The 72,089-nt window shown below is 35.2% G+C and overlaps 3 protein-coding genes and 1 long non-coding RNA gene across 5 annotated transcripts; 3 read left to right on the top strand and 1 right to left on the bottom strand.

Moving 5' to 3' along the window:
- Nucleotides 1–3,532: 3,532 nt before the first annotated feature.
- Nucleotides 3,533–4,102, bottom strand: LOC113230084. Its single transcript, XR_003310455.1, has 3 exons — nucleotides 3,967–4,102; nucleotides 3,761–3,876; nucleotides 3,533–3,667 (listed from the first exon to the last, which is right to left on the bottom strand). It is a non-coding gene; the product is annotated as an uncharacterized LOC113230084 (long non-coding RNA).
- Nucleotides 4,103–5,594: 1,492 nt separating this feature from the next.
- LOC113230083 (GILT-like protein 1) lies at nucleotides 5,595–8,456 on the top strand. The gene is made up of 5 exons (XM_026463837.1): nucleotides 5,595–5,772; nucleotides 5,850–5,929; nucleotides 6,479–6,622; nucleotides 7,290–7,460; nucleotides 8,109–8,456. The coding sequence occupies exons 1-5, from the start codon at nucleotides 5,718–5,720 to the stop codon at nucleotides 8,331–8,333; spliced, it is 675 nt and encodes a 224-aa protein (XP_026319622.1). The 5' UTR covers nucleotides 5,595–5,717; the 3' UTR covers nucleotides 8,334–8,456.
- A 6,937-nt stretch (nucleotides 8,457–15,393) lies between these two features.
- Nucleotides 15,394–17,873, top strand: LOC113230454 (GILT-like protein 1). Of its 2 annotated transcripts, XM_026464395.1 has the most exons (5): nucleotides 15,394–15,690; nucleotides 15,772–15,800; nucleotides 16,409–16,552; nucleotides 17,107–17,277; nucleotides 17,596–17,873. In XM_026464395.1, the coding sequence occupies exons 1-5, from the start codon at nucleotides 15,636–15,638 to the stop codon at nucleotides 17,830–17,832; spliced, it is 636 nt and encodes a 211-aa protein (XP_026320180.1). In that variant the 5' UTR covers nucleotides 15,394–15,635; the 3' UTR covers nucleotides 17,833–17,873. The 2 variants fall into 2 exon arrangements, with proteins under 2 accessions (XP_026320180.1, XP_026320181.1); XM_026464396.1 differs by lacking the exon at nucleotides 15,772–15,800 and having other exon boundaries at nucleotides 15,399–15,690.
- A 669-nt stretch (nucleotides 17,874–18,542) lies between these two features.
- Nucleotides 18,543–23,772, top strand: LOC113230359 (GILT-like protein 2). The gene is made up of 5 exons (XM_026464258.1): nucleotides 18,543–18,651; nucleotides 19,434–19,480; nucleotides 20,218–20,361; nucleotides 20,941–21,105; nucleotides 23,486–23,772. The coding sequence occupies exons 1-5, from the start codon at nucleotides 18,597–18,599 to the stop codon at nucleotides 23,705–23,707; spliced, it is 633 nt and encodes a 210-aa protein (XP_026320043.1). The 5' UTR covers nucleotides 18,543–18,596; the 3' UTR covers nucleotides 23,708–23,772.
- The last annotated feature ends 48,317 nt before the right edge of the window (nucleotides 23,773–72,089 follow it).

The following is a 72,089-nucleotide window of genomic DNA, read 5'->3' on the forward strand; positions in this document are numbered from 1 at the left end:
TTTAATCATTAAACAGTGGCTTTTTAATTTTTTTACCAGTGTAGATAGATTTATACGTTCGTTTCTTATTGCAATTATGTGTTTTAACTGTATCTGTTATTCTACGTTAAGTGATGTGGTAACTATTTTTTCTATTTGTGTACAATGCACTCTTTTTCTAAAATATTTACATTTAATTCTTACTTTTATTTTTTATTACTTTACGAAATTACTTCTTGCTACAATATATAAATAAAATTGCATATTATAATTTAATTACTTCTAATTACTTAGTGAATTTTAATGGTCTCATGGCGAATAATAAATACGTGTTTATATTAATTAACTATTATGGATCCGACAACTAAACATCTGTTAGGTTATTATCAGAATGTAAGGGGTTTACGTACGAAATCCCACGACTTTCTATCCCAGATAGCTATAACTGACTACGATTTTATACGTGTGACTGAAACCTGGTTAACACCTGATTTTTACGACCGAGAGTATTTTGATAGTAGGTACTTTGTGTTTCGCTGTGACCGCTCGCACGAGGAGAGCGGTGCGATGCGTGGCGGTGGAGTCATGGTTGCAGTGCGCACTACATTGATGCCGCTGCGACGGAACTGGCCGACGCCACCGCGCGCTGCTTCCGACTGCGTATGGCTATCCATACCCCTAAATACAGGTAGTAGTAATAGATGTTTAAACATCGCCTGTGTTTACATACCACATGGGCCAGGCTACCGTGACGCTCTGGAAGCATTTTTTAATTGTGCTAGCGATATATTTAATAATCGGCCAAATGATATATTTTTAATTGTGGGTGATTTTAATGTTTCTGAAGCGGTTTGGCAGGAGACTCGCACTTTCAGCAAATTACTACAAAAAGGTGGTGACTATGCTGTAAGATCGTTGAGAGATTTTTTAGCGTTCACTAATCTACAACAATTTAATGGTGCTTATAACACCAATAACAGAATCTTGGACCTAGTGATGAGTAATATTAACTGCAATGTCACGAGTTGCTGTCAACCGTTAACCCAAGAGGATATCCATCATAAGTCAATAGAAATTTGTTTGAATATTAATAACTTTAAGTCTTTAAATTCAGTACCCACCTATAATTATAACTTCTGTGCAGCAGATTTTCTTTCTATTAATAAGGAACTTACAAACATAGACTGGCCTGAAAAATTTAAAGCTTTAAGCTTAGAGGAATGTATTTCGAAATTTTACTACATTTTAAGGAATTGTATTACAAAGTTTGTTCCTCGAAAGATTATCAGATCTTCGCAGTCCTTTCCTGTATGGCATACTAAGCCCTTAAGAAAACTTTTGAATGAAAAAAGAAAATATCACAAACTGTGGAAGTTGTATGGGAATCCCTTGGATTATCAAAGTTTCAGTGTTCTGAGAAAAAGAGCCAATCGCATGAAAACCGAATGTTACAATAATTACATACAGTATATAGAAAATAAAATTCAAACAAACTCTAAGTATTTCTGGACCTATGTCAAAGCTATTAAGGCTAATAATGGGTTACCGCAAACGATGACCTTTAACGGAAAAAGTAGTAGCAATGGGAAGCAAATTTGTGAATTCTTTAATGAACACTTTCATTCGGTTTTTGTAAATAATACTAGCCAATCGCTGCCTAATCAATGGGGCGCTCCCGTAAACACAGTTTTGGATATTGGTTCCGTCGAGATTCATCTTAAGTTGGTAAACAAATATTTAAAAAAAAAATTAACGTCAATAAGGGTGTGGGGCCGGATGGGATACATCCTCTGTTAATTAGCAAGTGTGCTGATGCGCTGACTTATCCCCTCACTCACATTTTCAAATTATCTTTTAGCAGTGGTTGCGTGCCTCAAGTCTGGAAGTATGCTTGGATAACGCCTATACCTAAGGGTAACGTGTGTGAGGATGTCACTAATTATCGGCCGATTTCCAAACTGTGCCATTTCGCCAAGATACAGGAAAGGATTGTTACTGATCAACTGTTTGGGGTTGTGCAGCGCGTCATTGGCCGTGGCCGAACGGTTACCATACCGGACTGCCACGCAGAGGTCCCCGGGTTCGATTCCCGGGCCGGGAGAAATATTTGTATGGCCTACATTTATTTCTCTCGTGAGTTTGGGTGTAATTTGTCGTTCTCTATGTGTGTGTCCATGGCACCCGCGACACAGGGTTTCCCTAGTGCGGGGCTATGTTAAGTGTGTGCGTTATTATGTTATTATGTTATTATTATGTTATTGTCCCGAACCAACATGACTTTTGTAGAAAGCGTGGTGTGGATAGCAATTTGTTAACTTTTACGGAGCTTATTCTGTCAGCAATGGATGATAACGCACAAGTAGATGCTATTTATACAGATTTTGCGAAAGCGTTTGATAAAATTTGTCATAACACACTACTTTTTAAGCTCTGGCAGCTCGGAATTCACGGTGACTTGTTCCGATGGATACGTTCATACGTGGAAAACCGTAGTCAGGCTGTTACACTCTGTGGTTACCGTTCCATATACAAGAATATACCCTCAGGAGTGCCTCAAGGATCTCATTTGGGACCTTTATTATTTATTATTTACGTCAACGATCTGATAAAGTCCATAAGTCACTCAAACGTACTACTATATGCGGATGATACGAAGTTATACAGAGTTGTAAAGGAAACAAATGATGCTGCGTTACTGCAAACCGATTTAAATGATTTTGTTGATTTTTGTAAGAGTAACAATTTATTTCTGAATGCAGATAAATGTTTTACCATTTCTTTTACAAGGAAAAGAAATCCAATAACGTACCCATATAAAATTTGTGGACAGGATCTGAATCGCGTAAGTGAGATTAGAGACCTGGGTGTGTTAATAGACTCCAAACTTTCATTTATCCCCCATATAGATAAGATTGTTAATAGGTCATACAAATTTTTGGGTTTCATATTACGCGTAGGAAAACCATTTAAAAACGCTTCTACCTATAAACTATTATTCAACAGTTACGTGCGAAGTCGGCTGGAATTCGCAAGTCCAGTTTGGAATCCGTATCAACAGGTTCATCAAAGTAAAATTGAAAATTTGCAACGAAAATTTGTTAAATCCTTGGATTATAGAATCGGTCACCAGCATACAGATTATGACTCATCCCTTACATTCCATAAAATTAACACCTTGAAGCAACGTCGCGAGATCGCTGACGTCACGTACTTGTTTAAAATATTACATAACATGGTTGATGCCCCTTTCCTATTGGAACAAATTTATTTTCGTGTACCTTTTAAGCAAGAAAGAACAAGTCGTAAAAAACCACTATTTGCCATTAAACCAAGTAAGACCTGCTATGGAAGTAATAGTTTTATAAAGAGAGCATGTACCTTATATAATGGCAAATTAATGAGTATAGAAATATTTGATAAGTCGCTATTAAGATTTAAAAACCACATCACTGAACTTATATAAAATAAAACTAATACTATGGATAAATAATGTTTAAACCGTTTTTGTGATTTCTTTGTTTGTTTTTGTTGTCCATTATTGTAGTGTGACTTGTCTTGTTGTATTTTCACTGTTTCCTCTTGTTTGCGTATTATGTCGATGATTGTGAGGTATACAAATGGATTATAGGTTCTCCTAGTAATAAGTGAGCCGTCTTGACTCTTGTGCTTTATAATGGAGTCAGGAGTCCTGCAGTAAAACAAATAAATTTACGTAATACCATCAAAAATGTGTAATCTTTCTATAGTAGTATGTAGTAGCAGTATAATATCTTGTTCTTACCTAAAGTTTCTGGCCTGCATGCCACCCACTCTCATTCCTCTTGATAAAGTTTGATGCTCACATGTAACATCTCTGGATTTGATTGAAAAAATATTAATTGTGATTCATGTTATTGTCTGAAATGAAATTAACCTTATTATAGTTACATTTTATTATATTTATAGTAATTATTAATTGTAATATAATTAGTTAACTATTGTGCTTACCTTGTGGAAACCATGTTTTCGTATGTTATTTCCAATGTAAGTCTATCCGGGGTTCTCGCATGCCGTGATAGCAATATTATTATTATAAATTGTATATAACACAACTTGGAAATAGCTGAACTGGTTCACTGATGGATTGCAAAGACTATATTTCTTTTCATTTACCATTTTGTTTTCTCACTCAATGCATTGCTAATAATTTAATAATGATTTTTCAATTCAATTACCATTTGTGTTCCGTTACGTAATGACACGACCGGTCCTGAGCACAGTGAGTTACCTCTGTGTGCAATCTTGCAGTTTATTAATATGTTTATTCTGTTCCGATGTTCCTGCGCACGATTTTTTTATGTTGTATGTGTTATGTCTATATGTCTGTGGCTATATCGATTCATAACTTGAAGTTGTTTATCATAGACCACATGCATAATTTTCTTTCTTCCGTGCTGTTTGTTGTGTATCAGAATGTCTGTTTACCTACTTTTTGTTTATTTAATGTATATTTAGGGGACTATGGGTTTATTTATAAGTTAATTTTAAAATATGTATTTTTTTACATGTATGTAACTGTTTGTCCCTCAATAAATTAAAAAAAAAAAAAAAAAAAATACCTGCACCGGGTTGCAGGTCGGGAGACGACCCCTGTCTGTCACGAGTGTGGCGCTCCCGTCGATTCAGTGCGTCATACCGTGGCAGAATGTGCGGCATGGGACCCCCAGCGGCACTCCCTGACCGCGGTAGTGGGCGGAGATCTCTCGCTATCGACCATCGTGGGCGCGATGCTCGACAGTCAGAGATGTTGGGATGCAATGGCCTCCTTCTGTGAAAGCGTACTTTCGCACAAGGAAGCCTCGGAACGGCTCAGAGAGGACGACCCCCTCGCTGACCCGCTCCGAAGACGGCGGCTGGGGAGACGAAGGAGGCAGTACGCCCACCTTCTTCCCCCGCTGTAGTGAGCCGTGGGGACAGGGGTCGGGGGACCCTATCTCCAAGTCTGTGCTCACAAGTGTGAGGGTGCCTTTGTGTTGACCCGGGGCACTCTCTGAAGGCCGGGGTCCGCTCACGCGGACCATCCGCCGAGGCGTTCCTGTAGTATGCGTAAGCGGATCCAGGGGCGCCTCGCTATGGCGGTAGGGGTTAAACGCTGGGTTTTAGTGTGTATACCGGGCTAGAGCCCGGGAGTCACACATAACCGCTCGCAGCTCCCCCCGAGCCGAGCGGTACGCGTAACGCGTTTCCCAGAGATAAAAAAAAGGTTTAAAAGACATTTTACTCTCAAAATAACTTTCAAGGTTATGAAAATTCGAGCAAACGTTATTTGTGGAAATTGTCCTTTCGGACTACTGACGCAACCATCACGTTTCCAAATGTGACGCAATTTCCTCTAAATATATCTTTGAATGTACCACAAGTAAATGGAGTTCATAATAAAAATATTTATGCAGTTATTTCATCACGAGTCCGATCACCTGCTGAAATACAATCAAACCCATCAGGGTGTTTAGTAAATGTATGTATTAGTAAAAATATCAATATAATATGTGTGTATATATTAGGAAATATACATTTACTGTGAACACACACATAGTGTGTGTACGCAATATGTTAATAACGCCTCATAGTTATTTATATTTGCTTCCGATAAACGATATCGGGTTAATGTGGCTCTGCCAGTTCAAAACACTGTTTCAAATGTAGTTTGTTCAAAGTTATTGTTAGCGTAATACAGTGCTATCGTATTGACATTAAATATGAATGTTTTATTACTCTTACTTATACTTTCTTTTGCCAGCACTATTCAATGCGGTAAGTGTTGTTCGTATAGAATTTCTTGACATTTTAGACGTTTCACAATATGTTCAAATATTTTAATTTTGTTTTAGACATACACACAAATAGGATTGAAGATACACTTTCAACGGAGGCAAATGATACAAATACTTTGTGTAAGGATCACCTTCAGGTTTGTATTCATATATAAATATATACCTCACATTTACTGAATTAGAACACATTTCAATGGGTAAACATTTACACCGTTTGGTTTGACGAATAGCGCACGATGAATCCAAATGCCTAATTAATTTATTAATTGGAAATTAAAATATTTTTTCGGATATAAATAACGCACACACTAACACACACACACAGCAACAACAACAAACAAACTCACGAGAGAAATAAATGTAGGCAATACAAATCTTTCCCCCGGCCTGGGAATTGAACCCTTGACCTATGCGTGGCAAACCCGCATGGTAATCCTTCGGCCACGGAAGCAGTTACAAATAGAGTGTATATTTTTTTATTCAAAGAAAATATCCTATCGGGCCCTTTTCGGGTCCCATGGTCATGGCTGACTGGGACCTGTAAAGGGCCCGAAATGTTGGTTGGTTCGAAAAAACAAATATCCGCGAAATAGATCCGAAAGAATAATTTCATTTCCTTTCGTAACTATCACGAAAACCGCGTAAGAACTCGATAATTTATTAATTGATGGTAATTACAATTACAGGTACCGGAGAAAGTCAGAATAGACTTATACTACGAAAGTTTATGCCCATATTGTAAACAATTCTATGTAAAAGAACTAGCTCCTGTTGTTCAGAAACTAATGAATTACATAGAGCTATATACATATCCTTTCGGACACGCACAGGTATCTTTTTCATTTTGGAACTGATGATGATCTCATGATGACGAATAGAAACCATTTAATGCAATAGAAACTATTTATTACAACGCCACAATATAAAAAACGCACAAAAGAGACTAATATAAATAAAAACAGAAATAACATAACAGCGTAACAACATTTAAGCAACAAGTTACATTATACTATGAGTACTGACATGTTTACGACTGTGGTGTATGCAAAAAGATACCACTCAGTTAAAGTCAGAATGCTTAAACTCTCTTCTTTCTTCTCTCCTGATAAATTGTCAAAGGGTGCAATTTTCCAAAATACCAACAAGATATAACATGATAATGCATCGGCATATTGATTTGTATTATGAGAAGCATAAAAATCGCTGCCTTTACACAATAAAGCAGTATTGCAGAATACAATGTTTTTAAACTAACCATACAGCGACGAGCAGAGCAAGTGCAACTTTATCGTGAGTATAACCTCTTACGACACATTTTTTTCTGGAATACTGCATTATTATATAAAAGCAGCAAAACGTTTTGTGTCAATATCTAAAAGTTGTGAAACAAATGTCGTTTGTTTCAACAGTACAAATACCAGAAGTTATGAGATCATTCATTGCCATTATTCACCTCGTCATAAAGTTATACTTGAAGTGCTAAATTTTAATGTGCAGATGAAAAAGAATGACAACAAGACCACATTTGAATGCCAGCATGGTCCAACAGAATGTTACGGCAACGGGCTACATGCATGTGCTATTCAGTATTTGCCAAAAATGTCCGAATATGTCCCATTTAACACCTGTTTGATGGAGAAATGGTCTACGGACAAAGATGCTGAACAGGTACCACTTTCTTTACATTGGTGCAATTTAGATCCATAGTTGACGGCTCGTATGAAGAAATCTGAAGAATCATCTTACACAATAAAAAAATATTGATATGATGAATCACCTAACTTTCACTAAATAAAAAACAGTCGGCGTGTGTAGTGTGGGGTACGTCAACCAGTAAACAAAATTTTTACTTTTCTATTATGTCTGAATCACCTTTTTATTTATGACATCAATTGATGGGACGAATCAGTCGTTCGCCTGGTGCTAAGCGGCGCGCTGTTGTCCTGACATGGACAGTTGCAGTGCCGCTCTGAACTTTAAATCGTAAAGATCCGAGAGGCACTGCCGCTACTCCCGTCACCCTGAGACATAAGTTGAAATTCGTGTGCGTGTAATTTCACCAGCACCTACCATTTAAAACCGAAATTACTGCTTGGCAGCAGAAATAGGCAACGTGGCTGTACTTTCGTGTACGAACTTGTTTCACAAGAAGCTGCACTGTTACTAGAACCTCTGGCAAACCAATTATGATTAACTATAGTTTATATTTTGAATATAATGTATGTAGGTACTTATGTAGCAGGGAAAAAAGTCAAAATATTGCTAAACAGTAAATTGCTGCAGCAAAATTGTCACAACTATCAAATACGATTTCAGTGTGGTCAACGTCTGCACCTCAACGCTGAACCCATTAGAACCTGCGCCAATAGCGATGAGGCTATCAATCTCGTTATATATTACGCGCAAGAAACTGAAAAATTAAAGAATATGTCTTACGTGCCTTATACAGTCATCAATCATAAAGTAATGGATCCCGAGACCGACCTTATAGACTCCGTATGCGCTACCTTCGAGAAGCCACCACAGGAATGTAAAAAATAATAGTTTGGAACAATTAGTTTACACATAAGTGCTGGATAAAATATGAAAAACTGAATGCTAAAAATAATTGTTTGTATTATAAGATTTGGTAAGTTTGTAACTATTTTATTATTTTCAGTCATTGATTGTCAATGTTTTCAGTTAATAAATATATAAGGTAGAACAAAGTAGTAATGATTTATTCTTATATAATTAGCCGTTTTATTGAGCGAGATTAGCTAAAATTAATAATTTAATTAGTATAAGTTATTACCTATTTTATATTTTTTTAGGAATAGGTACTTCAACGTAAGTTGTTGATTCAACTGTTTGCAATTTCACTTGTCATTGTACATCGCAGTGCTAAGTGGCACCATGTGAGTTGTAGGTACGCAATAAGACTTCATTATCATTGCAAAGACCGGGTTTATTACGCTATAAATACCTCATTCAATACAAGAATCCATCAGATTGTTTCACAAAATTTGAACACATTGATAGCGCGAGACAAAATTCAAGTAATGCCATCTAGCTGCTTACGTATCGTACTAAATATGTGCAATCAATTAGAACCACTCATTAAACACTTAGAAACTAGCGTATAGTCAAAAACAACGGACAACAACAAGAAATGTAAAAAATGTAAAAGACACAACCTATTTCAATTAATAGAATGCACTATACATATAGTTCCTGCTTACATCAGAGCATGTGATCTACCCTCGGTACGAAACTACTTACTAACAATATATTCGAAATCAGGAAAAATGACCAATCTACCTATATTTTTTTGTAGAAATATATTATCTCAATAATTGTAGTTAATTGCTCAACGGGCACAAATGACATCAATAAACCTATTTTTTACAATAAAAAGTCAAAGTGTGTCCTTTAGTTCTATTCATGAGTCAAGTATTAAAAGTCAAATTTCAATTAGTTTATACCCTTACCCTTTATATGCAGTAACAAATATTTATTTTTTCTACTAAGTTATAATGCAAAATTAAGGTGTTTTTAAAAAGGGCTGATTAAAATACAATGAAAGTTTCTGTATAAAACATGTGGTATGGATTTCTAGCATAAACAAACTATGTACTTAATATCAAACGTACAATTTAACTATTATTTTTTAACAGAAACACCTAACAAATATTCAAGATATATTCCTTTCTTTCGAAGGCAGCGACTTATTCGTAAAGTGTTCTTTTAATTCGAACTATGGTAATCATCCATTGTAACAATTTATTGAATTTCATTACAATACTTTTAAAAATACTTTTCTGCCCCAGTGCTGTATTTCACATTTCTTCAAAATTTTTTCTTCCTGTATAGGTGAAGTAATTTTAATTAACTAAAGCTGTGGAAATTTTAGGGTAAGAAAACAAAGGAGAGAAATTCAGTATAGATAAATATTTACCATCATTTACAATAATGTAAATATGAATATACTCATGCATTTACGCAAAATAGGCGCTTTGTCGTCGAGTTGCGGATACCAGCCCGTTGCACCAAGTACCAAGATACTCATGCATTTATAACCATAGAGACAACTGGAAGGTTTAAATGGGGGTAGGGAAAGCAACGTCAATTTGCGATAGAGATGAAGGAGACACCCACATCTCCACACTCCCTATTAAGAATTCGAATTTCAGTAAGATGAATGCGACAGAGGATACAATGTTACCCTTCTGTCTCTGTCTGTTTTGTAAACCATTGCTTTATCGCTTTATCGGAACACACAGCTAGAGCCTAAAATTACTCTTAAATTAATGATACCTACTTTTCACTCAAGGAGTCCCAAAGGAAAGATCATGGAAATAATTAAAATAATGCGCTGTGTCGCCACAAGAAACAGCCTCGTTAACGCACGTTCATTACCCGAAATGTCTGTGTGACATGATACCCAAACGACCTAAGTGGCACTTTCCCATCATAATATAACATGGAAAAGATTTTTTTTAAATATTTCTACATGACTAACTTCAAATTAATGTACTAGCCAGGAATTTAGTAGGTTTTAAAATAAACAATAATATCGTCGTCTAAATTTTAAAACCTCGCAACTTCCTTTTTGGACCAAATCTCTTTTTTACTCTTCAAGCACAATATCGGACAATTAAATCATAAAAAAATATATTCTGGATCGTTATTTAGTTTTAAAATAACGGTACGATCATAGATCGTCATATAACTATATCTAGTAATTCTGTTTTTTGTGCCTACTCAAAAGTTCTCATTGATGGAGGTACAAACGAATTTAGTACTTATTTTAATTATTTAGAAACTGTCAAAAAAATTGTCTATGTAAAAAGAAATTAAACAATCAACTTGTTAATTAATATAATTATTAAAAGTACACTTATTAACAGCAAATTTTAAATGTTTCAACATTTTGCTTATAAAAAATATCGTAGGCTGAATTTGTTCAAGTCATATTCAAAATCTATTCATTTCATATGTTACATGTCACATACACGTCAGCCAGATTCAGATTCGTCTGTGAATATTTTTTTATGAAAAAAAATCTAAAAAGTTTGTGGAATTACATCTATTTGCCAAGTTTTATTGAAATCGGTTAAAGGAAAGTGGGTTAAATCCAATAAAGCGGATTCATCCCCTAGTTTGCCACCCTTAGAGGTGGAACATTTTCTTCAAATTTAAATGACACCACAACTAAGGCTTTCTAACAAGAAAAGAATCATCGAAATCGGTTCACGAATGTCGGAATAATAACGTAACATACACACAAAAAAATGCAGTCGAATTGAGAATTTCCTCCTCTTTTTGAAGACCGTTAAAAACAAGAAAAAACTCTAGGGGTTGCTTTTTATAAATAGTTCCCTTAGCCACCGATTACGGATAAAATAGTTTTCTTTGTACTGTTTGCACAGGGTATTGAGCAGTTATGTTACTATAAGGGCATTTTTCCAAGAAGTGCTAGATTCTCTGACTTAGGTGTTCGATTTTTTTTTCTTAATTTCCGGAAAAACATTGAGCGCGAAGGAAAAAGAACTCAAATTTACATAAGATTCCGTTATTTGGGTAACTAGATTCTTAACAGTTAATGACATATTTGATCCACCGAATTCAGCAACTACCGAAATCAGGATTTTTTAACAAAAGGCATAATTTTTGTATAAAATGTTATGAAAAGCAATAAAAACATTCAATAGTCTATATAAACATTTCCTAATATGACTAACTATGAAATCAGGCTTTAAAAAGTAAAATTTATTCATAAATCTCGTCATCAGTTTCATCTTATGACTATTAATTAAAATCAGTTTTCATGGTGGCTGTTCAGCCTTTTTTTCAATCACACTAATATTTCACACCTTTTTTTTTAAAAAAAAAATTAGAACGTAATCTGTAGCTACAAAACCAATAAATTTTTGGAAACTTGTACGATTAACATCTTTCATTGCTTTTTATATATGACGAGGTAATTCATGCAGCTTCAAAATCTTTTCTTCAGCCTTTTGCTTCGCATACCTCTGTCTATCTTTTTCTTTAAACCTTTCATATATGATCGGATCGCTTTTTATCATTGCTTTTGTAGCACGTTTCTTCATCTTCTTGATTTCCAATTTTTGTCTTCTGTTTTGATTTTCCTTATTCATTTTCAGTGGGAAACTAGTAGTGATGTAAAAAATATTGCATACAACTATAAAATTTAGTTTTTGAAATATCATATTCACCGAATTCAAAAATCAAAATGGACCAAATCCACCGTATTAAGTATTTACACGCAAAAAGTCCTAAAATCGACAACAAATCATCCACCTGTCTCTCCAGCCGCAGGGGCGTGATGGACGAATAATACCAACTAATTGCGAAGCTTTTAAAATGGTTCACTTCTGATGTGTAGTGTGATTAGTAACTACCACCGAATTCCCGCTTAAGCCTGGGACACGCAGCCGTCTTGGTATTGAGATAAACTATTGTCTAGTTTATTGTGAATTTCAGATTAAAAGTACTGTCATCTAATTTATTATTCGTAAACTAAAGTCTAACATTGATGTACGGTTTCAATTTTGAGAAAAATGATACTTTGTGTTGAATTCTGCATTCGGGACACGCCACCGTTGCCACCTTTCGGATTTTTTTTCCATTAGGTCCGAAAGGTTTATTGGGAAGATTTTGTGCTCTACAGTTAGCTTTCGACCTATATTATACTCTCCTTTTTTTTGTAGATTTTTGTTTTGATAAATAAGTGGAATTTAGTGCACTCACTACAAGCGAATTAGAATACTATTCTTATATACTAGAATACTAAACTATATATAATGTGGCGGGATTGCAACCGTTCGACCCTCAGGGTTTAATTATAATCTAATGTTGAAATAAAGATAAAGATTGATTTATTTGTGGCAGTAGGTACAATAAATTAATTTCAATTAGGTCTTAAATAATACATTCCAGTGCTACTACAACCAGTTTCGTCAAAATATACAAATATGACTAGTGGTGGTCGCATAATGTTCAAAGTATTATATTTAAAATAGTCAAAAAATAAAAATAAATTATAGTAGGAGTAAACATGTAGAGATCAATACAGTAAAAATTAACAATGTCAAAAATAGAGCCAAAATAAGCACGTGAAATGTCAAACTTACATAATCTACATTTTTACACCTCCATAAAAATAATACTCATGTAAAAAATTACATAAAATACAAACAATAACTTATACTACGTGTTAAAATTATTTACATACAGATTACTAGACACTATTTCAAATTAGTCCTAAATCCATCTCGTATTCATATAATCATTTACATTATAAAAACACTTATCATTTAAATACTGTTTATATTTTTTCTTAAAAAAATGGATGTCGGGACTATATTATATAATCTTGGCAGCATATAGAGCACACTTTTTGACATTAACGCGGTTATATGTGGCAGCATAGATACTTCATCATTATCTCTTCTATTCCTACGTCTTATTTCCATAACTTTATTGAATAGATTGGGGTTAGCTTTGACAAATAATAAGGATTCTAGAATATACAACGATGGTAACGTTAGTATATTATATTTTTGAAAATAGGGCAGGCAGCTGTCCGTGCGAGAAATACTAAATATAGCTCTTATACACTTCTTTTGTGCTTTGAATACAGTGCTCCGCAGAGCTTTAAATCGCAAAGACCTGAGGGGCACTGCCACTGCACTTGTTACCTTGAGACGTAAGTTAAAGAGTCCCATGTGCCTGTAATTTCACCAGCACCCTTACCTACCCTTCAAAACTGAAACGTTATAATGATCACATTATTGCTTTGCGGTAGAAATAATTATAAGGTGGCAGTACTTGGACCTACCCTGGGCGAATTCTTTCACAAGGAGCTCTACTGGTACTAAATTTATGTTTTATAGTTATGGTTATGTCTGATAGTTGTACATTTTATATAATTTATTTTTCACATAAGAATGCAAGTAAGTAATGTAAAACAAATAACTAAAAGTTTTCTTTATATTATCATAAATGATAAAGGGCAAACACGCCACAACTACCTCCGTGGCCGAACGGTTACAATGCCGGACTGCCACGTAGAAGTCCCAGGTGCGGTTCCCGGCCCGGGAGAAATATTGGTATGGGCTACCTTTATTTCTGTGGTTGTCTATGTATGGGTCGATGCCACCCGCGATGCAGGGTTTCCCTTGTGCGGGGCTATGTTGAGTATGTGCGTTGTTATTATATTACGATTATTACTTAAGATTTACATTTAGCTCTATGCCGCTTGCGTAACGACGACTACGCATTTGCACGTATGTACTATTAATAATAGGGGTTAAAGTATGAAATTGCCGATTTGTACTGAAAATCTAAATTGTTTATTTTTTAAATTTTTAACAAATTTATTTAATCAAAATAGTTGCCATTATTATCTATACATTGCTGCCATCTAATGGGAAGGTTATTAATGCCTTTGCGATAGAACTCCGACGATCTAGACTGCACAAACTGTGTGAAAGCATTTTGTACTGCCTCCTGGGAAGAAAACTTCTTGTAACGTAGATAATTGTCCAAATCACGAAAAAAATGGTAGTCCGTTGGAGCAAGGACTGGTGAATACGGAGGATGACGAATGGTTTCTAACTGCAGTTCCTAAAGGGTCAAAATGGTTTCTCGTGCTGTGTGAGGTCTCGCGTTGTCGTGGAGCAATAATGGTGAAGATCGATTCATGAGTCGGGGCTGTTTTACTGCTAGTTTTGTCAACATGGTTCGGAGTTCGGCACAATAGACATCTGCCGTTATTGCTTGACCAGATCGGAGAAAACTATAGTGAATAACACCATGCTGAGACCACCAAACAGTTACCATTACCTTTTTATTGGTAAGTTTTGCTTTAGGACACTGTTGTGGCATTTGACCTGGGGTCAGCCATTGCATTTTTCTTTTCCGGTTATCATAAAGAATCCACTTTTCATCACATGTTACAATTCGATCCAATATTCCTTCATTTCTGTACCGGTTCAACAAGGCAACACAAGTTTCAACACGCGTTTCTTTCTGCAGATCAGTCAAATCATGAGGCACCCATTTTTCGTATTTTTTTATTTTATTGATTTGACGCAAGTGAGTCAATATTGTGGGTAAGGTAACGTTAAACCATGCCGCTAATTCCTGTGTAGTTTGACTAGGATCGGCTTCCACTATCTCTCTTAATTCATCGTTATTCACCTGTGTGGGCGGTCTTCCTCGTGACTCGTTCTTTAAGTCGAAATTTCCATCACGAAAGCGTTTAAACCAAAATCGCACGGTGCGTTCATTAGTAGACCCCTCTCCAAACGCAGCATTGATATTGCGGGCTGTTTCTGCCGCGTTAGTTCCGCGTCGGAACTCGTATTCAAAAATCACTCGAATTTTCGCAGTATCCATCTTTCTTGTCTAAATTGAATAACAAAAACAATTGAAAGTCGATAGTCAAATGTTTCAAATTTAAAAAAAAAATCACAGAAACCATTTGAAAAAAGTTTCATTCGAAAACCTCAAACCATGAAGATTCTATGAAAATTCAAAGAACCTATTGCAATAAAACGGCAATTTCATACTTTATCCCCTAATATTAATAGTACGTACATACGTGCTGATATTTTTATTGCGTTTTGGGCATTCCCCTCTTAATTGCTATTTACACGTAAAAGAACACCACAAACATTTACTTATTTGTTCAACATTATTGAATCACACCAAATCAACTGTGTACTTATATTGTTACTTATTTTCATTTTTAATAGTACAAAAGCTATTAATAATAACACCCTTCCACTCAACTAACATATAAACAACTTAATATTCAACTCGAAGTGTATTTTAATGCTGAGAAAAAATGCTTCATCTAATCAGTTGGATGTTATTTTCAACTACTATGGTAAGTTCTGGAACTTACCTCTCTGGACAATTTAGTTCAAATTGTTATTTACACCTTGATATTTTAATCATTTTCTTTTAGATTGCCGGAATACTGCAATGGTACTACAGGTATCAAGGGCTTTATTTATTACAATATTTGTTTTAGGGTGTTTGCATATCGAGGCAGGTTACCTTCTCACAAGCAGTAGTCCTTATCCGTACCAAAAATAGACTCATGTTAATAAACACCCAGAATGACGTACCATCTTGCTATACTGTAAGGGCCAGCGCAAAACAGCGGACGGAGAGAGGGAGCATCGAAGAGAAATCTTTTGTCCGCCAGCGCATACTGATGAGGATATCCCTTATGATACCGCGAGTGTCCACCGGCGTATTGCAGAGTCCACTGGAACGCCGCAGCATCCGCCGACATGTCAGCGGTCGCTCGGATTTGAATCTGTTCCACTAGCGGGTGGATTCCACTAATGGATTCCGACCCACACCGGTAGATTCCGGCGCATACAGGTAGATTCCGTCACATGCCGGTGGATTTCAGCGCATACCGCTGGATTCCGGGTCATGCAGGTAGATTCTGTCGCATGTCGGTAGATTGCAGCGCATGCCGGAATCCACATTCCGGAGGATACAGGTGTATTCCGTTGCATACCGATGCATATCGGTGGATTCCGTCCGTATAATTAATTTTATGCATTGCATAATACTTATTTGTTTAATAGGGTTGGGAGAAAGTAAGAATCGACGAATACTACGAAAGTCGATGCAAAGATTGTAAAAAGTTTTACACGAGACAATTAGCAAACGTTGTGAAGCAGCTAAACGATTACATAGAACTACGCACTTATCCTTACGGTAATACTAAGGTACGTTTCACAGCCAATGTTCTTGAAGCTATTTTAAGACATGAATAATTAAACGGGGTGGATAATAAAATGAAAATAATCTACCAATTATAACTAATGTAAGTACTAATAAAATAATAAAGGCCGAACGATTGGAATCTAAAGAACCATTATAAATAATAATAATGGTTCTTGTGCATGTAACTTTTGGACACTGAAATGATGACAGTATTCTTGATTTTTTTAACATTGTTCGTCCGCTGATTGAGATAAAGAAATGAGTTTAGTTCTATTTTCGCAAGATTGCAAGGTTCCATATCCTGTAGATAATAAAGTAAACGTCTCAGTGATTCAGTAATTTGTACAAAAGATCGACAAAACAGTCCCATAAATATCGTAATCAGTTGGTGATTGCATTGAAAATTAGCTAAACAATAATTTCAATTTAGGGAAATACAATATGCAAGATAACATATAAAGTATTAATTACTAGCCTACATATAGTTACTTGTTCATGACCTACCTAATTTTCTTATTTTCATTTCTTTCTGTAACACAGATTTTTTTCTCAACAGATGACACAGAACGACGAAAACGTCACATTCCAATGTGAGCACGGTAGGGCCGAATGTTATGGCAATGGACTTCATGCCTGTGCTATTTACTATTTGCCTGATAAGTCGTTTTATGTACCTTACAATTCTTGCTTGATGGCGTGGGATTCTACAGACCAAGCAGCTGATCAGGTATCATTTAGACGCCACTCAGATTTGTTTTGTGTATGTGAATTTGCTAAATTTGGAACAAGACTTATACTCCTTAAAAGTATGGAATTTTACAACTCTGTGCACAACTCAGATGTTACGCTACAGGAAGCAGAGAAGTTACTACTGTGATAGAATAACAAAGTGTAGGTAAGAAAATGCAACCTGGGACACGCATCTCCTTAAGAGTGGTATAAAGATGATTAATAGAGAGCTGGCTATAAATCATTACTATATTTACCTACTGAGAATTCTCCAGTCTGAAATGAGATAGTTCATGTAATTTGCTTTTTATTTCAGTGTAGTAATAATGAAGTCATCTCCAGTGTAATAAAAACATGCGCTAAGGGATACCACGCTGTCGAACTCCTGAAATATTATGCAAAAGAAACTGCGAAACTTACTGATAAAAAGTTGATGCCTTATACTATCGTGAATGGCAAGGTATTACAACCACAGGATCGCCTGATGGACAAAGTATGCGCTGCGTTCAAGAACCCACCACAAGCGTGTATAAGAACAAAAATTGATATCTAAATATTATAGAAAACATTTTTTTTTTTTATTAACACCTTCATTACCGATGTAAACAATAGGTGCATGACACGAATAGTGTCATGCACCTATTGTTTACATATATAAAAAAAAATAAAAAATAAAAAAATAAAAAGAAGTCATACCGTGGTAAGAAACCTGATACTAGTGATAATCATTTACGAGTAGTGTGTTTATGATAAAGGACAAATTGTATAGAAATCATTGTGAATGACATCAAACTGACACACGTTCGTGGCTATTATTGGTAATAAATAAATTCGAAACATAGTAGGATAGGAGGACATTAATAATAGCACCAATTATTTGTTATGTTAACCTTTGTGTCATTAACCTCTGTTGAACGAAAATTTGTATTTTCCCATGTATATAAATGGAAACTATTTTTAAGTTATTCAGTGTTTACTTAAGTAATTTAGAAACAAAATTAACTCGTGTTCTACCTAAACTTTGATAATAGAACAGGAAATTAAACTTGCATGTTTACTAAACATGAGATAAGTTGAAATAAATACGCTTTAATTAAATGTATTTCTTTTTATTTAGACGTGACTTAAGTAATAAGTTTATCCTTATAAATAAAAATATACGTATTTAATTTACCTTTATACAGGGAAATAAACACGTTAATTTGCAAAATTAACTCTTGTTTATATTTCCTTTCCTGTTATATATTGTATATAAACCAGGTCACGCTACTCAATTGTATCGACCTGCAAATTGTGTTATTTTGTATTTTGAGAAAAATGAGTCGTTCAATTTTTCTCTTATTACTTTTGACTATAAACTACATTCGATGTGGTAAGTTACATAATACCCAACTGTTTTCACTGCGAATGCTGAATGAGGAGGTACCGGGTTCGATTCCCTGTAGGACCAATTTGGGAAATTAACTATTATAAATTGATTCTCGCCTGGTTGTTCTGGGTAGTGCCCTTGAGTTAATACTGTTGCTCTGGTACTCATAATACAAGAAATTCGTGAGTTTGGGATCAGGTAATTGGCGTGGTTGCCTGGCACATTGCATCGCATTGTACGTTATATTTATATTGTATTATATACATTCTTTAGTTTACAATATCTGAACTGTTTTAAACTACATTCCATAATTATGTGAACCCAAATTTCTTCGAGTTAATTGGTAGAATTTTCATGTAAAATATCGTGATGTGAAAAAAGTCTCCCTGTTGTACGCGAGTATTCGTTGGCAGAAAAGAGACCACAACGAAATTTCGTTGTAAAGTTAAAAACTTATTTCCTTTTTCAAAAAACATAATATTGTTGGTAAAACCGAGTCAAAATGGAAGAGCTGCTGCCATTGAGTGTAATCAAATCACGTACACCAACATCCACTTTAAACGTGAAGAAAAACCTCGAAAGGAAATCGACATATTCAAAGTTGAAAATCGAAAACGTGAATTCCTAAACTCCCATGCATTGTGCAATTGGGCTATGGGCTACACCCTTCCCTCTATAAGAGTTTCAAGGTCAGATGTGACACGCATAAACCATTACATAGTTTTGCTCAAACGATGTCTTCAGTTTTACTTCTTTAATCCGTGTTTCTTTTTTCCTTTTCTCAGATTACCGCGTCAATACAACTGAGAAAAACGAAGAAGCGATACATCAGGTAGGTAATCATTTGTGTATAGTATTTACTAATACTTGACGTAGCCGAGCCAGACGACTTCAATTTTAAGTCCTGGTTTACAAACTTGTATAAATACCAATTTATTATTAACATATATTTATTTGTGAAATAAAATGTTGGTTATAATTATACAGTGTAATTGTTTAATTTATACGTTCTTGAATCTGTATAGCTTGCTATGTTAACCAGTATAATTTTTTTTTGTTTATTGACCAAAATACAGAAAAAATACTTACCTATTTACTAACTAACTGCCTTTGTGGCCGAACGGTTACCTTGTCGGACTGCCACGCAGAGGTCCCAGGTTCGATTCCCGGGCCGGGAGAAATATTTGTATGGCCTACATTTATTTCTCTAGTGAGTTTGGGTGAAAATTTGTGGTTGTCTATGCTTGTCTCCATGGCACCCGCGACACAGGGTTTCCCTGGTGCGTGGCTATGTTGAGTGTGTTACAAGCTTCGCTCACAAAAACCCTTCCGGCTTTATCCGCGGCGAAGGAGTTCAGTTTATTTAAGTAAAAATATAATATAATAGAGCAAAAATCTACTGCTACTATTGTAGCTATACACCAAAAGTACCTTTAAAGTTTCCAACCTGTAGCGTGTAATTGCTATTGTTGTGTATGCATCATGTTGGCTTTCCTATACAATAAATACAATTAATTAAATTAAAATAATTTTCAACTTCTAAACAAGTCATATGAAATAAATTTACAGGAGCAGGACATCGTAAGAATCGACTTTTATTACGAAAGTCTTTGCCCACGCAGCATTTCCACTTACAGAACAGAATTCTTACCTGTTGTACAGAATTTGAATAACTATATAGATGTTCATACTTATCCCTTTGGAGGATCAAAGGTATGTAGGTAGTTTCGTTGTAGTAATGCAAGTATTTTTCAACTTTAGATTAGCATAGAATGTCCTTTACTGCAACTATGTGCCTATCCCGCTCAAATTCTGTTACATGAAAAGGTGGCGCTAGTTTCTAATTGAATCATTCTTTAAGTTCTGAATTTCCGTAATACGATGAGGGTTCAAATTAAACTTTTCGGCTATTGAAGCTACGATCTTAAGATGAGAGATATCATTGTATTTCTATATAAATTAAGCAGATTTACTTATAAGATTTTATGTGACGTCGCCTGTCGCGGCGGCGCGCGACTCTGCTACTTGTGCACAGCATTGACGTGTGTGAATTCAATCACTAACTATATCACACACAGCTATCGCGTTAACACGTGACATTGAAGATGCTGTAGGTAACTCTATAAGCGACTCTGTACAAGTCAAGTCATGCTGAAGCCAGTAGTGTCGGTTGCAGATGTGGTGTGGAAGTTTGCAAAAGTTTGAAAGGCACATGGTGTACGGAATACCACTGCTCTACGCAAACTACTGCAAGCGAAAAAGTGTAAGCGAAAAGAATTCTGTTTTTCACAGATTCTCAACAAGAACGGAAGACACTTAATCAAATGTCACCATGGACATCAGGAATGCATTGGAAATGCTCGCCACGCGTGTGCCATCGATGTTCTGAAAAATACAACTGACTACGTAAAATTCAATGCTTGTTTAATGAAGGAACGCAATAGATCTGTTGAGCAAGTTAGTATTTTTGTTAGGTGAATAAATGTTGCATTACTTTTAAATAGAGACAGCGTTCTCTCACGATTATTACTGATGAACATTGATAGAAAAATAACATGTTCAGCTCAATAATGTAACATAACATTATACAGTCATTGTATTAATTAACAATTCTGATAGTCTATATCTGATAGCCTATTTACAATCACAATTTACTGCTACAGGTGTAGAGTAAACTGGGTACGGTTGAAACAAAGGACGGTTGAAACAGAGCAAATATCTTTCGAACCATATGAGATAAGGTCAGGGGTTCAAGGGGCGAAAGAACCGGACAACAAGTCCCAACACGAGTCACATTGTTTACCGCTCAACGCGCGTTGCAATTGTTTATAGGAAGCCTTATTGTGTTTTGAAAATCAAAAGTAAGTATTTATCTTCGGAGATTTCTCCAGTTATTATGATTATTATTGAAGTCTGACTATTGACTTTATTTTTGTGTTTGAAATGAAGCTTGTAGAATAGGGTAGTATGATTAGTTTTAATAAGTAATTATTGCCACCCAAACTAGAAACGGCTTTATACCTAAAAGAGAGGTTGGCGACGGTTGAAACATTTTTTGTGGGTACGGTTGAAACAACAAATTTATTTCATATTCTTGTTTTCTAGACACCTTCGAAAGACTTCAAGGGCGCAATTCGACGGAACGAGGTATAAAGATGCCTTCGAGGAAGTAAAGGCACGAGATTCGTTGCATGTGGCAGAGAAGCATGGAGTGAACCACTGTTCGCTCCTAAGATATATAAAAGCGAGATGCATCTTGCATCTGGCGTCAGATTGACCAAATCCCGAAAATACCCGAGCCAGAGGCTATTCCTCTAAGGAATACTGGCAAATCTGACGATAAAACTACTCCACTATCGCCTTCTCGCTTAATTAATGAACCACCAGTAGAGACGGTGGCTCAACAACTGGCTACCAATATTCGAAAGAGTTCACCAGTCCCGAGAATTGAACAGGAAAACTTTATTTGAAGGTCCGGAAACTTTGAATGCACCATCTAGACTTCATAGCAGCAGTATTCATCAAACTTAGCCTAAACCCTTCTACATACGTGTTCAAGCATTTCCTTCTGGCACTCCTTTTGTATTTACGCCGAAGGCTGTACGACTATTACCGAAAGCTCCCCGGAAAAAAGCAAACAGAAGGCTGAAAACCAGAAAGTCTACAATTCACACTGATACTCCAGAGAAAGAAGAGATAAGAAAGGACATATGAAAGAGACAGAGACAGAGGGACAGAGACATGAAAGCAGATTGAAACCGACGCAAGCAAAGCAAATTAGGAAAAGATTGGTGGAGAAAAATGTACTTAATAGAAATACCACAAAAAGGAAAAACACCACTACACAACAGGAATGGAATCTTCAGAAGAGAAAGTGGTACTGCCTTGTTATTTGTATGCGTTTGCAAAGAGTAAGCCCGGAGAAAAATGGATACAATACACGAATTGTAAACTGTGTCATAGACGACTGATTACGAATCTTTTAAGTTGTGTGAAAAGGCTGACTAAAATATAGTTAATTTAGAAGTATCTTTGGAGACGGCAAACGGTGCTATAATAATTAATAAACGTGGTATAATATTACACTTTGCATTATTTGTTTGCGTTTCAACCGACCCCACTCACTGTTTCAACCGACTCTGGTATGGGGACGGTTAAAACAAATTGGCCTTATTGTTTAAATTTGATCTTGTACTAAAAATAACACATCGGGTGCTAAATTACCACTGTCCATTGTTAGATAGAAACACGCTCTTGTATTTAATATAACTTCATCAACGATGGGCTCATAAATGGCAATACTACGGACGATACAAGCGAAATTGTTTCAACCGTACCCGGTCTACCCTACTTGGTGTACTTGTATCATTATATCCACATTGGCACATGCGCTTAAATGTCTAATAGGTTATTTTAGATGAACTCTTTACTGTTTATTATGTATATTATTACAATGTATAACTTTACTCATAGTCGTTATGTTTTTGCCTACACATAACTAAAACCCTCTCGTTGGTCTTGACTGAAAATCAGCTTCTTAGGAAACTCTGGCATACCCGTGCTGAGTCAGCGCCCTTTCACTGCCATGACAATCATGTTATGTTTTTACTTCTGTGTTTAATCTATATTTGTGTCATATTAGTGAATGACGTGTTTATCTATCTATATATCTATAAACTAGCTTGGCACCACAATAAAAAACTAACCTGAACTTATATCTAGAACTTATATCTGTTTTATAATTTTAAAGAACTACTTTCATCAATTAACATTATAAATAGTTATTATAAAGCCTAGATCTATGTATGATGATGAAAAAGACCGACTTATTTTACAGTGCGGACGATTACTTGAAATAGACGTTGAAGCCATCGCAAATTGCTTCAAAAGTGAACGTGCCATGGATTTGCTCAAACATTATGAAGAAGAAACGAAGAAACAACACCTACGCTACGTGCCTTACCTTCTCATCAATAGCGGAAACTTGAAAAACACTGATGGCCTTATGAATGCAGTTTGTGACGCATTCAAGAAACGACCAAATGAATGCGACAACTAACACATACCTAAATCGAACATATTTTCACAACCATGTTACTTGCATTCAGAGCTGTTGTAATTACCTCCTTTTTTTACAGTATTTTATGATTGTGTTTAATAAAGTATTTCATTTATAATAATAATGATTATATAATAAAAATAATTTAACCGTCTCAGATGTTACATAATATACACAAACAAAATTTTAGCATTTGAACTATTTTATAATGTCCTTGTATACACTCTAATTGAACTTAAACAATTAACTTAAATAATGTTAATCTAGCTAGATTCATTATAGTTGAACTAAAAGCACGAGCGTATGTATGCAAAACTACATAACAGCGAAATAACAGGTTATCACTACAGTTTACAATAACAGTCATTAAAAATCGCAGAACAGTATAATTCATTATTGATAAACAGCCGTTATTGCCATGTCTAAATACAAGTAAACTGAGTAGGTTATGATTTTTGTAGTGCCTGGTATTTAAGAGCCTGAAATACATAACAAACCATTCACTGCAGAATTGCTGAGTATTTTTGGCAGGCGTTTTAACACGCTATAACAATATATTGTGTACTGCTAACATAAAGCACAACTAACTCATCAAGGTCTTATAAATTAATTCGTAAAACCTACTTACATGAATATTTTTAAATATTTTATTTAAGTTTAAATTTTAAATATTATTTATTTTAAAATATTTTTCTCAATAGAAAATAGGGAACCATTTTTTCAAATTTGTAGTTTAGAGTTGAACAGCCAGTTGCGCCATTATCATAAAAAAATTTATCGTTCTGTGCTCCCACTATTAATACGTAGTGCAATTAAAACTCTTTAACTAACACTCAAAGCTACAGTATCTTTAAAGTTTTAACTTGAAGTAAAACAAATATCAATTTATATTGCTAAATATCTTTTGTGTATAAGATCATTGGGTGCAATGCACTTGAATAGTAAGTCCGTAAGTCTTTATAATTTACATTCAGAATGAATGGAACGTAATTTATATAGACAAGTTCTCAGTTCTTTCTTACAGGAAATTTCCTAGTCTGAGATAGAATTATTAACATTTTTCAGCATGTTAATGCGTATATTTATTGCTAGAATAAACAAAGGCTTTTAAAAACCAACCATTACCAATTTAGTAGAAGTTTCAAACCAATATAAAAATACCAGTAATTAATTATTTGTGCAACGGTGTCATCTCTAATGATTTTTTTTATTGGAAGGAAGAGATTACAAACATTTCTAGTTCCGGTAATAATTCAAGTTCAAAACCGGAATTTGAAGCTGGATGATATTATTAACAATATAAAATAAAAATCTTACAAATTTGTTTCTTTTCATCTAACGTTACCTATTTAGCAGGAAGTATGAATAGATTAAAAACTCAATTCTTTTATTAATATATGATACGAATCAATCGGTTCTTTGTAAACTTTATTGCTTACATATAAAGAGTTTATAGTATTTAACATACTATGTTCATGTGACGTTTAGCAACAGCGGTTCTGATAGTAATTGAGGCTTAAGGCACTTCCATTGGTTTTTTCTTCTGTGGTTGCATCTCTAGTAGTTTTTTCTTTAATCAAATCTGACATAGAATTTAATCTTTACCCTGAGCCAACGCTCATCGTTGAAAGTTCAATACCTGTCATTGCAAGTTATGACGTTTTGATTTTATATTGCAATTTTAATCAATGTGCTGCCATCTAGCGGTCAACAGCTAAACGATGACGAATTCGTGATGTTCACTTAGTTCTACAAAAAAGAAACGATCAATTATAGTGGTTTACTTTCGTTTCTTGTAACAAAAAATTATTAAAACAATAAGAAAATTATAAATCTATTAAAATGAAATAAAATAAGACTTGACGATGATATAAAACAACCACCATGGATAATATTAATATTACAAGTGCCACTATAATTTTTTGCACTCCTAATTTTAGATTTTCGAGGCTTTGCGCGAGATAATTGACATGACCATAACGTATGTACAAAGCAAAAATGGCGGACTGAGCTCAAATAAGTGGAACTCCGCGTACTGTTAGCACACGTGTCACGGCCACTAAGCACTTCTACTGTATTTATTGTTCTGTGGTTCCTACGAGAATTCAGTTATTTTCGGTATTCGATTTATACGACCTGATTTTTAATATTCGGCCACATACCGAATACCTACCTGAAAACACGAAAAGGAAAAATAATTTTCAAATTAAAGTAATTACACCATGTTAACATCTTTAGCAACACGATTGACCATAGATTCTTATCAAGTTCTGCTTGACAGTTACCAATAGGATATACGTAAAAATTAAATAAAGTATCATTTATTTCAGATGTCTACAGTTAATCACTTTAGAAAATTGAAAATAAAAAATAAAATTAATATAAAAAATTTTAATCAAAATTTTATTAACTAAATTTTGAACACAAATAAAAAATTACAAAAGAAATAAATAAGTGAAGTGTACAATACACTAATCTCAAATAATACCATAATAATGCTATTACATACACAGGACTGCCTACTTTTATAAATATAAGCATTTGTAGCGCCTGTTTAAGAAACTAATAAAACAATAAACCACTCGCTGCAAAATTGCTGCATATTTTAGATAGGCGTTTCGTCGCACATGTTGCCAACAAACTCGCTACTAGGCTAGATCTTATTAACGAATCAGGAATATCTACTTACGTAAGTATTCTTTATGTATTATGTAGAACATAAGTAAACCTTTCTTAATTGCATAACAGATTGAACAAAGTCTAGAACAGCGAGTTATGCATTATGCAGCCATTAACTGTAATGCCCGGTGAATCACAAGGCAAGCGTTTCAAATATTCATTTCTTATGACTAAGGCCGTTTTGTACTCCGACTATAAATTTGTAGTGCATTTAGAGATGCTTACATAAAACTCAAAACCATTATACCTTTTAAGTTATCTTTGACGCGTGTTCAAATACAGGGAGTATAAACTTAGCCCATTATTATTTGTGTCAATAGTTTGGAAAAAGAACAAGTTGTTAACGTTACTTCTTGTTACCAAGTCTAGTTGAAGGTAACCTTGTTAGGTATTACGAGTAGTGCTCCGCAAAATAATATTCTCCATTCCTAGCGCAGTTCTACCAATAGGTAATTTGTACATATAACAAACACAACCATAGGATATATTTTATTATTATATCTGATCTTTTTAATTAGAACTTTTTGAAATAAACTTTATCTTATTAGGATAGATATCTGCCTGGTTAAATCTCCTTCTGCGGAAGATGATGAATATTATCCCATATAGTATAAATAGTTATAACAACACCTTAAATAAAAACTTGTATGACCACTTACCAATGTAATAAATATAGCAATAGAAACACTTTTAACATTTAGATGCTGTACCCAAGAATCCAAGTTTCTACCCTCGGGGAATGGAACTAAATTAATGCTCTGGACTCTGATCAAACAGCATCACGTAAGGTAAATAGCCCAAGGACCAATTATTTGGACGCGTCGCCCCTGCCGACACGCTCTTGTCTCGAGTGGAAGTGGATCGTTTTGTGGACAATTAATTGCACGATAAATTTTATTAGCAGAATGTCTGAACGTATTTTTTTCGCCCTTTGTTAGCTGCCATCGACAAATATATAGGTAGACAAGTACCATACTAAAGTGACGTTTTATGCGAGTTAAGAAATTAGATACTTACAAGCATATGTAAAACTATGAAAATATACCAAATTGCGTAACCTATTTACTAAAAATTAATCAAACAAATTTGACGCTCTACACAATATTGTGGCTCTACTTTATATTGGAATGACAAATGATATTGCAATTAGAACAAAAAGGCTCTGAGAATCCAATGTAAGAATGCAGAGTAGATACTGCGTATTTAATAAAGTTATCATATTTCGCTAATCGCTGGTATTGGATATTTTGATATTTCCATTTTGAAAAGTTTAATATACACTTCATATACATACACCATATGTTCACCATACACTCAGTTTTACTAATATAGTATAAGGTTGCTTACTAACAAACTATGGACTTATACTATCTGAAAATAAAAGGTTTTTATTTTATTTTGTTTTTATTGAAAACAAGACTGTTTTTCGCATCAATTTTTTTTTTCATTATTTTATAAGCCTCCAGTAAAGTTCATGGTGTACACAAAACAGCCTCTCCGCACGACCATTCCTTTCCTGTACGTCTAGCTCACCCTGGGAAACGATCGGCGAGTACCTTACGCCGATAGGCACTTAGCGTGTGTCATCGATGTGATAAAAAAAACAATAAACTTTATTTTTCTTATAAAAAATAAGTGTGCATTTAACCTCCATCTCACCAGATGGTAAGTGCCGATGAGGTCGACGACGTAGCATGCATACCTAAATAATGCCTATTAAAATACATTATAAATACATTGCAATGAAAACAAATAAAAGACTTATAAGTAATTTTATTTTCATTTAATCTAATAAGTAAATAAATAATACTTACAATTAAATTTTTTCATTATCCAGAAGCGAATATTTATCGTGTGTTATTTTTTCAGATCTAAATAGCGTATATTTGTCTTTTCAAACAACGAACCGTGACATGGGACCTGTAAAGGGATCGATACGTTGATTAATTTGAAAAAAAACAATATACCTGATTTAGATCAGAAAAAAAGTTTCAAAGTTGCCACCGTAGGGATATAACTATTTCCCATGAAAAATTTCTGAAAATTAAACTATTGAAGGAAAGTCACGCAAGAATATCTGAAAATTAAACTATTAAAGAAAAATTCTGATCTAAGCCAGATCTTAGATCTCAGTATGGTCAATTAGACTTCTTAGCCTGTCCTGGAGGACGAAATATTTTGCTACTACTCTAATTTGCGAAAACCGAAAAATTCGATAGTCATTAATTTTATGTTTTGCACCTCTGCGTTTATTCAGTGTCCAATTGGTGCTCTTCTTACAAGTTACATAGTTTTACTTTTGTTGTGTCTGACTACACTACTTGGGTTTATATAACAGTTATTCTTCTAAGAACAAAGTACGCAGCTCATTGTATTACGTTTCATACCAACAGCTACAACTTTATAGTTTACTACCGCACACGATCCGTTTTTGTCTCGCACGTTGCTTATCGTTCGAAATTGACTTTATTTATTACTGAAGCCTTTTGGAAATATTGTCTGAAATATATTTCGCTTTATGTCGTTCTCGCACCCTAATGTGCTAGCCCTGCTGAGGTGCACTGCCTCTGCGCACATCACCCTGAGACATAAGTTGAAAAGTCCCATGTGCCTGTAATTTCACCCGCACCCTTACCCTTCAAAACCGGAACGCAATAATGCTCACGTTACTGCTTGGCGGCAGAAAAAGGCAGTACTTCCTTGGGCGAACTCTTTCACAAGGAGCTCTACTGCTACTAAAATTACATCTTAAATATAATTACATCGTAAATAATAATATGACTCTTCAGCAGTTACTAATACTTCTACTATACTAGTTACTACCGGAACATTGTTTGATATAATTATAAAATGTTCTTTAAAAAAAACCGACCTCAAGAGTTTGCTTATCCGCTTTTGCTGTGTTCGTTATATCCATTTGCAAAATTTTATTGAATTTAGTTAACGGAAAGTGATTGAAATCCCATAAACCGGATTAATGCCCTAATTTGATATTATTAAAAGTGGATTATTTTCTTCAAATTTAAATTAGACCTCTACTCTGGTACCATTGTTTCAACAAAAAAATAATCATCAAAATCGGTTCACAAATGTTGGAGACGAATTGAGAACCTATTCCTTTCTTGAAGTCGGCTTAAAAAAATAAATATATACCGAATTTACTTAAATCTTGGTATCTATTTAATTTTCTTTTTATATTTCAAATGTAATGCACCAAGTCGTGAGACGTATTTATAAATGGGTTGATGATGATGATGATGAATGTACCAAGTCATATAACAGACTTAAAGCGTAACGTGCAACTATTAATAAAACTTTTGTGGTTTTACAGGATAGTAAAACTTTTAATTGTTATCGTACTTTACTACTCTAAAGAGTAAAAAGAGTGTGGAAATGAATTGCCTTTTACTACAATCACGTTAGGTTTTACTACCGAACACTTAAACAAAGGAAACATTTTTATTCTTCATTTGCGTCTTAATACGCAAATGCCGAATAAATTTTACAAAACAATAGGACAATTGAACGATAAATATGTGATTTGTAGATATTTTTGAATTGCATTCATAGTTTCTTATCTAAAGACAATTTTTTATGTAAATGTTGTATTTACAAGTACTTGTAATTCAAAGTGTTTAATATAGTATTTTATGTCTTCGACACATAGGACTTTTTGAAATAAACCGTTCGACATTATTGTGAAGAAAACCGTAAATCATTACAAATGTTAATAAAACTCCTGCTATAAAACAAGCATTAAACTTTTAAAAACATTGGCAACGACTAAAATTAAAAAATATGACATAAGAAATAGAGTGCAATGCACTTGGATAGGGAGTCCTTATAATCTGCATGCATAATCCATAAGGTTTCCTCATGCGTACGGAAAGTACGAGCGTTTCTGTACCGTTCACATTACTGAGTTGCTAGTATTACTTTATTCCATAGAAAAACGAATCAAATAGAATGAATATTTTTATTCATTTTTATTTAAACTTTATTGCACACAAAGTAGTACAAATGGCGAACTTAATGACATTAAGCATTCTCAATCTGTCGATCGGAGAGCTGAGTTCAGAATAAATAAGAGAGGTGCATAACATGACAAATAAAAACAGATATCAGAAACAGATAAATAACAATGCATACACATATAATATATACATATATATATAAATGTTACACTAATGTGAAGCAGATCGAGACTCCAACATGAAATTGCATATTGTTGTTGAATATTGTACTAAAATATATCGAAACAGGTTATAATTGTAACTAGAACTTTTAGAAGCAATAGAGCTCATTGTGAAAGAGTTCGTCCAGGGAAGTACTGCCACCTTACTTATTTCTGCCTCCAAGCAGTAATGTGAGCATTGCTGCGTTCCGGCTTCGAGGGGTATGGGTGCTGGTGAAATTACAGGCACATGGGACTTGTAAACTTATATCTCAGGGTGACGGGTGTAGTGGCAATGCCCCTCAGATCTTTGCGATTTAAAGCTGTGAGTGGCAAAGCAACTGTTATGGACAGGCGTGTCGCTTACGGCCAGGTGCACGACTTGTTCATCCCATTACTTGGTATCATAAAAAAATCAATATTATCAAAAAACAAGACTATATATATTGCTATTAATCAATACGGTCGCTTAATGGTATTGTGTATCATTCATGGTACACTAAATAATCATTCATTCATTCTATAGATGGCATAGAGGCCGTTTCATTCGATGTTTAGAGCAAGGGCCATTTTACATCTTTTTAATTGATAACGTCTACCTTTGGTTTCACAGAGTATTCAGTTTTTCAGAGAGAACCAGTATGTAGATTTTCTATCCTCTTAGATGGAGATAGAGTCTAACTGACGTTAAATGTTTCAGAACTTTTCATGTGACATCACAATGACAAATGTCGAAAATTTTGAGACGCTATGCTAGTGTGATGTCGCCACAAATCGATGTCACAATTTATCAAGAATGAAAGTTTGCCACAATTTGCGGTTTTAGGTCTGATTCTACAGGTGTTACTTAAACAATAGCAATAATTACAAACTCATATCGTTGTTTTTATGTCCACGTCAGCTTTGAACCTTATGTTACAATTAAAGTAGGATACAGTTAGTATATTAACTAAAGCCTTTTCTTTTTATGATACCAAGTGACAGGGCGAACAAGTCGTGCGCCTGGTGATAAGCGACACGCCTGTCAATAACAGTTGCATTGCCGCTCAGAGTTTAAATCGCAAAGGTATGAGAGGCACTCCCACTGCCCCCGTCACCTTTCACAAGGAACTCTTTCATAAGGAGCTCCACTGCTACTGACCTGCTCGGGCATGGAAGAAAATATTTATTACTGTACGCCACAATACAACATGACAGCGTATATGTATTTTTGCTAACATCTACTGAACATTACTGCTTGGCGGCTGAAAACGGGATCAAGTGTTAAGTTATTACGCAAAATAGTTATAGTTAGATTCTTAAAAAAGCGTCCGCTCTATTCATAACAGTTTCTACGTTCCTGTGTATCAGCCATAAGCCATAAAATTACGAGCTTTGACAACCCAAGCATGTTAATGAAACCTCACTATTTGCCTGTTTGATGTTGATCTCAAACGCAGTTGATTCAAACGTAGTGATTTTTTTTATGTGTTATCGATCGGCGTAACAGTGATAACGGTCGTAAAAAGAGATTACAAGTGATACGTACAAGTATTTTTTAGTATTAATTTAATACTTACTCGTACTCTTTTTACGTATGTATATAGAAATAAGTATTAAGTGTCACATCATATAATGAGTCAAAATGATATCACATGCTATATCTGTTACGAACCTAGAGACAAAATATAATTGCAAGTAAAAAATCTTTAAAAGTACTTAATGATTTTAAGAATATTTCCGCATGCATAAATATTAAGACTGCATGTAAAATAGTTTTTGTTACTAACACTATATGGATATTTTATTCGAAATAAACATTTCAATATAACCTCAGTACAGAGTACTATAAAAACCGACATCAAAAGTCATTCATCCCTAGTTTGCTACCCTTAGAGGTGGAATATTTTCTGACCAAGCCACTTCTGAGGTTCCCTCCTTCCCACAGAAAAATAATCATCAAAATCGGTTCACAAAAAGTTATCGCGTAACATACAAAAAAAAAAGAAAACATACAGTCGAATTCAGAACCTCCTCCTTTTTTGAAGTCGGTTAAAAACGAATTTAATTGAAAAGTGACAATCGTTGAAATTAATCGCACATGAGACCAAATACTGAGTTACGACAGTATTGGGTTTCATGTGCGATACATAACTCCAATAACGGAAAACTAACAAGCCAGGTACTGGTACCTATTATAATTAAAGGGATTGTAACTTAATTAATCATTCTAACACAGTACCCTACGTTCGTAATATTGACAGTAACACGCAACTAGTTGCGTGTTGAATTGGAAATGGCATACAAAATATGACTTTCCAATGAATGTGCTATTTATGGGAATAATACTGTAGGATTTTACAAATCACGCCCGTTGGAAATTTCACAAAAATATATGAATATCATGATAGTAAAAATAATATGCAATACAATCAATATTACAAATATATGTATGTAATTAAGTTCTTCATTGTTCATTGTTCAGTGTTCTGTATTTGTTAGCAACTTCTGGTTGCTAAGTTACGAACTGAAAAACTATAACTATTAATTACTCTTTATAATAACCGACCTCTAAAGTTTGTGGAATTACTTACATCAATATGCCAAGTTTTGTTGAAATCAGTTAACGAAAAGTGGGTGAAGTTCTATAAACCGGATTTACCATCCTTAGAGCGTTTCTGCACTACGTCCGATTCGTATCAGGGAGTCTACTCTCGATCTCCGTCCGACATCCATCCGAAACAATTACTGTCAAATAAGCAATACTCGACTAAATGAAAAGACGCGTGATGCGAATGAAGCTTCATACTTGATACATGTCTTTTCATTTGGTCGAATATTACTTATTTGACAGTAATTGTTTCGGACGGATGTCGGAAGGAGGTCGAGAGTAGACCCCCAGTTCCAAATCCGAGAAATCATGAAAAACGGTTCCAAATCCGAGAAATCATGAAAAACGGTTCGAAATGTTACTCTTACTGTTACTGTTAATGTTACAGGGATCATTTTATCTGTACAAGTCATATTCGTATTTTCTCTGATTCGAATGGGACTTAGTGCACACACAAGCGACATACGAAGTGGGTCCGAGTTTTCTAGATTTGTATAGTCTCGGATTAGGAACGAATACGAATTGGATGCAGCGTGCAAACGCGCTTAGAGGTGTTCCGTTCAAATTTGAACGGGACCACTATAACTGAGGTACCCCCTTTCCAGAATCTTCGAATTCGGATCACAAATGTCGGAGTAATCACACACATGCAAAAAATCGAATTGAGAACCTTAAAAAATTAAATTTAAATATATCTACAACATAATATAATGCAATATCATATATCTATGCGATATTGTATGGTAACCAGGTCTTAAGAATATTAGGAATAGGAAAATACCAATTTATATAGTATACAGTCAAACCAAAGAAACATGGAGCAAACGCAGCCCGCCTGGAAAGATGAAATACGACTAGACCACCTTTAATGTCATCAGACCACCTGCCAGATGTTCTGGTGACATTAAAGGGACAAAGCTCCAACCTGGATCATATGAACTAACGAAAACATCGCCAAATTAGAGAAGTCCAAACTGTTAATGACCAATCATCAACTTCAACATTTCTTTAAAGAGAAGCCCCGCGAAGATCAAGAGCATCTTTATTATAAATTCTGCTCACATATTGTACAAAAACAAAAGACGGCGAGTAGTACTAAGTTTAAACATGTCAGCGGTAACTAGATGACATTTAACACAATACATATTGTGTGATCTCCGGTGTTGTTTTCCATCATCTAAGGTTGTTGTACACCATTATCGTTTTCAATGACAGTTAACGTCAAAAAGTTTTTCCATCCTCTAAGCAAAAAGCAGTCGCATTAAGTCCAAAATAACGTTTGACGTTGACGTCATTGACATGAAGGCGAAATGAAGGTCTCTCTACAGTTAAATGCCTCATTACACAGACCTTGACTGAGAACACCGTCGGCCGTGGAAATTGGAAACTGTCGCCGCAAAGACTCGCAAGTACATAGCTACTCGTATATCCGTATTTATTATATATCTGTGAATGAGTGCCTATGTGCCTTTTTATTGTAATTTTATATTAAATACCACGGCTGCGGTACGTCTGCTTGGTATAGTTACTACATACACAACAATAGATGTTAAATTAATTTTGAATTGTCTGTTTGAATCACGTGTTGTGACACGGTGTTTTCTTTTACGGTTTAATGCATGTATATTACAATACATACTACAAAAGTGTAATATTTATCACAATGTATTGTAATGTTAATAAAACTACGAATATTATAAACACTTTTAACTGAAGAACAAAATATCTGGTTCAAAATGCAATGCCTTACGTGTCAGTCACACTCAGGTATAAAAACTGTCACCTTAGGAAACTGATAATTTGAACCATATGAAAAATATACAAAGCAAGGTTTTTCTTCTGTTATCACTATTATAGTCAGCTGGGGTGACTACAATATAAAACTCGCCCAGGATCCTGCACCGTAGTTTGTACTATGGAATAGAAATAAAACCCTATAAAAACCTAGAATTTGAACATCTTTATTCCATCTCCGTTTAACGTACTGGGCGAGGCTAAAGCAAGGCCAAGGCTCGGCTTTATTATGCAAAATACGAACGTGCGCTAGCGCAGGCCGCTAATCGGCGCGCTAATGGCTCGCAGGCTAATGAGTTCCCAAAGTGGTGACACACTCGTTACTGAAAGTACACTCTTCGAAAACATAACAAACTGACGAGTATGAAATTAGACAGATGTTTAAGACCCCGAAAAAAACTTGAATAACTCTATTAGCACGTTATATGCTGCTTAAAACATGACACGCGGAAAATTTTCTTATAGAAATCAAGTAAAGGGTGATAGTAAACATGTAAATTTCATTATAGGATGTCGCTTGTCCTTACCTACAGTTGATGTTTTAAACAAAGGTGTCAGACTTCTAAAGCACCTACTTTGAAAATATTATATCTCAGATCTTATCTTACGGTAAGCAATAATCTACGTACCTAATTGTAATCTGTTAAACGTTCGTTTTATCAGTTTGCTACCACATAAGATACTTTTTGTTTATGCGATCAACGGCCACTCTTCCTAAAATAACATTTTTTTTGTTATAACGTCGCCTTTATCTACCATGATTATTTCTAGCAAATTGATTTCTTTTTCCAATTTTTTTAACGAATTGCATCTAAAAGCAAAGTAAAATAATCATAATTTATCTTTAAACGTGATTCCGTGATGTAGGTACACATACGATTATATATAATATATTATAAAGGGACAGATGTATACATAATTTATCTTTAAACGTGATTCAGGGACGTGCGTTATATATAGATTATTCATATATTATAAAGGGACAGAAATAAGCAAGTTCTAAGAACGAGTATCCAATACATCTAACGGATAACAAAACTTTTACTCTCGAGTGAGGGGATGCCAAGCGGGGACAAAGAGGGTGCTTGGCAGTCGATGCGTCGCCATCCCGAGGGTATGAAACGATTGTGAAACTGCACACGTCAGAATAGCTCATTCACAGGAGTGACAGAGATGAAAATAGCAAACTCAGGGGTGAAGGGCGACCGTGAATCTGGCAGGGCGCCCGACAGTCGCGCGAGACGCGCTGCCTTGCCTCTTGACACATGCTTAAGAATAATAATGACATAACAAATTTGATTTATCATAAAATTATCATTACTGTAACTTGTGGCTCTAGCCTAGAAAGCATGTCATCAAGTGTATACATTTCAGTGGCACTAATTTAACGCCAAAATTGTTGACTCTATCAAGTCAATTAGATTGAATGGAACTATCATGTTAATACCTAATGCTTCGCACTCTTGGTGGAATAAGGGCTAAGTTGAAAAATGACAACTTTTCAGGAGAGAGGTGAATTCAGGTGCTATGAACGAAATTAGCCGGTAACTTTTTATGCTTAAATAGAAGAGTTATAAAATTTCACATACACATAATTTTATGACTTTCATGTAATAAAAGCACTTTTGACGTATGTTCACATATATTTATGTGTCTACATACAAATTATCTGAAATTGAAATTAGAATGACATCCCAGAGGAAATTCAGTTCTGAATGGCCAATTTATCGATAGCATGGTAATAGGGGGTTAAGTATGAAATAGCCGTTGCATAAAAAAATGTTTCGAAAGTAACATTTATTTAATCAAAATATGCACCTAATAAATATGCTATCAATACGCTGCGGCCATCTTACTGGAAGACCATTTATATCTATTATACCTTACTTGCAAAATGGGTACGGGAATCTCATTCATAAGTCTTAAAGCTAAATTTCGACTGCTTAACGGGAACTAAATTTTTTTCCATATCTTTGTTTAAGCAACGGAAAAATTTGTAGCGAACATTAACCGAGTCGTGGGTATGGATGTTGGGGAAGAGCTTCACATTGAGATGGTTTAATCGTTAGTATGAGCCTTGGCGTTATTGTGTAGATAAGTATAGGTGAACATCGGTTGACTAGCCGTGGTTGTGTTTCTGCCAGTCTTACCATCATGTCATGGGCCACCAAAAACATTTTCTGTGGATAATGTGGACTGCTTCTTTGTAGGACACTGTTTGGGCTCGTCGCCAAGATTCAACCACTGTGTTGATTATTTGAGATTACATAAAGTAAATATTTACATCACAAATAATTCAGGTCTAAAACTCCTTCGTCTCTGCTTCGATTCAATACGACAGTGCATACTCGTTTGTCCGTTGTATGTAATAAAAGTCATGCAGTATCCACTTATTTTTACATACATTTACTGTTTTGGCGTAAATGGGTCAATGTTGTGTGTGATTACATCGTTGTTTTGCAATGGATCCGCTTCAACAATAGTTTGCCACTCGTCATAATGCAACTTAAGCTCAAGTCGTCCAAGAGTCTCACTTGTCATGTTAAAATGTCGACTGCAAAATCGGTCAAACAAAAACGCACGTTTGTCATTTCTATCCACTCCATGCACGTAGTTCTATGTTTTGAGCCGTTTGCGCTACATTAGCCCCGCGGCGTGTCATATTAAAATATTACACGAATTTTAGAAGTATCCATGTTTAATTGAAAGCAATTGCAAGAACGAAACGACACAAAAACGAGAACAAATGAATAATGCCAAAATTTTCAAATAAGAAGCCTTAAATTTTATTTGAAAATACATTCTAATCTAATTCTTACAATAAAAAGATATAATATTATTACGTTTCAAAGTGACCAGAAATTTCATATTATACGTGGCCTGTACCCCACCTACGATGGGGTCGGACTCGGCCAGCAGCGCGTGGTCGGGTTCAGATTACGGAGTGTACTCATGCTCTTCGGTGGCACAGCGGTTAGTACTATGGGTGCTCGATGAGGTAGTTCGATTCCCGATTTGGGCCAAATTAAGAAACGAACATTTCTAAGTTGATTTTGGTCTGAGTACATAGGGCGCACTATAAGTTTCCGGAACTGGCCACTTACATAAACAATATTTTAAAATGTAATTACAACATTAGAAAATAGAACTCTTTGGCTGCAGAATACAGTTTGTTTCACCTGACTGTCACTTGTTCTTACATTGTAATGTCATTTTAGAAATTAGTTGTCTACATCACCATGGATTTAACTCGTGAAAATTTTCGTAGTATGATTTTCTACGACTTTAAGTGTAATTTAACAGCTCAGCGGAGCTTAGATGAAGCACCATGCAAGACGACTATTTATACCTGGTTTGCAGAATTCAAACGCGGTCGTGTGAATCTCAATGACGAATTTCGTGATGGTCGCCCGTCCACTGCCGTGAACAACAAAAACATCGATGCTATACGTCGTATGATCAAAACAGACAGGCATGTGACACCATGTGATTCGGGCATCTTAGGCATAGGCATGAGTCAAATACAATCAACACCACACAAACAATTGGGTGTGAAAAAGCTGTGCTGTCGGTGGATCCCACACAATTTTACTGAGGCTCAAAAAACGGATCGCGTCACTTGGTGCAATGCCATGCTTACTAAATTCAACGAAGGGGCGTCAAATTTGGTATGGGACATAGGAACAGGTGACGAAACATGGATTTATAATTACGTTCCCAAAACTTCGTATTCGGTATTTCGAGATGAGCCGAAACCAACCAAAGTGGCGCGCGTGCAAAGTGACTCTAAGCAAATGATTGCTTCTTTTTTTAATAAACCTGGACATGTGTCTACTGTTGCTTTGGAGAATCATTGTACCGTGAATAGTGATTGGTACACGACCATTTGTTTGCCGGAAGTTATTGACAAACTCCGTAAAAACCACCGTAAACGCCGTATCATCTTGCACCACATAATGCCAGTTCTCACACGGCCAGACAGACAAATGAATTTTTGAATGCGAACAACGTACAGTCCCGATCTGGCACCTTGTGATTTTTATTTATTTCCAAAAATTAAGAACCAGTTACGCGGTCAACGATTTTCATCACCTGAAGAGGCTGTCGAAGAGGATGAAAAATATGTTTCAGAAATTGTCACGGAGGAGTAGCATAAATGTTTTCAAAATTGGTTCATTCGTATGAAAAAGTGTATTATATTATATTCATTCCGGAAACTTATAGTGCTCCCCACGTTTTCTGGATATTTCTCTCGGAGTTATCGTTATTCTGGTATTCATAGTAGAAGAAATTCGGCCTTTTTTCCCCTAAACACTTCTCTTTGGCGTAGCTTCCAAAATAAAGAAATGTAACAGAGAGACGGTCGAGATGCAACAACGCTATTATAAGTATCTCATTTCCACTACATCGGGAAGTATGCCTTACATTTTCACAAAATTGTGAGTTCTTGTACTCGTAATCTATTACTCCGTACGATAGCGTGCGGACGCTTCGGGCTTCGCCCTACGCGGACCTCGGTCTACGGCCTCGGCACTTAAAACTTTGTTTAAAAAAATTGAAATAGTTCTTTAATGGCGGCCATATTTAAAAATAGCAAAAACATAGTTTGATCCATAATCAGTCAGACAATCCTAGAAATCTTTTCGTGCCATATTTGAGGCCGAACAAAGCAAGTTTTTTCAACTGCCATTTACATAAAAAAAGAACGCTTGTATGGCGGCTATATCGAAAAACGGTGGAACAAAATTTTTACCCCAAATTATGATTGAAGCCATGCAATTTTCAGTCCAATTGGAAGAAATTTTTATCTACTCCCAAAAAAATTGTATGGCAGCCATATTGAAAAAAGGTGAAAATAAATTTTGATCGCAAATTACTATCAAACCTATAGAGACCTCCACATGCCGATTTTCACTCAAATTAGGGCAAATTTTCATCTGCCGCCAAAGAACGCTTGTATAGGAGCCGTATTGAAAAATGACGAAAACCTAATATTGATTACAAATTATTATCAGGCACTTCCAGAGGCTTTCACGTGTCAATTTTTGAAGGAACCAGAGCTTTTTTTTCTGCCGACGAACGCTTGTACGGCGGCCATATTTGAAAATGGCGATAAACCAATTTTGACTACAAATTTTTATCCGACACTCCTAGTGGCTTCCACATGCCAATTTCAAAGCAAGTCTCTTTCGTCATCTTTTTTAACGGAAAAAGCGCTTATATGGCAGTCATATAAAAAAATGACGAAAAAACTTTTAACCCCAAAATAATGATTAAGGACTTCTAAAGATTATAATATAAAAGTAACGGGACTTACTCGCGTAGTATTTTAGTCGGAAGCGGTCCGACTAGTTTCAACCATAATCGATGGTCTTCTTCAGGGATTGAGTGCAACGCTCGCGACCGCGTCACGTCTAGCACTGACTGAAGAAGACCATCGATTATGGTCCAAACTAGTCGGACCGCTTCCGACTAAAATACTACACGAGTAAGTCCCGTTACTTTTATATTATAATGTGTGATAACCGTGTTAGACTTCTAAAGACTCCATGCCAATTTTCAGCCGGATCGAAGCAAGTTTTTCTTCGGCCGCCATTTTGAATTCGCCATCTTGAACTATTTTTGACACAGGCAGTTGACCACTGTTAACCTTCTATGACATTCCTTCGAGCACTCGTACTTATCTCTAATAGTTTCGGTTATTGAAGACCTGGAAATTTGTATGGCGGCCATCTTGTTTATTTGAATTTCGAACATTTTCTTACTTTTTTGCGCAAATTGCCCAGGCTGTACCTCATAAAAGTGCACAAACGTTCCCTCCATATATTATAGTTTTTGCTGGCCTCCATAAATTATATTTTTCGATCACTCTTATATTTTCCACATTCAGGTCATCTCGTATTTTTCCCTTTGCTTTAGAACCTATCCGCGTACAACGGTATAAATATCTTTTTTCCACCATATCGGGAAGTACGCGTTCTATTTCTATCAGTGAGTCGGAAAGAGTAGCTTTATATATATGTATATAAAAGCGTAATATTAGAACCTGTACGTAATACCTAAATAAGACCACTTTGGAGATCACAACCATCTAGGGTTGCCACTCTCTACTGTAGAGTTCAGTCATAGTTCATGGTGCCATTTTTAAGAATAATTTACGTTACCGGATAAGTAAGACATCAAAGAAACTAGTCTAAGACGATAGCTATGAAGGCCTTACAGACGAAATAGCAAATAGCGAACCCTGTCCTTAGACACTGGATCAGGCTAATTCAGTATTTCGATACGTATCGATCACAATGTTTAGCACACCGCCGCGCATGGCGCTTGGCGGTATAAAGATATATTAGATATTACCAACTAGAGAAAAGTTTTGTTCGTGACCTGCATGAATTTCCTCACAGTAAGGTTTAATTCTTTCTCAGCGATATTTATATAGAGAAACAGTATAAAAAGGTTGAATTATGATACATAATATATAAATCACTGGCCATATACCATACTTACCATAATATATACCAGAACGTTTAATTTAAAAAAAGAATTACTTCAATCGTCTTTTGACTTCGAATAAATGTTCCGGTACAGTAGTTCATGTAAAAGTTGTTACCATTCAACCTTTTTATAGCGTTCATTTATACATTATATTCATGCGCATACGTAACCGAAAGTACGAAAATAACGGTATGTAGATTATATCGAAGAAATATTTATTAATCTCTACTCATAAACTTACTTCATTTTAACATACCTATAAACTTACAGCCATTTAAAATCTGGGTCGGACGTGGAAAGGTCAGTTTTCATTAACACTGTTATCATTGCTATGATTTAAAGCCAAGGTTGTAGAAAATCGCAGATTTGTGTTTATTTGCACCTATATGCCAGTGAGTAACGACTCATCCTCAGTCAATCCTATGGAGTCATAAAATACCTTACTTAAAAGTGAGAATGAAATATTGACCATAAAACCTGTGAGTCATATGATTTTTAAATGCAAATAGTCGTATTTTGTTTTGTAACATCATGAATTGGTACAGTATGGAACGCTGTGGAAGAAGGACGCGCCTTTTTGATGACGTCACGGTCCAATGATTCACCTAACCGATTGTACGCGGCTCCGCCCGTCCAGTCGACCGATGCGCTTACGCATTCGACACGAGTCACTTGTATTCTTTCTGGCATATTTAAATTTGGCTAGTTAATTAAGTATACAAATCAAATATTATTTGTAGTTTAGGAACGCGAAACTCCTTTATAATAGACATTGTTCGTATCGGAGTGCTACAAATTAAATGTATACTACATATATGTATACCGAATTCGCAACGAGAAATCGGCGGGTAATAGGTCCCCTATTCTACAAACACGTACCGACAAACCTGAAAATTTGTAATTTTATTTTATTTCACGTCGTTGTATTTCGACAACTCTTGTGTTTATTTTATTATCGTTAATATTAGTGACGATGATATTATTATTCCTTGATATTATTATTCCTTGACATTATATTTTAATATTGTGAAATTGATAATACGAAATAAATGATTGTATTATATTACGAGCCAGTATAACAATAATAGGTTTTTTAATATTTTTTTTATACCAATTGACGGGACAAGCAAGTCGTTCTCCTGGTGGTAAGCGACACGCCTGTCCAAAGCAGTTGCAGTGCCACTCATAACTTTAAATCGCAAAGAATTGAGGGGCACTGCCACTGCGCCTGTCGCCCCGAGACATAAGTTGACAAGTCCCACGTGCCTGTAAGTTCACCTTACCCTTCAAAATCGGAGCACAGTAATATTCACATTACATCTTGACGGCAGAATAGGTAAGGAGGCAGTACTTCCCAGGATAAAGTCTTTCACAAGGAGTTCTACTGCTACTAAGATAGGTGCCCATTTAACTCAATGATACTCATCCAGGTTTAACAAAGTGACGATTTCTGCATATCTTTTAAACTCCAAAAAGCAATAACACTTTCCTCGATAAGGTAGTGCAAGTACAGATCCCACGAACCGTTGAATTTTATCTATAGAGAACCAATATTTATTATGTTTCGAATGATAAGGCAAATTAGGGTCGTTGATAAATCACCCAATAACAAAATCGGAAGTTAAACATTCCCTGCCGGCAAAGCTATCTAACATTGAACACAATATGAATTATCGGGTGTGTCCGAGTAGCTGAGCATTACTATTAACAACTTGTTTTAACGAAGTTGTTCTCACAGAGAGTCTAGTTATGACTAACGTTAGGAGAATGTTTGGACTTACGAAAAGACAAAGGTTTGCTACTTAACACCCAAATTAGATAAATTTATGACTATGAGGACCTGAAGGAATGAAGTGGATGTACGGACTGTATGTAAAAGAGGTGAGGAAAAGTGGAAATAGCACAAATACTTGGATGAAACTCAATAACAAATATAACGACACTCCATTGACAATCAAAACATTAATAATGCAAAACAAAAAAAATAGCAAAAAGAACAGCAAAGGAATATAGACAAAAAACAATGAGTTCGCGACATCCTCGTACCCAGTGAGCATACAAGTGTAATATCATTGCTCGTACTTAGCTTCCGCTTTAGTTATTCAAGCGAAAGACAGTTTGTTAATACTAAATTATTATTGTCTATACCAGTCTACAATAACTCTATATTCGATTGTCCTAGCTCTAAGAAAGTACACCTATCAAAATTAAAACGAGCAAAGAAAATCGTGGATGTTCTCAAGAAAGGCTGTTTATTTGGAAATAGTTTATTTTCTGTCTTTTTAAAATACAAATCCAAAGACGCAAAAACATGTGACGTGTGTACGTTATTGTAGCGTCTTGGATCACAACGGGTGTAGCGAACCAGCAAAAAATAACAATAAGATGAATTGCGAGGCAAAGCACGTCGCATGCGAGCCGGGCGACGCAGTATGCCTGTCCTCCGGGCTATACTGGCCCTGCAATCAACCTCTCTCAAATCAATTTCTAGCTGTTTAAAGTAATTCAAATACATGGTTTTTGGTAAAAACTAAGTGAGACCCAATACAAACGTTTTGACATATTTCGACCACACAGGAAATCGGTTTTTCAACATTCAAAAATACGAAATCAACTTTTTTTTAAATTGATAAACTTTGCTTATTAAAAAAAATATTTGTGATTACAGATATTTCAATGAAATTTTCTCTCGCGTGTTCCGTAATAAATACTTCATGGGACTACGAGCTTATTTTATAGTAAGAAAGTATATTTTATTTAAGTATAGTTGAAATGTTATGCCACTAATTTCTTGGCTCGTGAGATAGATACCTCACACTCTTCAAAGTCTACGCAACCACGATATCAATTCGCTTTAAATAAAAAATTTATATGTATATCCAGGTGGGTATTTTACAATACGATTAGGAGTAGATAATTATCTAGATATGCATGTGAGACATAGCATGTATCACTATGATAATTTTACTGAGATCGTCAGCCGGTATTACATACTACAAGTCATCCTTTTTAGAGCTGTGGCCGCTAAAAAACCTCTCAACCAAGATTAACTCAAAGCAAAAACCTATTATCCTATGAAGAATATATCGCATCGTTTCTACAGAACTAACTAATGGTTATTGTGTACATAACATGAAACAAGAAAATAACACATTTAGAATATAATATTTATCATCTTCTACATACTCAGCCTGCAGCGTTTTCAATTGGGCTATTGAAAGACAAACATCATAGCTGGTGATTTAGTTGCAATAAATTTTTAAACGAGGCTCTGACATCAAATAAAAAGTCGAAGTAATTACTGTGGTCGAGTTTAAAATATGAGTTTGTTCCTATTTAAATCATATTGCAACATCCGAGCAATATAAATAAAATATAGCCATTCCATCCTGTTGGTTTGGAGCCATTAACATATTGGAAAAGTATATCGGTGTCACATATTCCATACCGTGATAAGAAGTTGAAGCGTGCAAATACCGCACTCGTAATAAATTGCGAACGGTATATCAATCACGTTCGTTTTAATGTGTTAAATTGCAAGTATGTTATCATCATTGCAAATTTGGATATTAACTCCCTCGTAGCGACTAGGTTTAATTAATTATACACACATTACAGTCAAGTTGGATAACTTTGAACTCTTTTCTCAGGTTTTTACGGATATTTTTTTTATTTTATGATATAATAAGTGCCTATTTTACCTCCTGATAGAAACTGATAATGAGGTCGACGATGGAGCATGCACACCTAGATAATGCCTATTCACTCTCGCGTTGAAAAGATCTAAGTTATAACGTTCAGGGAATAAAATAAAAATGCATCGGTCGATACATTAAAGCGTATCTTTTCATTTCGTAATTTAGATTAGTTTAATTAAAATGACGATTCTGAAAAAAACTGTTTGAGACAATTGCGCATAAGGCGCCGTTCTATTAGGTGTCTTTCAGCCGAGTCATTTTGGACAGCGAAAATCAATCTTCATTGACAATTTAACTGACTTTTGTCAGAAGGATTATACCCTAAAGGATGGAAAAAAAATAAACTAGATTCATAGATTTAGTACTTAGAGGATGGAAAAAAAATAAAAGAAAGGAGCTGCCCTAACTACGGAACGAACGTGCATACCTAAACAAAAATTGAACGAACAAATGGCAGATTTCTTTAGTGTCGTACCATAATCTATCGATAAGTCATTATCGCCATGCAAACATTTAATTAAAGTAGATCAATATTCCATTTGAGAATATTTTAGGTTATTACGTGAATATCTGGGAATGTCACATGAAATTTTGAATTTATTGTTTTGCGTTTACATATACTCAAATATTACGAAAAGTGAATTTGCACAGAAAAAAATAATATTTGTAATTTGTGATTATATAAAAAAGGGAAAACTTTAAAATATAAATCCTATACATTTACAACCTCAAGATTCTTATTTTCATGGAGACATTTTTAAACAGATTCCAAGTAGTGTAAGCTTTTTTGTATTTATGCATTGGTATAGAATTAATACCAGTGACTGATTTAAGTGAATCTTTAATACTTCCATTTATTTTTGGAAATAAATGAAAGTAGTAATATTATCAATAGAAATATTATTATCATACGTTTATTTGCTTAAAACATAATATAACAGGAGATGTAACAAGAGACAGTGTTAGTATAAACATGTTTCGCATATATTAAATAGCTTGCAAATGTCTGATTACACAATGTCAATTGACTACTATTGGCCGAGCGCCTTTGATTTGTGCAGAAAAATCGACACTTCTCCGAAGTGAGACAAGTAGTCACGAGCGACTGCGAGTTGTGACAAGCCACGTCAAACGAGCTCTACACATGTTAGCGCTCGCCTTCACTCGGTCAGCTAGGCGAGTGACACCGAACGATGACAAGGCAAATAAGCTGTCTATACGTTGGTATTTGCCTTCACCTGGCAACGTTAGACCAACATGGTCTTTGTATTACTGGCTTTATAAAACAAGAATTTTTAGTAGTTAGAGTAGTCAAAAAAAATCGGAAACGAGTGGATAATTTTGTTTTCAGGAGTTGAGAATGCCTAGTAAATGAGTCGTGTTTAATCTAAATTAAATATAAAATTATTTACTAATAAACCTAATGATGGAATTGCATTATCATGCAATCTAGTTACATTCAAAGTTATGTTAAAATTTGACTCTTCAAAATGAAGCGAATAAATGAAAATGGTCTTTGATTCAATGTATGATTTCCAACCATTCTGTTTTCTTTTTTTATTTGTGGGTAAACTTGAAATAGTAAAAATAACAATAATAAAAACCTCGTAGTGAATTATTTTAATAACTCGAAATCGATAATATGTTCATAAACAAGATTTATGAATAAACTACTTAAATATGTCTAATTACATGAGATATTTGAACTTTTGTGTGATTTATAGACAAAAAAATAACACGTGCCTGTACAATGTTACATTCGGTCGATCGTCGCTTTTTCAAATGCCACATCCTGTAATGCTGCAGCCACGAATTTTTATTAATACTTAACTGTTCTCATTGTCAATATTTTTGTCCATTTTATTACAATACATGCGAATAATTCAATAAAACACTTGAAAAAACATTTATTTTGACATTTGATGTACTTCCCTTTGTCAACCGTATAATGTACCTCATGTACTGCGAAATGGACACAGTTGGCATTTAGATGACGTTACGTATTTTCGATTCCCGTGTTTGGCACAGACCAATGTAATGCTATCTCTTTTAGCTTAAGACGGCACGCAATAGTTAAATAAAGACAATAACATGTTTATGTTTTCAACTTCGAAATGCATCATATACATATAGCGTCTGCTGATTTACATATGTCAACATAACATGTCCTTTAGTTTTCTTAGTCTAACATTTAGTATATAGTACCCATATAATAAATCTATGCTAGGGATTATACTCATATTTTGAACGAAAAAAAAACCGAGATCAGTCAAACTACATAAACTTGTCATAGACAACAATTTAACATTCGCTTGGGGATACCATTTACCAATTAGCAGCTACCATACCAACACCGGGTAGAAAAAAAATCGAAAATTGCTTTTCACTCATTGAACGGAAAATGGCGCGTATATTTCAAAACTTCTTTGATAAGTGTCCAAAAAAAGAATCTTCGAACCAGTTTTATTCAAAGTACAAGGAAATTCAGTTACCAAACTTGAAGATAATCTTTTAATAAATTCTTGATTGGACAAGACAATCTACGTGGTTTTGAATTTCATAATATAAAGTGTTTTAACTAGATTTAACTAAATATGCACCCAGTATGTACTGTAATACTTGTGGTAATACTGTATGTAGCTAAATTAAGCAGGCGGGATACATCGTTAAGACAAGCGGTGTTATAAATAATAAATATTAATGGCTATATTTATTCATAGCAATATTTAGGAATGATATCGCATTGGGATTGGGCCGGCAAAGCGATAACAATAATCATTGGGAAACAGCGCACGTGTGGAGCGTAAAACCAACGGATCTTATTAATACATACATTATAAAATTTCTTAGCTTTCTATAAGAAAAAGAAATGGCATCATTTCGAAAATAATAGGCACTGAAATCGGGTTGTACGGATTTCATAACATTTCTCAATTTAGTATTAAAAAATTGCGTCATATCAAAGATTTTGGCTTACATTTATAAAATAATAAATTAATACAACGGGATAAATAAAATTTAAATATTAACAGCGTATCGACATACTATTATACACCTTATTTGATGTTATAGAGTCTTATATAATAACCACGTCTATGCAGTATAGTGATGATGTTCGCTATTCGAATAACGTATAAAACAAGGATACATTGCCGATAACTATTATATGAAGAAATTTACGAACAAATGTAAAAAGTATTGGTTAACTTTCCTTTAAAATTAAAGTAACACGTTTCTTATACCGTCCAAACAATTTATTTATTTGTATAGAGACTCAGCTCTATCTATCTATTTCAAACGAAAGGAATCACTATTGTATTGCACATTTAAATAAAAAAGTAAAAAAGATTAATGAAAGTAATTTTCCGGTTATTTTTACGGTTGACTGTCAATCGTGACCATGGGACCTGTAAAGGGCCCGAAACGTCGGTTTGTTTGAAAAAACAAATATACACGATTTAAATCCGGAAAAATAGTTTCATTTCCTATGTGTAACAATCGCGAAAACCTAAGAACTCGTTAAATCTTTTTATTTGTTCAAGAAATGCAACACTGAAATGATACACCTTAACATCTTAATTATGACGACTTAGATTTATTCTGAAATTTAAATTAAATCTCAGCGACAGGATGCCTACAAACTGACAACAGTCACCCTTTGTACGGCTATTGTCCCCCATTTGGCCTATAGATATTTCACTTATAATTAAGTGGAAATAGCAAGCAAGGGATCTACAGATTTAGTAACATTTCTCTATTTTATGTTTCGCTGCTAATAAGAATTCAAATCTCCACTACGAAGCGTATAGTCTGCAGCGAGGTTCTGACAGTGTGATATGACATGTAAGCGTAGATACTCTGCGACATGTATAAAAAAGTTCGTGTTCGAAACTTAAAAACGACGATTCCGTGTCCGTGTTTGGGTTGAGACAGCTGAGACTAGGGCTCATTCAGAGTGCAGGCGCGGGCGCGGCCTTTCACAATGCCGAAGCGGCTACGAGCGGGTATATCCACACGTCGAAGTCGCAAACAGACGCTAGACCAAGCACTGTAAAAGGTACGAGCGGACCGAGCCATTAGATCTAACCGCGCGGCGGCGCACACCCGCGGCCACAGCCGCCACGACACAGGCGCTGGCGCGCGCGGGCACTGTGAACGCAACGAGCGCCTACGTATATTTGATTTACACGCACCTACGCCCGCCGCCACTCTGAATAAGGCCTAACAGTGGTTACACACGCCGACTTTTAGCAGCGATGCAAACGGGCGTTCTTGAAACGCACGATTGCGTCGCTACACTTGCGACTTATAGGCGATTGCATCGATGCAGTCGCGTGACTGCATCGATACAAACGCGCGTTTGCTTCGATAAAAACGCGCGATTGCATCGCTGCTTAAAGTCGCGCGTGTGTAACAGGTCTAAAGCAAGGAGAACGATTTTACTCGATATTTTTTTTACGTCAATAGATCGCACCCTTGGTGTAATAATGCCATATCTGCAAAATGATAAGTTTTTAGAAGTGAAGTATTTCTACGAACGACATTAGTCGATAATTTTAAAATAGGAGATTTATAAAATTTCACATAGACTTACATAATTCATTTCGTACAGTTCATGTTATTATTGAGATTTTCATATGGTAATAGCACTTTTGATATATGATCTGCGACATGTGGCTTTATTATAGGGTAAAAGTTGTTACACGGCAAAAGTAACACGGTGTAGGCTCATGGTTTGTAAACGCAACGAGACACGCCGGGTGAAGAACCTGTACTAGTTGATAACACGGCCTGTTTACTGAACAGTCATATAAATCAGACGGGTGCCCTTTGAACCTTCCACTCGATGCATTTGCTTTGATATACGTCAATTAGCTTTGAAATAGATTTCTTAAAGACTATTGTAATTGTTATTGCAAAGTTGCGTTAAAAAGTGTTTTGTAATAATATATCTACCCTATATTAGTAACATGTACTCGTATATTACTTTAGTAAGAAAAAAAAAATGTTTATTCCATAAAAGAATTACAGCACAGTACACACACATTTCATGACTTAATACATAATACAATACGACTAAACACAAGACTTATTAATAAATAAGTTGACTAACAATCTAAAATAAAAATATGCACCAAAAGTGGCATAAGAGATATTACGGAATCTGTAATCCTTAGAAAAAGTTTAGAGTATACATATGTATTACTTTAAAAAAATTAAAATGAAACTTTACTTATCATATAAACTATACAAAGTACAGTACTATTTAATGAAATATTAATAAATAATGTTATTTCATTATTATTTGTTTTTAATTGAAAGAAAGTAGTGTTAAGGTTTGATCTATCACCTCAAGCAGAGACAGCGTCACGGATTCGAATCCGGGCTTGCACCTCTGAGTTTTTCGGAAATTATGTGCGAAATTTATATAGCTATTTACCATGAACTTTTCGATGAAGGAAAACATCTCTATAAGCTAACTTAGTTCGTCTATCCGGGACATCTTTTCATACTTCGGTTCACATCGCGAACTAAGCTAACCCGACGATCCCACTGGTGTAAATATGTCGCCGTTCTGCCGCCTTTCACCCCAGTACGTATCTGTAATCACTACTTACTGCGTATTATCTTAGCTCAGCTTTGCATGCAACTACGTGAGCTAAGCTAACTTAGCTAGCTTAGTTCGCGGTGTGGTCTGCGCTTAACACTGTTCAATAAGGGTGCTTGGTTTATTTTATATAATAATAAGGAAGTAATTTTTTGTCAGCAGCCCAGTCGACTATCCCCTTATCACAAATGACGCATACAAAATTTCAATGTGACAATGAATCATTTAAAAATACAAAATCTGTTATCTTCTAATAATCACTTAGCCTCTATTATGTAAATGATTGTGAAACAACATCGGTTAGATTTTTTCCCAGGTTAATACATATATATTTCAGAAAAATAAAACCAATTCACTCACACTCAAATAAACCAACCCAACTAAATTGGTAATTGCCAAACAAACAATTGCTCAACTAAATATCACATTTAGGTCACTGGCTCATCGTCATAGATCTGTGAAAACGAACCTTGAACCTAACTAAACCAATAAGATATTATTTGCTTCGTTTCCTCTGATTTTTTACATACCTAATAAATTGTGATAATTACTTTTTATGAAAAACATTGACTCAGTTATTGACATTTATCATTTATTTGTGTGAGTCATGCATACATCGTCATACACTTGTTATTAAAACTTAGTTATCCATCATATCTAAATTTTTAAATGACAATACACGACATAAGTAGATGTTTGTAGTGAATTTTTAATAGACTTCAAAAAAAGGGGAGGCTCTCAATTTGATTGTACTTTTTGTGTGTATGTTACGCGATTTCTTTACGACTGTATTTTTTTGGGTGTATTTAACGTATTTTGTCGGAAAGGGGGTATCTCATTAGAATCCCATTCAAATTTGAAGAAAATATTCCACCTCTGGGGGCAAATTAGGGGATGAATCCGGTTTATGATTTCACTCGATTTCCATTACCTGACTTCAATAAAACTTGGTAAATAAACATAGTTTCACAAATTTTTGAGGTCGGCTTTTTTTGTATAAAAAAAGCGTTATATCTGTATTCCGTAACGCTCTTCTATCCAAAAAGAAAACCGTCTTTGTTACCTGGGTGGCCTTAATTGTGCCCTGGTGCGTAATAGGGCCACATCTACAAAACGAGAACTTTTCAAGAGAGGTTAAAAGAGTCCATGAACAAAATTAATCGATAACGTTTTATGCTTAAAATTTCACATTATACGTAATTTGTTTGATGTAGTTCGTTTTACTTTTATGACTTTCATGTTATAAAAGCATTTTTGAAGTATAATCACGCGTGGATTTTTCATTTTTTTTTATAATATCAAGTGACAGGACGAGCAAGTCAAGCAAGAGCAAGTGCAATAGCAAGCAGCGCCTCAGAGCTTCAAATCGCAAAGATCTGAGGAGCTCTGCCACTGCGCCTGTCACCCTGAGACTTAAGGAGATGAGAAGTCCCATTTGCCTGTAATTTCACCAGGACCCTTGTCCTTCGAAACCGGAACGCAGTCACATTACTGCTTGGCGGCAGTAATAGGTAAGGTTCGTCCAGGGAAGTACTTCACTGGACGAACTCTATCACAAGAAGCTCTACTGCTACTCAATTATACCAAAATGGTACGAATTCATAGTATTCGTCATGTAATATATAAATTAGGCTTTATAAAGATATGGAATCAGAAATATAAAATGTTTATTTTTATAGCGGAAAGTTAGGTACAGTTAAATCATTAACGATCCTGGTATACGAAACAACATTGAATTGACGATTCTGGCATACGAAACAACATTGAATTGAAAATTAATTTTAACAATGTTAAAACGGATTACATATTGAAATTCTTCATAAAATTGATCAAATTTAAAATATCCCGGAATAAGAAGTATGATTTACGACAACAATATCAGTGCGAGAGTTAATTTGTTACGAAGCTGGCCTACTGCGGCCGCTTCCTGCGATACAGACCGGCCGATAAACAAGCCGACTTCCGTCCACCGCCCGCCGCCCGCCGCTGCCCATCTCACACACTCGCGTTTACGACGTAAATATATGGCCCTATCTACCACATATTTGCTTTTTACCCATAACTGTGGATGTTTAATTTTTGCTCGTTTTATTTTGTATCATTGTTATTTGTTTTTATTTATCCTTTTACTAACAGACTAAAATAGTCCAAATTGGTCAGTAACAAGAGAACCCTTATATCCATGTAAGTGCACAAAAACTCATACCTACATATCTTTACGCATGTCTCTAGAGTAGGCAGAGACCATGGACCTCCACTGTTTAGTAGCAGTAGAACTCCTTGTGAAAGAGTTCGTCCAGGGAAGTACTGTCATCTTACATATTTCTGCCGCCAAGCAGTATGTGAGCATTACTGCGTTCCGGTTTACAAGGGTGAGGGTGCTGGTGAAATTACAGGCATATGGGACTTGTTTTTATTGGAACTTATGTCTTAGAGTAACGGGCGCAGTGGAGATCAAGATCTTTGCGATTTAAAGCTCTGAATTGCATTGCAACTGTTGTGGATACTGATACGGATACTGTCGCTTGCCACCAGGCGCACGACTTGTTCGTGACGTCACTTGGTATTATAAAAAATAAATAAAAACGTGCTATGCTCCTGACAAACCGCTTTCGCCTCCTCCACTCCCCGACAATCTCTTCATACATGGCCCTCTTTCTTGGTACTTTTGACCCGATCTTTTTAAGAACACTCAATCTGATTGTATTTTGTATGTACACAGAGGTCTTACTCTCTCCACGCCTCCGTCCGCTCCACGTCCGCTCTATAAATTTGAACCGTTCATGTGCCAACATTCATTCTTTTTACTTACATAACTACTAAACCATCGAACATCCCCCTCTCTATGAAAACATTAACATCTAAGTAAAATTAGTGTCTGTCAACAGCAGAAAATTCTTCATCTGCAGAGCATCAAGGCCGTCTTTTCTGCCAAAGGCATAAAAGTCACCATTTCTCCGCAAACATGCCCGAGGAACTACAGGCCCGCGGCAGACAATATTAAACTCGAAAGGAAGGCCGAGGATAACTCTCCGCGAAAAGCTATCCAACAGAAGAATATATAAGAATATCCAATGTAGTAGAAGACTCCATACAGAAGTAGACTTAAAGTACAAGACTTCATAGTAGTATTTTACTACGAAGCAATAGAGAGATTATTATAGTAGAAATCTAGTAGATAATTGTAATTTTTATTGTCAGTGCTAGATTAACAAATTATACCTCGTTATATTTTACGTAATATTGCACTATCTTATACAACAACTGCTCGAGCAAACCAACACATCCCCCTAGGGTTGACGATTACCCTTAATATCAATATTTATCTTGGCCATATCACTTGAAAGAGATAGCAACAGATAGTTTGTTATAGGTATAATAAATAATCAATTCCATTGTAACTAAGTTTATGCTGTATTTCGAAAATAAATGATTATGAGATTGATACTTGATAATGGTTTTATTAACTGGATAAAATGTTTGCATTTACGTATTAAGTTTGACACATAGATAGCATTACATGTTTCGGTAAATAACCTTGTATTTTGGTAAATTTTATATCACAATAGCTCTGACCTTTGTTGCTTTATTCAACGATTCGTTCAGAAAACCATCTCTTCTCACGACCACGAATGGTCTCTGCCCACGATGTTTATCTTCGTCGTAAATCTACAATTTAGAAGTAAGAAAATAATTGGATCTGCCCAAGTTGGACATTCTCTATTACTCGAAATTATCGCCCCGGGATTTTCCTTCTTAATATATTTCCGTAAATATAAGTGCTAAAGATAGACACAGAGGTGTCCCTTAAATATTCTGTTGTACCAGTCTTGTTCGGAACTTTACTTCTGTATCAACCTGTAATCGAAAAATAATGTACCAATATAAAAAATAATGAGTCCACCGTGACTATGGAAGGACGCGAAACGTCGGTCTGTTTGAAAAAACAAATATACGCGGTTTAAATCCGGAAAAATAGTTTCATTTCCTATGTGTAACAATCTCGAAAACCTAAGAACTAAAATATAATGTACCAATTCATCGAGCGTTCAATATTGTTCATAAAATAAACAAACATAATACCTAATCTATAATATAACATTGGTACTTACTACATACATTTGGTACAAATATGTAAGGTTATCGCTAGGAACGTAGTGGAAATAAATCTGCCTAGAGCAGGTGTTTTCGACAGCACAAATATTGTCTTACCTCTTATAATATTCGCAATCAGAAGGGAATTCGGTATTAACATCTTTATTAAGACGCGTAATAAAAACAGGGTAGGTTTAGGTTCAGGGTTGGGCGGTACTTTACACCAGAACCAGCTTTCAGTTCTACAAGTTCGGTCGTGTATGGAGAACTGCTGTTACCTTCTGATCGGCGATACCTGATACTAGTTGCCTTAGACTCGGTGGAGAGGAAAGCAAAAATATTAATTGGCAAAGATTCTCGTGTCCAAGCTTATAAGTGTTGAGCTCTGCAGAAAAGTGGGTTGGTTGGTTTTCTATCGGATACACGTGTGCGCAGGAGCTTGACAAATTAGTTCCAACCCCGCCGTTCCTCCTTTGGTCTACCGGAAAGTCAGGAACATTCCAACCTTTTGTCGTTGGCACACCGTCGATTTCCCGAAGCGATGTGTTTCATCTTTGATCCGTAAATTCCAACGGAATTGAATATACTGTGTTTGGAAATTGGAATACGTGGCACTTGTGTTACCGGAAAGTTACAATTTAGAGCAATTCAAAGATAGAGTAAATAAACACGTCACGTTGACTTGACACCAACTCCATGCTGAAGACCGTAGCAAGGAAATCCAATTTTCCCATTGTGCGCCACTTTTTTCAGGTGCTGTTTAAAATATTTTTTACTGAGAAACAACAAGCAACAACCTTTAAGGTTTTTTTACTGACATGATACGTAAGTAAAATGTATTTAACAAATTGATAGACCTTGTGATGTCATGAGACCTAAAGATAAAGAGAAATAACGATAAACAAACGCGTAATATCACTGCATCATTTGTTTGTTATTATCTCCAAGTGGCTCGTAAACTTTACATCGATAGACCCCAACCCAAATTATTGGACAATAGTGATAGCAAAAGAAAAGTTTGTGGTCTCTACTTGAAAAGTTTAACTTCAGAAACGTTACTAAAGATGCCCACAGATTTGCTCGTTTTTTTGACTGTCGACACGTGTCGATGTACGGAGAATGCGATATCGATCGTCTGTTTCTTACACATTTACTCGATTTTGTCTGATTGCATATGTTAATCGACAAAAATACGATGTCCATCGTCTGTTGTTTACGAATTTACTCGTTTTAGCCGATCACACGTGTCGAGCGTCAAAAAATCTGTCAAATCTGTAAGCACCTTGAGGCACGTACTGCCCACTGTTAAGCAGAAAAAGGATCTCCTTATCTTCTCCTAAGGAGCATAGTCAATCACGTTGAGAAGCAAACCTAAACGGATAACAGTTAGTAAAAAATAAATATAAAGAAACCACTGTCGATCAACTTTATCTTTGTATAATTGTGAAAACGTAATTTGTAGTACTTAGCTCCTTGTCTAGTCAATGTTTATACTACGTACAATATAAAAATATATTCTCGTGTGGTTTTGTAAATGCTTTTTCTTTCTCTCTGTGACTTTGAATAGTATTTAAATATTCTTTTTAACGTATGTATGTTCAATGGGTACGATTAATCGGCATTATTGAGAATCAGTTTGGTTTAAGAACCGTTTTGTTTATTCTGTCTTAGTACCGATATTGCTGTTTTTTAATTTTACTGCCGAAGAATGTTTGAAGAATATTAAAACAAAATAAGTGATAATTTTCATATCATATTGGGGTCAATTGCCGAGCTAGTCTTCCATCGCTGTCTAAACAGCCCCTGTCGGCGATTAAACAAACTTTATCATGGATTCTATCACTATACAGACACAGAACACTGATATCACGAAAGAAATTGGAACATATCAGTATTGTATCAAATTATATTTTACTGTAGGTAATTTAATAATATGTGTTAAATTTTTTGCTTTATCTTTGAACTAACATGATCTAATTAGTAGAGATCGGAATGGGCTGAGTATAATATACTCATGGACCTATTTCAAGGAACGCTAAAAAAGGTTGAATTAAGATATATAACAGAACTTTTAATCGAAAACAAAAGATGATTGAAGTCATACTTTATTCAAATTAAACGATCTCGTATACTATGTGGCTAGTGGTTCATTATGAACTATCGAGTATATATCCAGAAATAGAGATGAAATAAGGGCCATCCATCCCTCACAATTCTTCTGGAAAATGGGCCTTATATCACTTCTAAATATGAACTCTCGTTTGTGCCGAAATCACAAATTAGAAAACTGAAATATTACAGCGCCAATAACTAACCTGTGTGTACGTCTCCGTATATTCAAAAAATGTTCTGTATTTATTGTAATAAAGATAATATGTCTAACAATGGGGGCTGTTCCATTAATTTAATATCAAACATGCAATTTTGCAATTTTCGTCCATTACAGCAAAGCTCTAGTTAAATTGGTCGATTAGAAGTGAAACAATTGACGACACCCGTCAATTGTTTCGAATTCGAGCTGGCCAATCGGAGCGCAGTTGTCACAGTAATTATTTGGCAGAATAGTTTTCAAACAAATTAAATGACATTTTGTCTGTTATGAACATTGTTGCCATAACGCAACCTTTTTTAAGCTGTTCTCTAATTAAATATATCCATGTGTGTATTTACATAATCTTCACGTCGCTCTGAAATAAAAATCAGCATTCCGGGATTTCAGAGAGAGAGATTTATACACTCTATTCTTGAAGTTAGATAAATATGTAGAGTACTGCTGTTATACACAAACTAAGTTTCCGCTGTTTGTCGTTGCTGGGCTACCTGAATCTTGTAAGTAACAATGAGATGAATCGAAAATATAATTTAAACTAAAACAGAGTTTTCCATTCGATTGCTCGTCTCAGGTACAAGTACTTATCCTAGCCATAAAAACACTACCAATTGCCTTGTAGTATGGCATTAACAAAAACCTTTAACACAAAGAAAACTACAAGAAAACCTATACGTAATTATATGCACTTACCTACTTGTATTATAGTGTAGATGAACGAGAAGACAAGTTGTTAATGACGCCATAAACAGGACACGCTATATGTATGTCATTATAAGTATTTGTAGGCTTATTAAAGAAGGACAAGTTTTTGCAAAAATACATATACGCTGTCATGTTGTATTGTGGCGTACAGTAATAAATGTTTTCTTTCTTTCTTCCATGCCCGAGCAGGTTAGTAGCAGTAGAGCTCCTTGTGAAGGCGGTTGTCCTGGAAAGTACCTTACCTGATTCTGCCGCCAAGCAGTAATGTCAGCATTACTGTGTTCCGGTTTTGAAAGGTAAGGGTGCTGGTGAAATTACAGGCACATGGGACATGTCAACTTGTGTCTCAGGGTGACGGGCGCAGTGGCAGTGCCCCTCAGTTCTTTGTGACTTAAAGCTCTGCGATTTAAAGCTCTGAGTGACACTGCAACTGTTATGGATAGGCGTGTCGCTTACCAGCAGGCGCACGACTAGTTCGTGCCGTCACTTGGTATTATAAAAAAGGGTTACTGCATGAAATTGCGTGTAGCGAGACGCTCAGGTTCACATAAATAACACTAAACATTACTTATCTATGGCATAATAAAATTATTTCAATAAGAACAAGTTTAATCGTGAAATACGTACGTACCAATACTGGTTTACACAGTACATGCATACATACTACGTAAAAACATATGTATGACATACGATGTACTATTTTCCATTCAAACATTTCCGTATTCAATTCAAATGTAATGCTGTAGCTACTATTAATTATTTATCTACAAATCAATTCAATGTTATAAAAAGTGTTATTGAAGTCCACAAAAGACCATGAACCGTATCCACTAGATACTATACACTTTTTGAATGCGTCTAATGATGCTTCCTGCTTCTAAGTCATTTGATACTATTTGTGGTGAACAACCGGTTATGTCTGCATCTATCCGGCCGGTGTAAGGGTAATAGATATTTGTGGTTTTTATTGATTATTTATTCCCTGTAAACTACTTAGTGTACTTCTCATAGGTATCAAAGTAACTGTCACTTTTTGATAAACAGTATTGCCACAGGTAAAAAACGTAAGTTAAAACTGTCAATGGCACATATTTCGACAATAATATCTATTTACGTTAATAGATTTTGTCAATTACGTTATTTTTCACTTAAAAAAGAAATGGTACCTAAAAAACTAGACATGACAGAAATATAAATACATACTACTACATAATAGTAATCTACTACAGGCATTGACTTACAAATAAATGGACGACGGGTCTAATACAAAAACCACGAAAAAAATGTCCCAAGTCAACCTATTCGAAATTTAAATTGTTATGTCATCGCAGTATCGCGCTGTCCGTAGAACAAATGAAGACTAAAGCGGAGTGTCGCGCTCTGTATACGATTTTAGCGCCTTACAAGTGCGGACACTTTTTAGCGCGGACCCGACGTCCATATAATTGTAAGTCAATGACTACAGGTGTCAGTTTTACGGGTACTGATTTCGTGTCACACGGTGTTATTTAGTGTAGCTTAATTTTTTAGTACATAAAAATTTTGTACCTGGTTACAGATGAACTCACCAGTATTGAGTCAAACCAGTTATGGTTTTTACAATATTGCATGTACTTGATAATGCTATTGAAATGTGTGTTAAATAAGTGAAACGGAACAAACGAATGAGGTACACAAATTGAAAATGTTTAAAATAATTTGAAGTTCAAATTAAATAGAAATTAAGGATGATATACATGATGAGGTCTCATGATAGGGTGCCCAAACTATCTGCAGCGTTCTCCCTCGTGTAGGGCTATGTTAATTAACACACAAGATGCCAGCAAATTATCATTTGCGTCCCCCTTCATTCGCTCTGTCAATCATTTAGATTATAATTTTATAGAATTTCGATCGAGCGTCCATTCTGCGCTGAGATACCACGATCTTTCAGTATCGAAATCGATGGGTGCGATAAAAGTTAATTGGAGCTGAGGGCCTGACACTTTAAGTTCATAATATTGCATAATTGATCGTGTGAAACCAATTTTAAGAGCTTTGCTACAACCTGTGGGACTCTGTGAGTCAAAGTGCATAAATCGATTTTTATGACCTGGAGATAATCGTACAGTTTTTTGAAGGCCTTTAGTCTAATGTATTGAACAGCAGTTCCTTCCTAACCGCTCATCTAGTTAAGCAATGACATTACAGTGGTATAATTTATGGGCATATATCACTACGAGTTAATTTCTCGAGCGGTGATATCTCTAAAAGTACGTAAGCACTAATCTACTTCCGATGTTGTTGATTTTAGTAGCAGTAGAGCTCCTTGTGAAAGAGTTCGTCCAAGGAAGTACTGCCATCTTAGTTATTTCTGCCGCCAAGCAGTAATGTCAGCATTACTGTGTTCCGATTTTGAAGGGTAAGGGTGCTGGTGAAATTGCAGGCACATGGGACTTGTCAACTTATGTCTGACGTGACGGGCACAGTGGTAGTGCCCCACAGATCTTTGGGATTTAAAGCTCTGTGGACACTGCAATTGTTATGGACAGGCGTGTAGCTTACCATTATAAAAAATTCATTATAAAAACAAAGTAAAAATAAAAACATTATAAAAAAAGTTATTAAGACTTTTTTCAAAGGAAGCGAGTTCTAATAAAAAACCAACCTTAAAAGTTTGTGGAATTATATCTATTTGTCAAGTTTTATTGAAATCGGTTACCGGAAAGTGCTCGAAAACGGATTCATCAGTTTGCAACTCTTACAGGTACATATTTTCTTTAAATTTAAAAAAACTCTTTCCAACAAAAAAGAATCATCAAAATCGGTTCACGCGTTAGGTTAATCGCGTAACATACATACTAAAAAAATATACAGTCGGGCCTCCTCCTTTTTTTTAAAGTCGGTTGAAAACCTGCGAATGCAAGAAAACGATCAAAACTATCGCCATAAACGTACGCCAAAGTTCCACGAGTCAGAAGATGAAGTAAATTATTGAGAAGTTTGTTGTATCTCGCGAGTGTCTGTTCCTTAGTTAATTATACAGGATTACCGCAAATTTCCTGCTTGAAACTTGATAAGATCCAAGAAACTACTAACTAGTAAGAAGTATTTACAGTCTTAATTATACAGTCTTAACTATACATATCATACAACTTAAAGATTTCATGTGACTAAAAGTAGTAAACTTTAGATATAACACCTTTATTTTAAAACCTGAAATGTTGTAGTTAGTGTTAAATATGGACCACATTCATAAAATTTAGATCGGGTCACGACTTTCTATGTCAAATGATAGTAAATTACATAAGTTTCAGAGCTATTCGAGTTTTACTGAAGTTAACGATTGCATTGTTAACCTATTTCATAACAATGTGTTATTTGACGTTACAATTATCTCGCTCATTAGTTCGCTACTGCAATTAATTATTTCCCTTAAGCGTTTAAACATGAGGTTAACATTCGTTTACAGTTACACAGTGTCATTCCACTTAAATTGACGGATGCATATCTTGAAAACTTTTGAGTCGATATCGGGACATAGTACAGTACTTCACTAGTCAATTAAAACTTATACCTTAACGGTTTAGATGTAATGTTAACTTAAAAAGTGGCCTCTTAGTGAATGAAAGAGTTTCTGAATAATAAATAAAACTCGAATGGCTCCGACTTCAGAAAATAGTACGGTATAAAAGACATACGGGGTGGAAAAAATCAAAAGAGAACTACCTTAAGAATTAAAATAGATAATTTGACGTAAAGGAAACATTTACTGAAGTAACAGATTTTTTTTAATATGAACCGGGTGTCTAACCGTTTAAAAATACAAAAAATAAGCACTTACTGTTATTGTAGCATCAATGATAAGGATAAAATCTTTAATGGTTGTAATTGACATATTTAATAGTTAATACCCAAGCGTCCTTCTTTCCTTGTTAGAGTCGATGGTAATATTAGATTTCATGGAATCACTTTGATTGTAGGACTCTATGTTTATTGGAGTGATTTCACCCTTATCATAGATCCTATCGATTAATATACAATAAAATAGAGAGCGTTTATTTTTGCAGTTATAGTTCGTTCGATTTTCAGTTACTTGTATTAAGAAAAATAAAAGAATGTTTCCTTATATGTAAAATTAACTATCTTAAGCATAATTAAGGTAGTCTAAGGTAGTTTCCCAACATACACAGTGAACAGCACATCGCGCTATACATGTACTTTAGTTCGAATATCGCCTCCAGTGCAAACAAGATTCGTCAATGTGTAGCTTGATGTGTACCATTGATTTTTTCCAACCTATATGTTAATAGGGTATATAGATGAAAAATTTTGCCCATCAGGTCTAGCACTTCAAGTTCAATTATCGGAAAATCCAATGCTGAGTAGCATTGCACCAGTCACATTGCTTTTGATGTCAGTGAGAAGGCTTTTAGGCAAGCCTGTTAAGTTTGGACGCTTACATTTGCAAATTACTGAAAGTTAAATTGAAATGACATTTTGATATGAAACGACGTCATATGCAGTACAATGCAACAATTGTATTCCGCAAATTCGGAAGCCTTTGTGTTATACGTGTGTATTTCATCGTTTGCCTACATATTTAGAACACGTTTACGTAACGAAGTAAATAGTAATAATTTCTGCAAATAACATTAATGTAATATTTATTTCAATGAATATCACGTTTTTATTACCATTACATTCATATTTTTGTGAAACACTTCACTAGTTTGGTGTTATAATTGACACAAAGATCGAGCAAACACAAAGAAAAATTCCTTCGATCCGGCTGGATTCGAACCAGCACGTGTTTTGCCAGACCGAGATTGACCGCTCTCCCGATTGAGCTACGGAACGAATCAGCAGACCTCACGAATTTCTCCTTCATTGAAATGTGCTTGTTGCCGATCTTATTCTTTTATTTAAACGGTTTTTTTGCCATAGAATCATCTGCGAGAAACCTATGAATAACAATAATGTGCTTGACAATCACACCAATTGCCAATTACTTAGGAATATAGATATACATAAATGCTAAAGTATCTAAAATGAATCCGGTAACACTACAGGAATCGAACGCAGTGCCTCCTATTTAAGCGTCCGGAATACTAATCACTGGGCCATTGAGATTGAATTCACCATTGTATATAAACATGGCAATGGTTTTACTTTGATCAAAGGACATAGTCACAAAAAACAAACTTAAGTCACAGTTATTAATTGCAAGTACGGAGTGTGTTAACCTATTATATATCTACTCAACAAATTTAAACTTAATTTATCGTGGGCCGGGTATAGGCCCTACCTGCTACGTTTGTATACTGTGTAACAAACATAAATCCAATTCTTATCTACTTGCATACCATGTTTTTAGTTTAGTACTTTAGATTAAAAACATATCTCTTAGACGAAGTTTACTTTAAACATTCCTTTATGTTTCTGTACACTAACATAATAAGCGAGCGCAATACGAGTTATAATCTTTATGTTCGACTATATGAACGTAAAGACCTGTCAATTAAAACTTATTACTATTGCATAATTCTGTAGCAATTTCTTATTTGTAATGTTATTCCTTTAGAATGTTCTATCTCGAATATAGTTTATTATTCACTGTTCCTTTTTGTTTTATAACGATAAGGTCGGAACCCTCTAGTAAATAGAATATACCTAAATCAAAGGACTCCCTACGTCTGTAAACCTCAGCTCAAATTTGAAACTTGGGAAATTAATTAGTAAAGTGTATTTATATCTATATAATAATATTCTCTTTTTTCCGTTTAGAGGTGATAGAAAGGGAAATAATTTTTATCAGAGATGGTATTATGTGTCAGATTGTAACTTTACTGCCATGGCCATGGAATATGAGATGCAGACATGCTACACTTGTTTCAAATGTTTAGAAATTATAACTAGTCTATACTAAATATAACATCATTGTTTTTAATAAACAACACAAGCAGTAAAGTAATCGCTTACGTTACACGGAAGGAGTATGTAATGAACTGAAATGGAAAGCGGCGATCCGTCATAGAGTGTCGCCTGGCGCCAGCAATGTCCGAGCTGTTTTCTAGGGTTGAGAGAGTTTTTTTATAAAAGAAAACATAATTACTAATTATCTCCTACGCAAATACTGCCTCTTTCCACGACATCTACATGCTCGACGAGCTCTTTTTTGCTACTGATAAAAAGACATCGAGTATATAACCAACACTATAAAGAAAATGGGCAAAATACTGAATTGGAAACGTATTATAGAGATAAAACGAAACTACAGCCCATGATGTGAAGAAAAATACACATTAACTATCTCCGTGACCGAACGGTAACCAACCATGCCGGACTTCCACGCAGAGGTTCCAGGTTCGATTCCTGGGCCGGGAGAAATATTTTATGGCACACATTTATTTATCTCGTGAGTTTGGGTGTAATTTGTGGTTGTCCATGTGTGTGTGCGGGGCTATGTTGAGTGTGTACATTTACATTATGTATGCATACAATTTGCTACAAATTAATTTTTTTTATAATACCAAGTGATGAAACGAACAAGTCGTGCGCCTGGTGGTAAGCGACACGCCTGTCCGTAACAGTTGCAGTGCCACTTAGAGCTTCAAATCTCAAAGATCTTAGGGGCACTGCCAATGTGCCCGTCACCCTGAGACATTTATCTACATGTAAAGTACAAGTAAAAAACAAAACAAACCAAACAAAACAAAAGTACATACTTAATGCTTATAAAGTTTGTATTGAAATAGCTTACCTATTAAATGAATCTGTACTGTCGCATCACACATACAGTATCAATATCATCTCTCTTGCATACCATACGTACCTCTTTCGATAGTCGCTAATACCAGTAGCAAACATTCAAAAGAAATTGATCACATGCCTACAAACATCATATTTAAACGAATTTCAACAGGCATGCCGGTGTCAGAGTCTATCCGAGTGATGTCACGGTCACGCGCGCATTGCGTCACTGTGGCCACTGCGCGCGCGCAGCACTCTCGGCCGCAACCGCCGCCACGGACTCTGCCCCACTGCCCTCTCTGACCACTGATGTGGCTGAACTGGGTTTCCTGAACTTTTTCACGTTCTTACAGTATGCGAAACAGTCACTAAAGACTGTGCAATCTTTTTAAAATTCGTTTCAGTACCTATTTAGGCAAAGTACGTAGTTAAAATTATTTATTTCATAAGCAATACTAACCCAATATCTACGTGCTTTAGAATAACACAAATTTTTCATTTTGTATAAAGTGTATTAAATCTAAATTCATTATTTATTTCTTTAATCATTTATTGCACAAGAAAATACAAATCACATTATTTTTAAACGGATTTGTTTCCTGCACACCTAAATACAGGACTCAATAATTACCAAAACGGGTTTACGTGCACAACAAAACCAAAATTATGGCATACAAATTTTAAAAAAAGCAATATCATCAACACGAAACTATTATACACTATACGAGTATAAATATTTAGATAAATACATATACCATAATATAACACCTATGAAATTGATGGAACAGTGGATGAATTGTGCTCCTTAATTCTCATTTTGAAAATTAATAATAAAAAAAAACATTTACTATATTGAACAGCAATGGTAAGTGCGTTCCAAAGTCTGACCACATGAACAATGAAAGAGTGAGAACAGAAACCAGAACTGAAGGACGGAAAAGATAACTGGAACCTAACGAGAGAGCGACTGGGCTTATCCTGGGACCAGAGGAAGCCAAAACGCTCTTTCAGATACCCGGGAGACAGAGGGCTATATAGAATATTGTAGAGAACGGAGACAATATTTAAATTCCTTGAGCTGACTGCGATAGTGTGTGTGTGCAAAATTAATAACATCAGCTAGTTATTAGCATCAAACGTAGTACTCATTTAAGATTATGAAATTCTGCTCAAGAGAGTTCACGATCTTGAGGTTTACAAGTTATCTAAATTAGGTCTCCATTCAATTTGTTAATTATCTCAAGTTATCATTAACTACAATGTTTTCAACTTTAATTACTGTATCTACGCGCATGTAAATCTTGCGTTAGCACACACGACCTAAACATAGAAACAAGACAATATAAACTCAGGTGTCTACTAAACAAATGAATAAACTTTTTAAAAGTACAATGACACAGAGACTTCCGATTTTGAGAAATAGGGTAGCTGTTGCCTTTCACTGCACTGCACAAAACGTCGTTCCAATTTTACGTTTAGTGATTTGGAAATGTAACCGTCCAGACCGAACAGGCTCGCCTAAAAGCTTTGCGCTGACATGAAATGCAGTGTGACTGATGCTATGTACACTAGATTTTCCGACAACTTGAAGTCAACATTTATGCAGATCATAAATCTTTTTATTTAAACTTAAAAACAACTATCAAGCGAATCGAATGTTTACTGTACCGTACACCTACAACTGCCTCTGTGGCCGAACGGTTACCATGTTCGGTCCCAGGTTCGATGCTGGGAGAAATATTTGTATGGGTTACATTTATTTATCTCGTGAGTTTGGGTGTAATTTGTGGTTGTCTATCTGTATGTCCATAGCACTCGCGATACAGGGTTTCCCTGTAATGCAATTTCCCTGTAATAAATCACAAATAGCCTCATGAGTGCGTGCGCGTTATTACATATTATTATTATTACTATGAATGCGCGTGCCCCATGCACGTGCCCATGCATCAGCATGGCTGACTACGGCCTTCTTCTTCTTCTTATCGCATCGACGACGAACACTATCGCTCGCCATCGTGATAAATCGATTTGCCAATCGGCGTAAGGTGCTCGATAATTGTTGCACAGGTTGCGCCAAACGTACCTACATGAAAGAAATGGTACGTCGTGTGAGGAGACTCCTTTCGTGCATCTTATGCATACCTATGATCTATATCCTTAGCATCGTCCTACCTAGAAACAGATTTTAGTATTTTGATGTCGTTCGTGTTCGCAAACTTTTTTACCATAATTTCCCGGCATTTACGATTAAGTGGTACAGGTGTGGTCTTTGACCACCTTCCTGGCATTTACCAAGTCTCCACGCAATACAAATCGTATCCCGAATGTGTACGAGGGGTGGCCGTTTGGGACGGGATTTGGGCAGCTACGGTGCATTTGTGAACCGTTTTACATGCGCCACGAGAGCCATTAGCCATAGTGCTGGTCGCGGAAAGTAATAGGATTTGAATCACGTTTCTTTCTCCAATTGGAATTAGTGAGCCCAAGAAGCAGGTAAGCCACCTTTGGCCACCATGCAAGCACCGAATGGCCTTCCCCGTGACTTGATTTTATGTTTTCTTTTTTGTTGTATTGTCTAAAAGTAGTTTCAGTACAACTACAAAAATCTACGATCGACGTAATATTAATGTATTTTTTTATGATATCAAGTGACGTGACGAGCAAGTCCTACGCCTAGTGGTAAGCAACACGACTGTCCATAACAGTTGCAGTGCCACCCAGAGCTTTAAATAACAAAAATCTAAGGGACACTGACTATAAGTTGACAAGTCCCATGTACGCGTTAAAACTGAAATGCAGTAACGCTTACATTACTGCAAGATGGCAGTACTTGTCTGGTCTAACTCTTTCACAAGGAGCTCTACTGCTACTAAATCATCACAACCATACCTGGCGTGATTTTCCAAGAATTGACTGTGAAACCGTTAGCCAAACTTAATTTATCCCCCTCTGAAATTCAGCTATTGAGCACGGAAATTAATATCCTCTGTAATGATAATGCGGCGACAGAATCCTCGTTGTCACATTGACCGCTATTGATGTTCGTGCATTTCTGTCAACAATGTCACACAAAGTGTCACTTTTACCCTTAGAGGATGGAAAAAAATAAAAGAAAGGAGCTGCCCTAAGTACAGAATCAACGTGCATATTACCAAAATTTGAAACTTACAAATGGCGGATTTCTTTAGTGTTGTACCATAATCTATCGATAAGTCATTATCGACATGCAAATGTATGGCTTGAATTTTTGTTTCTTTAGTTTACTGTAACCAAAGTATGCCTAAACAAACACAAGTCTGATAATTTAATCTCGAGTGGTAAATTATTATAAATGTCAACACACATTATTAAACTTCAAAAAAAATTTATTTTCAACATTACAACTGGTAACTTATTTAGTAAAAGTCACCAAACTGCTGTGCAGTTTGTTGGCGACATGCGCATTCTTGCTTAATTATACCTACTTTACTTGTATTTAACATTACGTAGTATTAATTGTACTTACTAAATAAAATATAAAAATTACTTTAAGAGGTACGCCTTTCAACCTACATTTTAGTACATATTTACATAACGTAAACCAATAAACCTAAATAAATAAACGTAATACCAATAAACCTAATGATGGAATAAGCATTGTCATGTAATCTAGTTACATTTAAAGTTCTGTTAAAATTTGACTCTTCATAATGAAGCGAACAAATGAAGATGGTCTTTGATCCAACGTTTATATTCGGCAGTCCTATGATTTCCAACCATTCTTTCTTCCTTTTTTCATTTGTAGGAAAACTTGAAATAATAATAATAAAACAATAAAAACCTCATAGTGAATTGTTTTAATAACAGAATATCGATAATATGTATGCTTACAAGATCAACACTATCTCAAAATAATCGTTAACAACAATCATCAAAATATACAAACAAACAGGCAATCTAAAGTAACAAAAGCAAAATTTGGCAAGATTTATAAATAAACTACTTAAATAAGTCTAATTACATAAAATATTCGGGCTATTGTGTGATTTATAGACAAAAAAATAACACATGCCTGTGCAATGTAACATTCGATTGATTTGCAGTTTTTCTAAAGCCGCATCCTTTAATGCTGCAGCGTCGCATTTTTATTAATACCTAATTATTCTCACTGTCAATATTTTTGTCCAATTTAATTATAATACATGTGAATAATTCAATAATACATTTGGAAAAACATTTGTTTTGACATTTGATGTACTTCCCTTTGACAACGGTATCATGTACCTCATGTACTTGAAATGGCCACGGTTGGCATTTAAAATGACGTTACGAATTTTCGATTCCCGTGTTTGACACAGACCAATGTAATGCTATCTCTTTTGGCTTAAGACGGCACGTAATAGTTAAACAAAGACAATAATATGTTTATGTTTTCGACGACGAAATGCATCATATACATATAACGTCTGATTTATATATGTCAACGTAACATGTCCTTTAGTTTCCATAGTCTAAGCTTTTACCCCATTAGCTTTTGTCTCTGTGTTTCTATCAACCCATACACATTTTGGAACTGGACATAACTATCAAATACAAGACATAACTATCAAAATGCAATACAACGTTACTCATCGTCGTTATTTACAGGTACATAAACCTACCAAAATGAGCATACACATAGCTCTTAAGAAGTTTTAAGAACGTCTAGGTTGTAACCTTACCTTAACTTAAAGGCAAATCACCAAAACATTATTCAGATTAGACATGGTAACTTACTTCTAAATGCATGCAAAAGCCTTGAAACTTTTTGCTGATTTATTGTTGCCAATTTAACTACAATATTGTATCCACAACACGTAAGAAAAATCTTTTGTATCAAATCATATAATAATAATAATAATAATAATAATAACGCACACACTCAACATAGTCCTACACTAAGGAAACCCTGTGTCGCGGGTGCCATGGACACACACACATAGACAACCACAAATTACACCCAAACTCACGAGAGAAATAAATGTAAGTCATACAAATATTTCTCCCGGCCCGGGAATCGAACCTGGGACCTCTGCGTGGCAGTCCGGCATGGCAACCGTTCTGCCAAAGAGGCAGTTAAGTTGATATGTGTACTATTAAATGAGTCTGTCTCGATCTTTTATATTTGAAATAAATATTGTAAATCATAAAGGTGTACAAACGTTTAATTACAAAGAAGAACTCGAGTTTCTTACTCATTCTTCTCAGCATCTGCAGTAGTAGAATTTAATTAATGACGATTTCAAGTATAATTTACTTCCCAAAGAAATAAAGACATTTCAATTTGAATTTTAAGTACAAGTAAATCAGTGGCAAAGGGCAAAGTCCCTATAGCATAATTGCAATCGACTTAACTTAGAAATTTCTTCGCCTATTTGGTGGTAGGCATTGATCGGAAAATGTTAGACGCATTGCAATACTATAGTAGCAATAAATGCAGTATAGCTCCTTTCGAAAGAGTTCGTCCAAGGAAGTAGGTACTTCCTTGGACGAACTCTGCCACCTCACTTATTTCTATTTCAATGTCACTCAGAGCTTTAAAGCACAAAGATCTGAGGGGCACTGCCACTGCCCCCGTCATCCTGAGACATAAGTTGACAAGTCCCATGTGCTTGTAATTTCACCAGCGCCCTAAGATACCCTTCAGAACCGGAACGCAGTAATGGTCACATTACTGCTTGGCGGCAGAAATAGTAAGGTGGCTATCTGGATAAACTCTTTCACAAGGACCTCTAATGCTACTAAACTTAACAGTACATAATTGGGTAACACACATGGTAATTAACCATGAGTAAATTGTGTATCTTAGAAACCACAAAATAGTAAAGTGCGCTCTTGGTATTGTTTTTGTTTATCTGTAGTATTTTGTTTTAGATTCTTTTGTCTATCTATAAGGAGAACAAGTCATTTCCAAGATGTTGTAACAACTGGAAGAAATTGGAATATAATTTCCATTTAGTCCAACCTATTGTGTGATATGATATATACACCTCAGTATATACTAGGTACATTCGAATATAACGAACTGAAAACATACTTTACATTGAATAAAAGTCAACCTCCACCAAATACCTTTATTGTAAAGTCTATTTTGCAGACACGGGCGGGTCGATGACAAGTAGCGATGCGCGACTGCAAATGATTTCGACAATCGACTCGGTAGTAATTGCTAATCCTGTCATTCGCATGACAAATTAGTAACTTACTAAGTTTCGTATTCGAATGATCAGTGATCATTGACCAATCAGTCTTACTAAAACATAAATTCCATAGAGCATTTCTGCCTATGCCTTACTTCTATTTAGTAAATATCGTAAACGTAACGGGGACAGGGCTATTTTCATATGGAAGTGATTGTGCTTTTTTTGACTTAGGTAAATGATTTATTGAATGATTACTAAGGTAGTATTAGTAACATTCAAAGTCGTGCATCGCTAATGGCAAGCAGCCAGTTTGCTTTCGGTGTCCAGCCCTTGTAGGTTTGCCCTAAAGTTTTCTGGAAGAGGTTAATACCTAGAAGTAAGGTCGTGTTGTTCTGTACCTATTCTTTTTTAATTCATAGTTTTATTTTTGTTATTGAACCTGGATCATACAATATTAATACAAGAATAACATAAATAATTAAATAATAAACTAAAATTAAAAATTTTAGTAAGATGAAAATTAACAGATAATAAATAGGTACTAGATAAAATTAAAACACTATTGTAACTTTAGTCAATTAATTAATGAACCATGTTACAATGGTATGATATGGTTCTTGTACTGGCAGTGAAAATGTTCACTTCAAAACGTTTTTATTTTATCTTTGTTTCTGTATTTTCCTGTTACAATATGCAATAAATAGCATCTGTAATTTTAGCAAATTTGTTGTTAACATATTTTTCAACGTTTTACTGTGGACATGTGTAAACCGGCGACTGCGTAATCTCACTCCCTATTATTTAAATCCTTTTGGATGAGAATTCCATTATCCCCTGTGAGGGTTACCCTCATGAGTGGACGCGGCAACCCGCCAAATGCGTCGGCGATCAACAAAGAAATAGCTCTCTCCACCTTCACCGGTCACTCCAGCCTTTATGCCTCTTACCACGCATCAAAAGATCCACAAGAACCTCTGTGTATATTTAGCTTTAACGGAAACATACCTAACAACATAATAATAGTAAATAGGTGTAAAAGACATAAGCAATAATTATATACGCATATTTTATTTACAAAAACAATATGAACTACAATCATAATGAGCGTACCTACTAGTGTGATCCTCTGTGGCCGGACCACCAATAAGTACTCGGATGCAGTAGTACATAATAATAGGTACCTAAACTCTACTTTCCTAGACATACAACAAATTTAATAGTATCTCGAATCATATATATAAATAAATAATATTATATACATAGGAATAATATATAATAAAAGGAAACAACTGAGTTTTTCCATAGGAAAATAATATTTTATG

This window comes from Hyposmocoma kahamanoa, unplaced genomic scaffold (genome assembly GCF_003589595.1).
Source record: "Hyposmocoma kahamanoa isolate Upper Pololo Valley unplaced genomic scaffold, ASM358959v1 63, whole genome shotgun sequence".
NCBI classification, from domain to species: Eukaryota; Metazoa; Arthropoda; class Insecta; order Lepidoptera; family Cosmopterigidae; genus Hyposmocoma; species Hyposmocoma kahamanoa.

What these genes read in the sequence shown, in the direction of transcription:
- LOC113230083 (XM_026463837.1), top strand. Translation starts at nt 5,718, where the DNA reads ATGAATGTTTTATTACTCTTACTTATACTTTCTTTTGCCAGCACTATT. An exon ending in TGCCAGCACTATTCAATGCG is followed by an intron (nt 5,773 to 5,849) that starts GTAAGTGTTGTT and finishes ATTTTGTTTTAG; the next exon opens with ACATACACACAAATAGGATT. An exon ending in CGGACAAAGATGCTGAACAG is followed by an intron (nt 7,461 to 8,108) that starts GTACCACTTTCT and finishes ATACGATTTCAG; the next exon opens with TGTGGTCAACGTCTGCACCT.
- LOC113230454 (XM_026464395.1), top strand. Translation starts at nt 15,636, where the DNA reads ATGCTGAGAAAAAATGCTTCATCTAATCAGTTGGATGTTATTTTCAAC. An exon ending in TGTTATTTTCAACTACTATG is followed by an intron (nt 15,691 to 15,771) that starts GTAAGTTCTGGA and finishes ATTTTCTTTTAG; the next exon opens with ATTGCCGGAATACTGCAATG. An exon ending in ATCCTTACGGTAATACTAAG is followed by an intron (nt 16,553 to 17,106) that starts GTACGTTTCACA and finishes TTTTCTCAACAG; the next exon opens with ATGACACAGAACGACGAAAA.
- LOC113230359 (XM_026464258.1), top strand. Translation starts at nt 18,597, where the DNA reads ATGAGTCGTTCAATTTTTCTCTTATTACTTTTGACTATAAACTACATT. An exon ending in ACGAAGAAGCGATACATCAG is followed by an intron (nt 19,481 to 20,217) that starts GTAGGTAATCAT and finishes ATAAATTTACAG; the next exon opens with GAGCAGGACATCGTAAGAAT. An exon ending in GCAATAGATCTGTTGAGCAA is followed by an intron (nt 21,106 to 23,485) that starts GTTAGTATTTTT and finishes CTTATTTTACAG; the next exon opens with TGCGGACGATTACTTGAAAT.